We start from the raw sequence: 55,734 nt of genomic DNA, 5'->3' as shown, positions 1-55,734 counted from the left end.
GAGTCTAGCCCGTGCCTCATGACTTCATCACTCCTCCATGTAGAGCCCCACGTACAGGTGTCACTTCATTTCAGAGCTGATCCTGTCCCTCCTTCTCTCTTCATCAAGCCCATTTGGGCCTGATGTGATGCCAAGACCCAGATCTTAGCAGGTCAGTTTAGGGGGAGGGCGCAGCACAGGGTAGCAGTGGAAAGAGCCTTTGGACTGCAGTCAGAAAGAACTAGAAAGAGCGAGCCTGGCTCTGCCTTTTTCCAGCTGTGGGTTAGGCCTCATTTGTAGATGATTTTACTTCGTAGGGTCGTTATGAGACACGGAGACTCCGTAGACCCGCACAGCTACCCTGCGTTGAGCCCAGGACTGTGCTTCATTTGCACAAGGCAGACCCTGCTCTTTGGCCACCAGAAGCTATGTCTCCTTTGCTACCTCCCACCTCAGCTCTCTAGCCGTGAGGGGTGATTGTCTGGCCCCGTTCTGGTCGATGGAATTTAGGTGGAACTCTGCTGGGAGTTATTGGGAGAACTGTCGCTTTCCTGATGAAACAGGACGGCTAAGTCCAAACTGTCTTCCCACTCCCACCCCGTCCTGCCTTGAACTTGGCGGTGAAGGGTGGGCGTCACCGCCACCTTGTCATCAAGATGGCAAGGCCAAACGTGCACCTCTGGAATTCTTGTTATGTCAGAAAGTAACCACTATGTTTTGAAGTCACTGTTAGTCATTACTGGCAGCAAATAATATTCTAACGCACATGCGTAAAAAGTGTCCACACGTCATAGATGTTTCTATTTACAGTCATACTCACACATAATTGCTCTGCCCGGAGAACTAATGATATAAATGAGGATCATCTCATCATTTATGCAGAACTTGGCGATTGAAAGATTTTCATATTCATTTCGTCATTTGAGCCTCGCAACTCTGTAAGGAAGGTGACTTTTTATCCTAAAGATCATTTATTTTTTTTTTGGTCTTCTCTTTTTAGGGCCGTGCCTTTGGCATGTGGAGGTGCCCAGCCAGGGGTCAAATCAGAGCTGTAGCTGCTGGTCTACACCACAGCCACGGCAATGCCGGATCCTTAACCTGCTGATCGAGGCCAGGGATCGAACCTGCATCTTCAGGGATACTAGTCAAATTCATTTCTGCTGAGCCATGACAGGAACTCCTAAAGATCATTTTTACTTGCAAAAGGGTATTTAAGAAGTATTTTAGATTATGCTTATATGCTACACAGAGGCGTGGCTTCTTCCTTTTTTCCTTCATTCTTTCCTTCCATGCCAATCATGGGCTTTTTTTTTCAAAGACTCACCCTCCAGCCTTCTGCTCTTCTCTGTTATGTAACACGGGGAGGTTGATTCCTTCAGGCTGCAAATCCAGACCCCGGGACATCAGATTTTGACCCAGAGGGAGTCCTAGCAGGAGACTGGGGGTAAGTGGGTGGAGGAGAAAGAGGCAGGATGTTTCCTGTCCTCCCCTTCTGTCTTGGGTGGCATTTCTGGCTACACATTTTCTGTGGCTCCTGCTCACACGGATTGGCGTGCTAGGGTTCTAGCTTCTGGTCAACGGGCCCCTGGTTTCTGGCTTCGGGTGACACTGCCTCCCCCTTCTGCCCCTTTACCTTAGGGGTAGCCGTGGGTTCCTGCTCTTGCTAAATTCTGCGATGGCTCTCTGTCCCCTATCCTATCAGCTGTGTCACCAGGGCACCCCATCGAGGTCCCTCTCCTGTAAATACTTTACAGGTCTTCTTTTTCCGCAGTTAGGCTCATCCATCCACCACACCTCTGTGGGCACCGGCTCAGGGCCAGACGCTGCAGGAGGCACGGGGCAAGAAGTGATCTTGTCTAAGCAGCAGAGGGAAAAGCCTCGGGGTGTGCCTGTCTCTGCCGAGACGTCCCCAAACTCAGCCACACTTAGAGGCCAGTCCCGCCATCGCCTGGGCCTCCTTCGTCCTCCAGAGGCAACTAAAGGTGAGATGCAGGACGCCTGGAATGTCCCTTTCACTGTCCACTGCACGAGTGGGTTGGGGGTGCTTCTGGGTGGTGGCAGAAATGCCCGGTGGCTCTCGCCTCCTCCCAGCGTTGCTCAGGCTCAGGAGAGCCCAGCTTCCACCACCTGCGTTTTACTCTCTCCCCTTCTCTTCCCCCGAGCCTTTCCTTAGAAGCAGGGAGAATCTTTTCCAGCATATTTCCTTCAGCAAAATCCAGGGGTGGATTATCCATACAAGCTAATCACGGGAGTTCCCATCGTGGCTCAGAGGAAACGAATCTGACCAGTATCCATGAGGACGCAGGTTTGATCCCTGGCATTGCTCAGCAGGTTAAGGATCTGGCATTGCCATGAGCTGTGTTGTGGGTCACATTCGAAGCTTGGATCTGGCGTTGCTATGGCTGTGGTGTAGGCCAGCGGCTACAGCTCCGATTCGACCCCTAGCCTGGGAACCTTCCTATGCCGCAGGTGCAGCCCTAAAAAGACCAAAAAAAAAAAAAAAAAAAGCTAATCATGGAGAGAAGGTAGAGGTATCAAGGTAATTTTAAGATGCCTAGATATCTTGCATGGGATCTTGCAAACAGACTGAACACAAAACCCATTTCCCTATGTAAAGTTTTTTGCCTTTGGCAATGTAGACAGCCGTTCTGAGCTTCAGTTTTCTTATCTGTAAAATGCAGACAAGAAATGTTTTCCCCACAGAATGATCGCTCCTGATCTGGGAACTTCCAGAAACCTGACCAACTACCCTGATGTAGGTGGGTTTCCCATCCCACCCCCTGCTACAGACACGTAGAGATGCTAGATGAACTGTAACAGACATGTTATATTTTTATTGCTAAATCTGAAAAATATAAAGAGAAGTCCCCAGATATCAGAAATGAAAAAAAAAAAAAAAAAGAAAGAAAGAAAAACTCAGAGCCAGAAAAGGGTACAGGTGATGTAGCAGCCACAGGGATTTCACACTTAGCTACAGACCCTGAGAGCTGCAGGCCAGGTTCCACTGTACACTGAGGAGTAGGAGATGGGGCTTCAGTCCCAGGCAGGTGAGAAAGCTGGAACTGAGCCCCCTGCATGAAGCCCTGACATTGGAAGCTCTGCCCCCTTCTACGAAAAAGAGACTGAAAAACTGTACCCCAGGGGCAGAGAAGTTCAAGGAAGCCTGGTGTCTGAAGAGGCCTTGGATGGGGAAAAAAATGGTACTCATGAGAAACAGAAAAATCCCAGTCACTGCCAGATGCATGTGGGGGTTTAAATTTACTCTACCTGTATGTGTAGGCACCTACTGAGATAAATTACCATAAAAATTGGTCCAGGCCTTAAAATTCTTAGGTTAGAGCTAAAGTAAAACCTATTGAAATTCTTAGGTTTAGGCTGAAGCAAATTCAAAATAGCTCTGCAAGGATGCCTCACAATCCAGGGCTTGCAGAATCCACTAGGAAAAAAAAAAAAAAAATCCCTGATGAAAAAATGCTCACAAAAAGTATCAAACCACAGGAAAAAAGAAACGAGCAAAATGGAGAGTCAACCAACACAACACACCAGAGAGAAGAAGGGTAAAAATAGAACCATTTGAAAGAGACCATGAATTAGAATGATTAAGACAGATATAATAGAAGCAACAGAAGCCATAATTTAAAACAAAACAAAACAAAAACACAGAACAGTATGAGAGGAAGAGAGTCCGGCGATTTGAAAAAGAACCACCTAGAACTTCCTGGAATGAAAAACACTGCCGCTGAAATGAAAAACTCAGAGGATGCAAACCTACAAGGAGAAGAAACATTTGAGGAAAATGAACCAAAAGGGAGTTTCAAGAAAAAAAAGGGCGAGAAAACCTGAACAACAGTTTAAGAGCTACGAAGGATCAAAAGAGAAAGTCAGGTATATGTCTAATAGGAGTTCCAGAAAGATTTAATAGAGGGAATGGCGGAAAATCATTATTAAAAATATTATAGCTCCATATGTCAGGGCTCTCCAGAGAAACAGAACCAACAATTTAATAACTAGGCATACCCTGATGAAACTGCAAAACCACAAGGCCAAGCGAAAACTGTAAAAGGCCCCAGTGAAAAGGGCCAGATTACCAAAAGCGATGTTAACTATGACAGCAGCCTTCTCACCAGCAACAATGGAGACCAAAAGACAGGAGGATAATATTTTCAAAATGTGAAAAGCACATAAATCTCAAATGGCCAGTCTGTGCACCGGGCAATTCATAAGTGACAGCCACATTTTCAGACAAGAAAAGGCAGTGAGTGTACCTCACACAAACTGTGCTTAAAGAATGCTAGTGGATTCAATAAGAAGAAAATTTCCATCCAGAAAAATAAGTTAGGTGTAAGGGTGGAGGGAAGCAAGCGAGGTGCTAGAATCAGCTCACATCCTTCCAAAGAGCTGACTGCGAAAATGACAGGAATTTTGAGAACTGGTTGTTAAATATAGTCACTGCTATTAAATTATATAAACTTACAATGAAATGAATCACTTTTAAAATAGGGGTAAAAGGAGTTCTCATCATGGCACAGTGGTTAACGAATCCGACTAGGAACCATGAGGTTGCGGGTTCAATCCCTGGCCTTGCTTAATGGGTTAAGGATCCAGCGTTGCCGTGAGCTGTGGTGTAGGTTGCAGAGGTGGCTGGATCCCGTGTTGCTGTGGCTGGTGGTTACAGCTCCAATTAGACCCCTAGCCTGGGAACCTCCATATGCCGGGGGAGTAGCCCTAGAAAAGGCAAAAAGACAAAAAAAAAAAAATTAATTAATTAATTAAAAAAAATAAAATGGGGTAAAAAATATTCATGATGCATCACCTCTTCATTATTTTCCTACAATTTTGCTATTATCTATGCTCTTGAGGTTATCTCCCGCAGCTCTATGGGGGAATAGAATGGTGTGCTACCGGGCATCTTTCCCTTTCTCTAAGTTTCAGTGATATCACACTGGCTGCTTGAGTGTTTGCATCTCAGAGATCAACAAATGCTACAGGAGTTCCCATCGTGGCTCAGCAGTTAACAAACCTGACTAGCATCCATGAGGATGTGGATTCGATCCCTGGCCTCACTCAGTGGGTTAAGGATCTGGCATTGCCATGAGCTGTGGTGTAGGTTGCAGACGCGGCTGGGATCTAGCCTTGCTGTGGCTGTGGTGTAGGCCAGTGGCTACAGCTCTGATTGGACCCCTAGCCTGGGAACCTCCATATGCCGCAGATGCGTCCCTAAAAAGACAAAAGGACAAAAAAAAAAAAAAAAACCCTAAATGCTGCAAATTGGGGCTCCCTTGTGCCCTACTACATGAGCACTGGTTATTAAATATCTATAAGCATACCATGAAATACAAGAAATAATGGTTTCCACTGCTAAGTGTATGTCCCAGAGAACTGAAAACACATGTCCACAAAAATGCTTGTACATAAATGTTCATAGCAGCATTACGTATGACAGCCCAAAAGTGGAAATAATTCAAATGTCCACCAACTAATGAATAGATAAATAAAATGTGTTTTATCCATTGCAATGGAATATTATTCAGGCATAAGAAGGAATGAAGTGCTGATACATGTTCCAACACGAATGAAACTTGAAAACTCTCTGTCAGTGAAAGAAGCCAGACACAAAAGCCATATATTATATGATTCCATTTATATGAAATATCCATAATAGGCAAATCCATAGAGACAGAAAGTAGATTAGTGGTTGCCGGGGGCTAGGGATAGGAGGAATGGGGTGTGACTGGTTAAAGGGATGGGATTTGGGGGGGGATGATGAAAATACTCTAAAATTAGATAGTGGTGATGGTCGTGCAATTTTGTGAATATGCTGAAAACCACTGAAGTATAACTTTAGAAGAATGATCTTTATTGTACACAAATTACATTTCAATAAAAAGAAAGGACTATAGAAAGACAGGCAAAGAAATTGCTATGCATGTTTGTAAATTTATAACTACTGGCTGTTAAAAATCTAATGGAGACGGGGGAGTGAGTCGTTAAAGTAAGGGGGAGCTAAATTCTAAAAACCAAATTACTTGGAAGACAGAAGGGGGTAGAGATCTGAATTAAAGAATTCTAAAGCTCCTGAAGCCTTTATAAGGAGCTAGAGATAGTGATTAACTCAACAATGGTAGGTCAGGTATGCACATTGATAACCTAAGAACACGCACTGAAGGAATATGATTAGAATGTCTAACTTCCAACCACTAGTGGGAATAAAAAAAGGAGTCAAGAAAACAATCAAAGGAGTTCCCATGTGGCTCAGGGGAAACAGATCCGACTAGTATCCATGAGGGTGTGGGTTCAATCCCTGCCCTCGTTCAGTGGGTCAGGGATCCGGCATCGCCGTTGGCTGTGGTATAGGTCGCAGATGTGGCTTGGGATCCCGCGTAGGCCAGTAGTTGCAGCTCTGATTTGACCCCTAGCCTGGGGAACGTGCATATACTGCAGGTGTGGTCCTAAAAAACAAACAAAACAAAAAAACCAAGTAAAAGAAGGCAGGCTAAGAGAATAGATCAAATAAAACACGTGGCGAACAGACAAAGGGGGGGAATATCCTCAATATATCATAATAATAAAAAATATCAACATGCTTAGAAAAGTCAAAGGAGTTCCCACTGTGGCACAATGGGATCAGCAGGGTTACCGAAGCGCCAGGATGCAGGTTCCATCTCCCGCCCTGCACGGTGGGTTAAAGATCTGGTGTTGCTGCAGCTATGATGTAGGTCACAACTGTGGCTCATATCTGATCCCCTGGTCCTGGAGCTCCATATGCCACATGGTGCCCAAAAGAGAAGAAAAGGAAAAAAAGACAAAGATTCTCAGATTGGACTTTTAAAAAAATCTAGCTGTGTATTGGTTATAAGGATACATTCAAAAGATAATGACACGCTGTATAGCGCAAGGAACTATACTCAATATCTTATAATTATCTATAATAGAAAAGAATCTGAACAAAGAACATATATAGCTACATTCATATGTATGTGTAACTGCATCACTTTGCTGTACACCTGAGCCTAACACAACATTGTAAATCAACTACACTTCACTAAAATTAATTTTAAAAAGATAATGGCACAGACATGTTAAAAATTGGGAAATATACTAGGCAAATACCAAATGAAATAATGCAACAATAACAGATGTTAAGTCAAAAGGCATTGCTAGGGATAGAGGCATCTACTTTAATGATAAAAGGGACAGTTCATCAAGAAAATATAATAACTAGAGCATATTTGTACCAAATACATAAGACAGAATTACAAGGAGAAATGGACAAATCCACATAGTAGATTTTGACACATCCCCCTCAGTAGCTGATGAAGTAAGAAGACAAAATATTTCTAAGTCTACAGAAGATTTGGACAACACAAAGATGCTGTTCTCTTTCCATCTTTAAATCCTTCCATTCCTGGGCCTTGAAAGTTCCTCCTCCCTGTAGTTATTCAGGCAGCTGCCAAGCCTTGTGGATTCTCACTGTACAGTGGGCTGGTTCCCTGCCAAGGCCCTTTCACCCTGGAGCTAGTTCTTTGGCTCAGGCTTTAGTTGTGATGCCTGAACCTTGTAATTGGCTCCTAATTGACCCCCCTATATTTATGGGGTATTGCCCAAAGGACAAGTGGTTCAGTCGTTTCATGTTGACATTATAAATTTTATCTTTGGATTAAGCCAGACCAAAGGTACTACAATATTTCAGTCCCAGTGGAATCACTTTCACTGAACTGAGCTCTCGTGTGAAGCTATTGGCTATTTGGAGGGGGTGGTAAAGACAAAATCCTGAGAAACTCCCTCTGGCTGGTATAATATTCCAGGCACACACAGTATCCTCTTTATGAGGAATATTGGGAGGAAATATTCTGAAATCTGTACTTTTCTTGTACAAAAAGTTTGTATATATTTTATGGACACTAGATCATGTAACTGATATTTCCACTTAGCTGGGGTCACTAGGGAACTCACAGCCAAATTTGCTGGCTACTTTGAACAAGTACAGTAGTCGCCCCTGATCTGCTGTTTTACTTTCTGCAGGTTTAGTTTCTTGTGGTCAGCTATGGTCAGAAAATATTAACTGAAAAATTCTAGAAATAAAAAAATTCGTATTTTTAACTTGCATACTATTCTGAGCAGCTTGGTGAAATCTTGCATCATGTTTTGTTTTTGTTTGTTTTTGCTTTTTTAGGGCTGCACCCAAGGCATATGGAAGTTCCCAAGCTAGGGGTTGAACTGGAACTACAGCTGCTGGCCACAGCCACAGCCACAGCAACGCAGGATCTGAGCCACATCTGCAACATACACCCTGTGTATCCAGCTCGTGGCAACGCTGGATCCTTAACCCACTGAGTGAGGCCAGGGATTGAACCTGCATCCTCATGGATACTAGTCAGATTCATTTCCACTGCGCCACAATGGGGACTCCCTTGCATCATCTGTTCGATTCTACCTAGAATCTCCAACCATTACCTTCATCTGTTCCTGACATCCAACCATCATCATTGTCGTGGTTCCGGATAATCCAGTATCACCTGGAGCAGATGCTCTTCATCAAAACATCAGAAAGCCAATAGTAGCTTAACAATACACCAGGGTGTCTATGCCTTTCACCTCACTTCATCCCATCACATAGAAATTTTATCATCTCACATCATCACAAGAAGTAGGGTGAGTACAGCCCAAGAAGATGTTTTGAGGAGTTCCTGTCATGGCTCAGTGGAAATGAATCTGACTAGCACCCATGAGGATGCAGGTTCGATCCCTGGCCTTGCTCAATGGGTTAAGGATCTGGCGTTGCCGTGAGCTGTGGTGTAGGTGACAGATGTGGCTCGGATCTGGCATTGCTGTGGTATAGGCTGGCAGCTACAGCTCCAATGTGACCCCCTAGCCTGGGAGCCTCCATATGCCACGGATGTGGCCCTAAAGGAAAAAAAAGACAAAAAAAAAAAACCCCAGCTATTTTGAGAGAGACCGCTTTCCCATAATCTTTATTACAGTATATCATTAAAAATATTCTATTTTGTTATTAGTTACTGTTGTTAATCTCTTACTGTGCCAAATTTATTAATTAAACTTTATTATACATATGCCTTTATAGGAAAAAAACAGTGCATAGAAGATTCAGTAGCATCCGTGGCTTCAAGCATTCACTGGGGGTCTTGGAATGTATCCTCTGCAAATAAGGGGAGAGGGGGACTACTGTATTCAAAATTGTAATAGCTAATGTTTATTGAATGCTTTCTCTGAACCAAGCACTGGTCCAGGTGCTTAACATGTATTCATCTATTTCACCCTTAACTCATTCCAATGAGATAGGGCTATTATGATCCCCATTTAAAGATGAGGAAGTCAAGGCCCAGAAAGGTTATATAACTGGCTCAGGTTTCCAGCTCTTTAGATGGAAAGCCAGAATTGAATCTGAGCAGTCTTGTTCCAGAGTGCATACTCTTAACCACTATTAATATTGCCTTTATTAAGTCTTATGCATACCTCTGTGCTAATCATAACGCTGGCTCTACCATTTTCCTATGCTTATATGATTGATTCTGGCCAAGATGTAGTAATAGGGGCTGGACTTACCTTCTCACATGAAGCAGCTCCAAATCTGGATAAATAGAGGAAACAATGGTTTTTAAGACATTGGCTATCAGATGACTAAAGATAGTGATTCCTAAGAGACAGGAAATGAGGGAAGAAAAAGCCCGTCACTTGTCCCTGCTTACCTCTTGAGGGAATTTCCAGGCCTTGGTATAAAGAGAGTAAAGCCAGGCAGAGCCCAGTAGTCTCCCTGAGTTGATGAGATGGAGTGAAGACTCGGGGTAGCCAAGGTGGCAAGAGTTTACAGGGAAGAGTGCCAAAGAGAAGAGAGCTGCAGAAAAAGGAAGTTCTAGCTTTCTGCTGTGGGTCTCCCTCGAGTCTTCAAGCATGTATGTGAGGAACCTACCTGAAGCCAGAAAGAGAACCACCCAAAAAGAATTAGAAGGAACAATTCTTGGAGATCACACAGGTCTAGTTCCTATTCCCCACACTCAGAATAACAAGGCATATTTCACAAGGCAGAAGATGGACTTTGCCACAATAGTGAGGCAACATCAGCCCGAGGCTGATGTTCCAACTAATGAAGCTTCAAAGTAACACCCAAAAGCTCTTTGCATATAGAAGGAGCCATAACGAGGAAAAAAAATCAGTCAATTGAAACGGATCAAGATAGGTACAATGCATAGATGAGGACATTAAAATAGTTATAACTCTATTCCATGCCATCAAGTAGGTAGAGAAAAAAAATGGGCTTGTTAAATAGGGGCCAAATCCCAGTAGTAACAAACACACTCAGTGTCCATATCTTGGTTTCTAAATACCATTCTCCAATAAAAGGAACCAGAGTTATTTTGAGAAATGGTTGCTTGGGGCTGTGGAATGACAAAATGCAAGAATGACCCTGGAACATGATGTAAGAACAGAAAGCAAGGAAGTGCTCAGAAAACAAGAGGATGGAGCCCGTCAATGAGACACTGAAACTAACCTGAAAGAGCGTCTAATGGCCAAAGCTGGAGCAATTTGAACAATAAAATTAATAACATAGTAATGGATTATAATCCAAAATATTAAATACACATCTATGAGTCCAAACTGATATAAACGGATATAAATAAATCATTGAATAAACAAAGTGAGGTGAAAAGATAACTACTCCAGATAGAATCTGAATAACATACGCAGATATTTCCCTCTGTAGGAGTTGGAACTTAGCCACTCCTCTCTCCCTGAGTGTGTCCTGAACTTAGTGATTTGCTTCTAAAGAACAGAGGATGGGAAGGGAAAAATAGTAACGTTACAATAGGAAAACCTAGCAAAATTACCTTAACCAAGTGATTAAAGTTAGCATCAGCAGCGATGTCATGTGGATATCATGTGCCTTCTAATTTGATATAATAATAATAAGGACCCTTCACCTCTATGTTATTCTTTCCCAAAACCCATAACCCCAGTCTAATCATAAAGAAAACCTCAGACAAACATAAATTAAGGGATTTCTATGAAATACATGACCAGTACTCCTTTCAAGGTCATAAAAAACCAGAAAAGACTGAGAAACTGCCATGGGTCAAAAGAGAATAGCAGACATAACAACTAAATTAAATGTGGTATCTTTAACTGGTTCCTGGAACCAAAAAAAGGACCTTAATGGAGAAACTGTTGAGCTATGAATAAAACACGGAGTTTAGTTCTTATTAATGTACCAGTGTTGGTATCTTAGTTTTGATAAGTGAACCCCAAGCACAAGAAACATGAAGAGAGCTACTCCAGGGCATATCTTAATTAAATTGCTAACGTCAGTGATAAAAAAAGTCTTTTAAGTTCACCATAAAAGGAAACAGCACATACAGAGGAACAAAGAATTACAGCAGACTTTTCATCAGAAAAAATGCAAGCCAGAAGATAGTGAAGCAAAATCTTTACGATACAGACAGAAAGAAAAGAATTGTTAATTATACTGGAAAATATCTTTCAAAAATAAAGGAGAAAATGGGGGAAAGAAGAGTCTTTTCAACAAATGGTGCAAGACAACTGGATGTCCACAGGCAAAAGAGTGAAGGTGGGCACTCATTTCACACTATGTACAAAAACAAACTCAACACGGATCAGAGACCTAAATGGAAAAGCTAAAGCTACTGAACTCTTGGAAGAAAACACAGGGGTAAATCTACATGACGTTGGACTGGATAATGGTTTCTTAGCACAAACGACCAAAGGAAAAAAATAGATAAATTGGACTTCATCAAAATTAAAAACTTTTGCGCATCAAAGGACACTATCAAGAAAGGACAAAGATAATCTACCAAATGGCAGGAAGTATTTGCAAAGAATGTATCTGATCAGGGTTTAGTATCCAGCATGTATGAAGAACTCTTATCACTCAACAACAAAAAGGCACATGACCCAAAGAAAAGGGCAAAGGACTTGAACCAACATTTCTCCAAAGAAGATATACACAAGGACCAAAAAAGTACACGAAGCGATGATGCTCAGCATCATTAGTCATTAGGACATGCAAATCAACACCACAAGATACCACTTTGCACTCATTAGGATGGACAGAGTAAAAATAAATGAATAAAGTGTTGGAGAGAATGTGGAGAAATTGAAACTCTCCCCTTGCGCATTGTTGGTGGGAATGTAAAATGGTGCAATTGTTGTGGAAAATAGTCTGGAGATTCCTCCATAAGTTGAACATAGAATACCATATTACCCAGCAATTCCACTCCTGGGTGTATGCTCAGGAGAATTAAAAATAGGTGTTGCAACAAAAATTTGCACATACACGTTCAAAGCAACACCATTCATCTTAGCCAAAAGGGGGAAACAACCTACATGTCCGTGAGTGGATGAACAGAGAAACAAAATGTGGTAGATGAATAACATACACTGTTCCTCAGTTCTAAGAATAAAGAGGTTTGGAAGCATGCTGCAACATGGGTCAATCTTGAACACACTCTGCTAAATCAAAGAAGCCAGACGCAAAGGTCACATATGGCACGATTCCATTTATGTGAAATGTCCGGAACTGGCAAATTCACAGAGACAGAACATTGATTAGTGGTTGCCAGGAGCTGGAAGAAGAGAGTGAATGGGGAGTGACTGCTTGGTGGATACAAAGTTTTCCTTTTGGAGTGTTCTGGAACTAGATAGCGGCATGATTGCCCCACACTGTGAATGTGCTAAACCCCACCGAAAGGTACACTTTAAAATGGTTGAGATGGTGAATTGAATCACAAATCTAAAAAAGCGGTTTGCATAAAAGTCTAATCTTTCATCCATCTAGCAGACATTTAATGAACAGCTACAGGCAAGCTATGTTCCCCAGGCAGGGAATTGAGAGAGAAATCAGATGTGGTCTTGGCTTTTGAGTTCGGAGTTGGTAGGGGAGGAAAAAACGTCCTGCAAACAATTAAGTGTTACAGTTTCCTTGACATAAGAATGGGCTTTGGAAACTGGGGGCTGCTTTCCTGAGAAGTGGGGCTTGAGTGCTGAGTAGGCGTTTGCCAGGCTGATGGCAGCAGGCAGGGATTCCAGGCAGAGGCTGTGACTCATTCAAGCTCAAAAAGCTGGTGTCGAAAAGTGTCCTGGTTTCAGCAAACTCCAAACTAAGGAGCACGTGTGCAGCAGTGTAGAGGATGGACCTCAAGACAGTATGACGACAGGTGGCTGACACCCCTGTCTGGTTGCAGCCGAGGACACTAAGAAATGTTAGGGGAATGGTGTGGACCTGACAGGACGGGAGGCTCAAAGGAAGTGTGACTCCGAAATTGGACCACTTGGTTGGTGGTGGATATTGCAGGACATTCTGTTCTCAAGGGACCTCAAACTGGAACTTAACATTCCCCATTTCTGGAGTTCCCGTCGTGGCTTGGTGGTTAACGAATCCGACTAGGAACCATGAGGTTGCGGGTTCCATCCCTGACCTTGCTCAGTGGATTGAGGATCCGGCGTTGCTGGGAGCTGTTGCTGGGAGCTGTGGTGTAGGTTGCAGACGTGGCTCAGATCCCGAATTGCTGTGGCTCTGGCATAGGCTGGGGGCTACAGGTCCGATTAGACCCCTAGCCTGGGACTCTCCCTAGAAAAGGCAAAAAAAAAAAATTCCCTATTTGTAAAAATATATACTATTTTAAATGATTTTTTTTTTTTAATTTGAAGCTTACTTCCCATTTCCTTGGGCTTCCTCTGTTTTCCTTCTTGAAGTATATGTTACTATGGAAATATGGTGGCACAGTATAGTGGCATTTACAAGTGAAGTGCAGTGAATTTTCGGAACATCTAGCAACACAAGTCTAGGGTTGAGGAATACAAGCCCTAATGAAGTGACAGTGTTCATGCTTTAGACACTGTGTCATCAATATAAACACACCCAGAAATCTGAGACAGCACAGAGGAGATAGATGAGAACTTTATTAGCATTTATGTGCCCAGATTTTTTAAAATGTATAGAAGAAATATTAAAGACACAAAACATAGCACAGTACGGGGGAAGAACATCTGGAAAAAATGAAGGACAGAATGCTAACATTTACTTATGAATGCACACCTCTGGGAGAAGAACTAAGGGGACTAGACACCCCAGGGAAACTTGGGAAAACCTTTGCACCCCCTTCTATGCCCTAAATATGTTCTCCCCAAAGTGCATTAAAATCAACCTTTGGTAAATCATATTTATCAAACGCAAGGGTGACCATTATTTTAAAATTATCTTAAGAATGTACGCTTTAGTAAAGGGAATTATTACCAATGGAGTAATGGGAAAAAAACTCCCTGGACTGAGTGAAATTCAAGGTCCTTCATTATTATCCTGGCTCTGCCACCATCTAGACGTGTGATTCAAGAGAATTCACTCAGCCTCCCTGGGCCAATTTCCTCATCTAATCTGGGTTGTAATTTTGAATTTTCACTTATTAGGTTCTTAAAGCAAGGCTCCGGGGTACTGGCCCACAGCCTAAATGTCCAGTTTCTTCTGAGAAGTCATACTGCACACGGAGTCCCTGAGGACAGAACTCAGGACCCTTTGACACAGAGGAGCTGGGATGGCAAAGGGCAGCAGGCCAGTTCCCGCTGCTCTGTGTTTCATCTCCATACTCCATTTTCTCACAATCACCCTAAGTGTGATGAGTCCAACATTTTGTTCTAAATTCTTTTTTTAGTGTTTTTAATTTTTTTTCTCCTCCCTGCCCCAATTCTTTATAAAAGCTTGTTCCTTAGAGCTGTCCTTTGGGAAAGAGTGACAGTCTAAGGTAGGAGCCCATCCTCTGGGGTCCCCCACCTCTGGTCCTTTCCCTACCCAAGGCTGGGCACTGCCCAAGGGCAAGGGCTATACACTCTGTGCCTAGACAGGCCTTGGCCTGAAGGAATTCAGTAAATGATTATTCATTCATAAACATCCTGGATGGTTTTGAAGGAGGAAGTTGAGGCAGAGAGATGGGTCTGGTCAAATACCTGGTTGCTTCTTCTTTTTTTTTTTTTTTGCATTTTATGGCTGGGCTGCACCTGCAGCATATGGAAGTTCCTGGGGCTAAGGGTCAGACTGAGGCTGTATTTGTCACAGCCACAACCATGCCAGATCCAAGCTGCATCTGAGACCTATGCCACAGCTTGTGGCAATGCAGGATCTTTAATTCACTGAGTGATTCGAGGGATGGAACCCAAATCCTCATGGATCCTAACTGGGTTCTTAACCTGCTGAGTCACAGTGGGAACTCCTCTGGTTGAGTCTTTAAACATTTCTTTTTTTTTTTTTTGCATTTTAGGACAGCACCTGCGGCACATGGAGGTTCCCAGGTCAGGGGTCTAATCGGAGCTACAGCTGCCAGCTTGCACCACAGCCACAGCAACGGGGGATCCGAGCTGCGTCTGCGACCTCCACCAGAGCTCACGGCAACGCCAGATCCTTAACCCACTGAGCGAGGCCAGGGATCAAACCCACAACCTCATGGTTCCTAGTCGGATTCGTCCCTGCTGCGCCACAATGGGAACTCCCTTCTTTAAACATTTCTGAACATCCCCAATTTTCTACAATGGGCAAAAAATAACAAAACCACAAGCATTAAACCCTTTTTCCTGGCTTTTTGTCAATGCCCCGGTCTCCCATTAAATAAAGCAAACTTTGCCCAGTTCTCCAGCATTGGAACGGGACATAGGTCACACGTCTTTTCTTGAAGAGAAACAGCCAGTACAATTCCCTAGTCCATTTTGCTTCAGCAGCAAATATACAATGCCTTTGTCTTTGTGGACCAAGGCCACGAGCTCTAGGCAAGGACCCCTGCCAACTGGCTTCAGAAAAGAACATTTATCAACCGTGCTTCGGCACCACATGGCTTAACTTGCCATACAGGAAGTGCCAAACACACCTGTAAAGATTCCTTTGTCTTCTGAAGCAAAACAGGCTCAGGCCTTATACAACTGGCAAGAGGTAGAAGGTGCTGGATCAGGCCTTGTGCGGATGGCTACCATGCTGTAAAGTAATTCAGGAGCTGTTAGGAAGACTGAAGAGGCACAGAAAATTACTATCTGCGGAGTACTCGCTCCACACCAGATCCTGGGCCGGGCGCCTCATCTACAGTATTCACGTAGTAGCCTTGCATCTACACTCACTCTACGACACAGTATATTTTCACTCATTTATATTATTTCTTATCTGTCCCCCCCCCATCCCTTAAATGTGCACTCAAGAAGCAGAACATTTTTTTCTTTTTCTTCTTTTTCTTCCATAGGCACCCGAGGCATATGGAAATTCCTGGGCCAGGGATTGAATCCAAGCCCCATCTGCCACAAATGCTGCAGCTGAGGCAACACCAGATCCTTAACCCACTGCACGGGGCCAGGGATCAAACCAGCAATGCCACAGAGATGAGCTGGATCATTAATCCCCGGCACCACAGCAGGAACTCCCAGAAAAACATTTTTTTTTTTTTTAATTGTGTTTCCTGCAGGATCCTCAGTGTCTGGAACAGGGTCAGATGCACACAAGCAATCAACACATTTTGTTAAATGAACAAAATACACGACTCCATGAAACAGGTTTTATTTTTCTCCTTTGATAGATGAGGAGTAACCGGAAGTGCTCCAGGGAGACCAACGAACTGCCCAAGGTCACATGGTTTCTTTTTCTGTTGTCTTTTTAGGGCCACACCCGTGGCATATGGAGGCTCCCAGGCTAGGGGTCCAATTGGAGCTGTAGCTGCTGGTCTATACCACAGCCGCAGCAATGCCAAGATCCGAGCTGCATCTGCGACCTACACCACAGCTCATGGCAACACTGGGTCCTTAACACACTGGGTGAGGCCAGGGATCGAACCTACATCCTCATGGATCCTAGTTGGATTTGTTTCCGCTGAGCCAGGATGGGAACTCCCAGTCACGTGGTTTCTTAAAGGAGCAGGACTAAAACCCTCGCCTCACTGTTTTGTTCTTTCTATAGCCCGAGAGTTAGACTGAAACCTTCAAGAACGCTACACGGTCTAAGCCTCTAAACATGTATTTACCTTGCATACTCATTTGAAAATCCAAAATTTCACCAAGGGGGTACATTTGGCATTTTACTGATAAACATTTTGCTAAACGAACAATGAAAGATGCGTCTTCCCAACATAACAACAATTTCCTCTATGGATAGATGGGCATATCTACATGATTTCTCACTTTAAAATCTCGTGACATGAATACTCTTCAGATATAAATGAAAGCATAGTAATTCTGGACACCAAAAAAAAAAAAAAAAACAACGTGCAAACCTCAGAGTCTTGTAAGTTACAACATTAAGATGACGATCGATTTGCATGTGGAACATCGACTATTCCTGTGGACATTGTGCTGAGTATCCCAGTATGGGAGGAGCACTGAAAGCCATTCTTACCCTAAAGAAATTATATGGAAGCTCAAGGGGACTTCAGAGAGTCAGCTGTAATCAAATCCATCTCGCGAATATTCACCTTGGATGAGAGGACGCAAGAATGAGGTTCATTTTACCCAGGAGCGAACTTCAAATCCTTTCCCCCTTGTCAGAATATGCTCGATCCACCTGCGCTCCTTCACCTCCCCAGGACCATGTCACAGGAGCATGTCACTCGTGGGGGCTTCTCATTCCACTTGGGGTTCCTGGAGGGAGGGATTCTCCTTTGAGAAGGCCCTTCTCCCTTTTGGTCCCACTCCTGCTACCAACACAACAGTACGATGCAGTCTCCGTGTCAAGGCTGCCAGGTAACTGTTCCTGGAACAAACCAGTGGTTTGGCCCCACTCTTTCCATTGCCAACTTTTGGTGCTATTGTTTTATTCTGGCAATAAAATTCATAACGTTTTAGATATACTTTTTTATGGCCACACGCAAGCATATGGAAGTTCCTGGCTCGGGGATCAAACCCTCATATCCACAGCAACCCGAGCCACTGCAGTCGGATTTTTAACACCCTGTGCCACAGCGGGAAAAATGAGAGAGATATATGTATATTTTTTTACTTTTTAGGGCCGCACCCGGGCGGCATGTGGAGGTTCCCAGGCTAGGGATTAAATCAGAGCTACAGCTGCTGGCCGACACCACAGCCACAGCACCATCTGATCCAAGCCAAATCTGTGACCTACACCACAGCCCACGGCAACACCAGATCCTTAACCTACTGAGCAAGGCCAGGGATTGAACCCACAACCTCATGGTTCCCAGGAGGATTCGTTTCCACTGCGCCACGATGGGAACTCCTAGAGAAATATTTTTAGATTTATGGATATAATCTTGTATATCACTCTTTCACATAACGTGATAAGAGTTTGGCCATGCAGCTTCAACACTTCACAAACGTTAATCACAATGACAGCATGACAGTCTATGGTATGGTCACATCGTAAGTGACTTGACCAATTTTTTACGGTTGGACTTCTGGATTGTTAAGCATAAATTTTGCCCGCATTTTAGACTATTTCTTTAGGAGAGATTCCCAGAAGTGGAATTAGAGGATCAGAAGATATAAACATTTTTAAAGTTCCTGACAGATACTGCCAAACTGCTTTTCAGAAAGCTGTTGCCAATGGACACTTCCAAAATTGCCAGTGTGTTTTTCTACCAATATAGATTGGTCTGAGGGATAATAAAAATTAAGTGGAACATAGAGTCTTTAAATTATTAATGCAGCTGGAGAGGCATCATGAGCACAGTAGAGAGGCCTGCGGCAAAGGTTATACCTTTTTCCAGGTATGCAACTAATAACGAGTTAGTGTGAGCACACGGAACAGAAATTTTGCAAGCGTGAAGAGCAATGTAATTGGATTTCAGACTGTCAAATCTAAGGCCTGTGTCTGCTTTGTTCATTGCTGCACCCCAATACACAGGACGGTGCCTGGCACGTAGAGCCATGCAATAAAAAATTGCCGAATTAACACAGAATCTTCTTTCGGATGCAGTTTTTCAGCAGCTGGAGCATTTTCAGCCACTCCTGGATTCAAAGGAAACATGACTGGCTGGATTCAACACCCTTGCAAAGGTCTGTTCCATCCCAAGATTTGATTTCAACTTTGGAAAATCAGTTTAAATGAAGGGGACACAATACGGCTCTCTTTAGGAGAACAGCAAGGAAACACACTAAAAGGACATAGCTTGGCACCAATGGTGATGTGTTTACTTGCTTTTTTTTGCCTAAAGGGAGCCATATATATATGTGGCATATATAAATATTTACGTGAGTAATACATAGATACACACAATTATTTTTGCAAGCAGGCAAAAAATATAATTCAGTGAATGGTGTCACCTCCATAGTAGTCACTTTCATAGGCGATAAATTTATTCAAATGCTGCCCAGGGTCAAGGCCATTTCAGAAGTCATCTTTAGTTCATTCTGTTATCCCTGGTTGTTAAGTTGGCACCATTTTCAGCATGGCCAGGTTTTTTTGGAGATACTACAAGGGTGAAATATAGGTAGTAGTGTGGGTCTTATCATTTTTAGTCAAGAACAGCACAAAACGTATTTCGTGAGCCAGAGTACGATTAAGGTAAAAGAGTCAATCTTTCCACTCTAGTTCACTCTCCTGACACCGTAAGGATTCCCTTTGGTATTCCACAATTTCTATAGTAGTAAACTGCCATACATTGCCAGATCAATTTAGCATTAATGATGTTATCAACAGAAAAGGATCAATCATCTGTCATTTTTATAATCATACTTTATATACACTAGACAGATATCCGCAAACTATGGTCCGGGGACCAAATCTGGCTCACCATCTGTTTTTTTCTAGGACCTGCATCTACGAATGTTTTTATAATATTTTTAACAGTTGAAAAAATAATATTCTGTGACATGTGAAAACTTGGGAAATTTACATCCCAGGATCCATAAATAAATTGTATTAGGACACATCCGGGTTCCTCTGTTTCCACGTGAGCTACGACTGCTTTTGCATTAAAACGCTGGGATGTTAGAACAGACACCACACGGCCCACCCAAGCCTGAGACATTTTCTTTACTGAAGTTTGCTGACTTCTTTGCTACATTTAAGTGGGTCCTTGGAGGTATTGAAGTTTTCCACCCCAGATTTTTTTCCGGTTTTTTTTTTTTTTTTTTTTTCCGGTCTTTTTTGCCATTTCTTGGGCCGCTCTCGCGGCATGTAGAGGTTCCCAGGCTAGGGGTTGAATCGGAGCTACAGCTGCCGGCCTACACCAGAGCCACAGCAACGTGGGATCCGAGCCGCGTCTGCAACCTACACCACAGCTCACGGCAATGCCGGATCCTTAACCCACTGAGCAAGGCCAGGGATCAAACCCGAAACCTCATGGTTCCTAGTCGGATTCGTTAACCACAACGGGAACTCCTCCCCTGGATATTAATACTGGGAGAAGGGTGATGCAACTGGGACAGTGTGTGCAAGGATCTGATAAGGCAGAGACAAGAGAAGAGAAATACAAGGGTGTCGCCTCAAGTAGGATGTAAAAACCTGATCCAAGCTGATAGCTTGGATACATCGAAGCAGCAGCTGGAGAACGTGGGGTTGCATACACAGTCCCAGCAGCAAAGAAGAGTCTTACCAACTGAGCCACATGGGACCCTGGGGACCCATCCCAAGGAGCCTAGGGAGTCTGCTGGCAAGGCTATCTGCAAACAGCAGGCTGGTTGATCAGTGCATGTGACACAGTGACGGACAGTTCGCAATGGCACCCCATTCCTTTACTAGATGTTCTCAAGTCCTTTGGCATCCAGATTTATCTGGGCATCTCCAAAGTTAGGTCTGAACTCAAAGAAATGGACCTGAAAGGAAGCCTCTGGAAAGCAGGTGCCAGGTACCCGTTCTTCCTGAACAATAACCTCTCAATGAGAACTTGGAGCCAGGGGCAGCTTTCAGAAGACTGCACAACCATCCACATGTGTTTCAAAATCATACACCGGTGAACATTTTATTCTTGTTGTTTCTGGTCATGATTAGTGGCACAGGCAGAGGGTGGGGTGATGGGTGGAGAAAAGATTAGATAAACCCAATGACCCCAGGGAAGGTGCCTATTCCTCCCGGACTTCCACCTGTGGTAGAGAATATTCCATGTGCATTCTGAACCAGGATGGGGAAGATCAGCCTGAAAGCCAAAGAGACTACCTCGACTGTGGGTTCAGCTTGAAAATGATGGTCAAGGTTTGCGGATGGTCGGCTCTCTTTTTGAGGCCCCCGAGAGAGGGCCAGGCTTCACCTGCTGTGGTTAGATGGAGCCTCTCCTGCCAGGTAAAATACAGTTGCTGGGAGAATAGGATCTGGATATTATATCATGACTCCTGACTACCAGAGGTACCCAAACTGCCTCAAGAAACTGGTAATACTGGTTGCCTCCGGGGAGTGGAACCCCTGGTGCCTACGGGCGAGAGGAAGCTTTTTTGTGGCTTCCCAGTGTGCCCCTTATACATGCATTAATTAAAAAACAAACAAACAAACACATTCTCCTGTGTTGTCCTACCGTGCTTCTTGCAAAGAGGAGGACAATCTGGGGCCTGGGCTAGAACGGACAATCTCCTTATTCGAGACGTAGGGCAGAAGTGGAAAGCTAGACGAGGGATAACAAAAATTAGAAGAGAGAGGAGTTGCAGCCGAGTGGAAAACCATGCCCAAAAGGGCAATGCCAGCTCAGCACATCAAAGCTGACAAAAGCAGCTGTGGGAGCTTGGGGAAACGGAGGAGCAAGCACAGACTAATGGAGCAGTAACTGAGTTGGTACCTGAAAAAAGTCAAGGACAAGGGCCTGGGGCATAATGATGGGTGGATCCCTGAGATGATAAGAGCAGAAGCTCAGGAGTCCTAGGCAGCAAGGTGCAGGCTGGGCAGTAAGAAAAAGAAATAAAATGGATTTGGCAGGTGGACACCTAAAGGGTATGGGTTACATGAGAACTCTCTTGCCTGGGATGGATACTCCTTTTTTTTTTTTTTTCTTTTATTTATATTTTTGGGGGATACTCCTTGGAGATCATGCTCTAGCCTGGATTTTGAGCAGCCATGTATGAATGGCTTGCTCTGCAAGAGCATTTTTTATTTTTTATTTTTTTGGCTGCACCCACCACATCCAGAAATTCTGGGGTCAGGGATCAAAACCACATGACAGCGGTGACAATGCTGGATCCTTAACCTGCCACGCCACTAGGGGACGCCTCTGCAGGAGTATTTTCACTTCCCCCCAAACTTGAGGCTTCCTAGGGTTTATCATCATCTCACTGAACATTTTCTGGGAAGCCTTGCAAATGTGCAATGGGTTCAGGGAGTAGTTGGATCTGACTTCCAAACAGGGCATGGTCTAAAGTAATAAATTAGGGAGGAAGCGAATCTGACTAGCATCCATGAGGACGCATGTTTGATCCCTGGCCTTGCTCAGTGGGTTAAGGATCTGGCATGGCTGTGAGCTGTGGTACAGCTCTGATTTGACCCCTAGCCTGGGAACCTCCATATGCCACAGGAGTGGCCCTAAAAAAAAAAAAAAAAAAAAAGCTAAAGTAATAATAAATTAAGATCTTTTCATTAAGCTCCTTGGAACAATTTGAATTCAATCTCCCGATTACCTGCTTCCACTTGCCTTTTGTCCAAACCCTGTCTGGGCCAACCCTGCTTCTGGTCCCCTGCACTCCAGCATGGTCTTGCTCTAGCATCTTTGGCAGGGTCACTCCCAGCCTGTTCACAGGACAGGAATAAATCCAGAAATGAGTTCTCTCAGGACCTCTGTGTTATCACAGATTAGAGCTCATGCCTCCAGGTCCTGCTGTAGGAACCTGGCTTGGGCACAGAAGCATACAATTCTGCAGCCATCACCCCCAGGCCGAGCCAAGATTCACATTATATTCAGCCCAAAAGTTGCCCGCTTTGGGAGTTTCCTCCAGAAGTGCAGTATCCTTGTTGGCAAGGACTTACGGGGAGCCCGGGGCCTCATCTGTTGCAGGAAGAGGTAATGATCCTGAGATGAAAAGTCTAGAAAGTGCTAAGCAGGCAGAAGTCTGTGAGCCGTTGCTTAGCTTGAGAGTTTTCCTGCACAGTATCTTTTAGTTGTGCGATAAGCTCTAAATATCAGGGGGCCTCAAAGCTGACGCTATTTATTAGTGGGGAACTCAGGCAATAGAGAGGAGCTAGAAATAATTGGAATAAATGTTGGGCCTCTGCTATCAACCAATATTGTTTACTAACTTGGCAAGTAAATAACAGGAGCTGTTCTATGCAGAAATCCGTGGGTGAGGACAGAGACACTGGCTAATCCCTTGGAATGTGAGTACTAACCATCCCACCCCCACCCAACACACACATTCTTCCACCAGACCTTCTGGGATATTTCCAGTCTATGTGGTATGACTTGGAACCCACTTGGGGAAAAATTTCATTCCACAAATCCTGACAGAGAGCCAGTGAGCGATAAAGGAGGTTGAACTTGCAGAGCCTGTGCTTTTGGGAGGGTTTGATGAGAAAATTCAATCATCAAATACGTGGGTTATTACAAACCTATGCACAGACTCAGGGAGATGCAATGTATGAGACTAGATAAGAGTTGGGGGACGAGGAGAGGAAGCACATTACCCCAGACTATTTGTCTTCTGCATGACACCATTAGCTTCCTCTTGAGACTCTGCTGTTTCAGCCAAGAGTGCCATTATTTTCCCACTGAGGCAGGTCTGAAACCTCATGCTATTCCACCTGCCTGGGGAGCTTGCCCCAACTCCCTAGCCCCCTTGTCTCATCCTCCCTTTCAGATCCAGTTCAGAAGCCACCTCATCCAGCAGTCCGCCCAGCCCTTGGTCTTATTTCAAAACCTCACACCGTCCATAAGGAGCAGGGTTCTAAAAACTGCAGGTGCTCAAAACACACACACACCCAACACTGCTGGTATCGGTTACTAAAAACAGGCTGCCGTGTGGTCATCAGCACAAGGGCAGCCGACTGCCTTAATTCAAGCTCTAGAGTGTCACCTTGGCCTTCTCCTCACACATCACAGCCTGGACCTGAGTCCCCAGTTTATCAAAAGCAGATCCTCCTCCTCCAGCAGAGGGGAGACACCCAAATGAGTGTGTATCAGGGGGGATTCCACAGCACAAGACTAGAAAGAAGCAAACTCAGCTCTTCTGTAAGGGGTAGGTCTGTGAGAAGGTTACGGTGGCTGATCACTGAGTTCTGAGGGGCTCCCCCTGAGTCATTTGGGCTGGATCAGCCCTTAGCACTGCTCCCTATGTCAGCATGCTACTGCCTTCTGCACCATACCTCAGACCCTCCCTGTGAAGCAGGCTGGAACTGCAGGCCTTCTTTTGGGATCCTCTCAGAGGCGTATGCCTCCCTGGGAACAGAGAGGGAGATTCCAAGAGGTTCTGCTCCCACCTTTCATGGGAATAGGATCCCTTGAGGCAGGAAATTGAGCAAAAGGAAGACAGCCATAACAAGCTAAGGTCTGGGCAGTGAAAAGATCCAACCTCATTTAGAAAAAAAAAAATTCAGGCACTAGCCAGTACCAAAGTCAACAGCCAAAAGGTCTTCAAAGTTGTGGAGCACAGCAAGGAAGATGGCTCAAGAGTCGAGCAAAGAGTAAGGAACAGGGCCAGGACCAGTAGGGAGGAATGGGAAAGAAGCTGAAAATAGATGAGTAGCAAGTGAGGGTGCCTAAGCCAGAGGCAGCTTTCCAACTCGGGTTCAGCTACCCCACAGTCCTTTCACCACGGTGTGAACCAATCCTGAGCGGCCCTGGTGGGAAGGCTTGCTGAAGATGAAGGCTGCAGAAGCTGGCTGGCAGGGTAATGGATTTTGGGATGGGATAGCGGCAGAGGCATTTCCCCACCAGCTTTGCACTGAAGAGGACTCCATGTTTCAGCACCTGCTCCCTTTTTCCCCACACATGAGCTATTTTTCCTCGTTTCCTTGGAAAGATCAGACCGAAAGTCAAGTTTGCGAGGTTGAGGCTCACCCTTCAGAATACCTGATATAATTTTTGCAGAAACTTTTCTCATATTCAAGTTTTCTTTGAGAATGAGTCTAACGGTTTCTTTATCTAAATTTAACTCTTCAGCCATCATCCTCACGGTTAACTGCCTGTTGGAACAAACCAAGTCCTTGACCTTCCGGATATTTTCATCCGTCCGGTGAGTGACTGGACGACCACTTCGGGCATCATCTCGAATGTCTTCTCGCCCTTCTTTAAACCTTTTGTGCCAGTCAAAAACTCTGGCCCTTGACATGACTTCCTCCCCATAAGCTTCTTTTAAAAGATGGTGGGTCTCGCTTGCCGACTTGTTTAATTTCACGCAAAATTTGATACTAATCCTTTGTTCTAGATAGCGGTCACTCATTTTGGCACTTGAACACAAGAACGTTAAGAGGCCACGACTGTGAGGGGAAGACAGAGGGGCCAATCTTTATAGGGCTGCAGGTGGCATCACGTCGCTATTCTTGCTCCTCTGGAAGCCTCATCAGGGAAGTGTATTTGCTTTTCTGAGTTTTAGCCCCTTGGCTTCCAATCGAGAAGCTGATGAAGCCCAAGAGCAGCTGCAAAGTTGGGGAGAATGAGATCTCCTACAACCCACAACAGTGTCCAACTCGTGCCCGGAGATCTGCTGGGGTGGGCACATCAGTCACCAAGGTCGCCCCGCTCTGCAGCCCCTGAGCCTAGGCGATTTCTGCAATAGAAGCCCGTGTGGTGGCAAGTGAAGCCAGCAAGAAGCGATGCACCGGTGATGTAACGGGCAAGCTAGTCTCCGATCTGCAGAAAGCCGCGCACGCCAAACCTACCGGAGGTGCCTGGGGCTCGGTTGCTCCAGAGTCCCGGGAGACACGCCCGCATGCGCCAAACCCTCCCCTTGCGCGGTAGGCCGTGCGCGCAGGCGCACTGCGGCAGTCCGCGCCAGGCCCCGCCTCCGCCTTGCCACACCCGAGCGGGCGCGCTTCCTTGCGCGTGTCCGCCTGCGGAGAAGTCGGCGGAAAGGAGGGGGCGGGGGAGGAAGGCTGAGGGAAGAGAGGGCACCCCCGGGCGCCAGGGTGCATTGTGGGAAGGAGGCGGCAGCGTCCCGGGCGGGCGGGAGGTGCACCAGCGGCGGCGGCGGCGGTAAATCCTCCCGGCCGCTCACAGCACTGTGGAGCCGCGTCCCCAGCCCGGCCTCGGACCGCGGCGCCCCTCCTGCCCCTCGCGGCTTCTCGCCCGCCGGCCCCTCCCCTCGGCGCGCCGGCCCTGCCGAGCCGGCCGGCCGGCCTGGCTCCCCTCCCCGGCCCCGACGGGCGGGTGGGCTGCCCTGAGGAGGCGGGGAGGGGAGGGCTGGGCCGGCCGGCGGGCAAACGAAGATGCCGAACTTCTGCGCGGCCCCCAACTGCACGCGGAAGAGCACGCAGTCGGATCTGGCCTTCTTCAGATTCCCGCGGGATCCGGCCAGGTAAGCGGCGGGCGTGGAGCCGGCCCCTCCGGCCCTGCTCTGCGGTGCGCGCTGCCAGCCGCCGGCCGCGGGCAGGCTCCAGGGCTAGAGGGGGCGGTGGGAGGGGGCACAGCTGTCGACCCCAGCCCGCTCCGAGGTGAGGAGCGGGCCGCGAGCGGAGGACCGGCTGGCGCTCGAGGGCCTCGGAGCACGTGCGGCCGCGGGGGCTTGGCGCGTAGGCCACCATCCGAAGTAAGAGGCAGCTGAGGCGGCGCAGGCTGGGTAACGTGGGCTGTCGCCCTAGTTAGCTTGCTGTGTGACCTCAGGCAAGTCGCTTGCGTCTCTGGGCTTTAGTTTCCCCAGCTGTCAAAAAAGGCACTTGGATGCTACGGTTGTGGTCGCCGGGGTCCTTCTACTCCCGTCCCCCGCCCCGGCAGTGTTTCTTTTTGGAGTCTGGCCACATTTGAGCTCAAGTCAGGTCACAAGTGCACCTTCCTTCGGACTTGTTCACGGTTCAAGTTGTGGGTCAGACCGTTACTCATTATCTCACTTGCTTAAGGTGGGGAGATAACGGGGGCGGGGCGGGGTACGCGTGAGGGCAGGGGCATTGGTATTGAAACCTCTTCCTGGAGGTAACCCACGTGCTCTGGCTTGTTTTTAGAGAGCGCTAGCGTAGGGATGGCGTTTGAAGGATGAGGATTTTCCCCTTGGCCTCTCTTGTTGATTCACTCATTTCAAATCCATACCTACTGTGTGCAGAGCACTAACGTTAGGTGATGCAGCGTCAGAGGCGAATTGACAGTGTTGTTCTCTGCAGAAAGTTCGCAGTCCATTAAGGAAACAGATGAGTAGCCGGCGATTGTCATATAGCATACTAGTTATTCATTCCACAAATGTTTTCTGAAGCCCTACTCTGTACCAGACTTTGTTCTGAGCAGCGGGAGCGCTAAAATGGGGAAATTGAAGCCCCTGCTCTCATGGGAAAATGTACAGCGTGTCAGATGATGATAAATGCTGTGGAGAAAAAAGCACATGTTCCGGTCCTGCAGGTGAGGTAGGGGAATAGGATTAGCAGGGGAGGCACAACTGCTGTTTTAAATAGGATCCTCAGAGAAAGCCTCACTAAGAAGGTGAATTTGAGGAAAGAGCAGAAGTAGGTAAGGGGCCAGCCTTGGAGATATCTAGGGTAGAGCATTCCAGTCTGGAAACAGTAAATGCAAAGGCAGGGCATGCTTGTTAGAGGCACAGCCCAAGGCGGTGGACTGCTAGAATTGGTTTAAGGAGGAAGGGAGAGGGCAAAGATGAGCCCTCAAAGGGTGTGTGCCCGGTAGGGGCCAATAGTGTAGACCATGGGAAGCACTGTGACATTTATTCCGAGTGAAATAGGAAGTCCTGGAAAAGTTTAGAACAGAGGGACCTATCTGGCCCCTTGTTAAATAGATTGTAGGGAAGCAAAGGTGTGAGCAGGAAGACCAGTTAAAGGCAGTTGCAATAATCCAGGTTAATAGGAGAAAAGGTGGTAATTAGTTGCGTTTGAGACATGTTTTGAAGGCGAAGCCAACAGTATTTGTTAATGGTTTAGATGTAGCTTGCAAGAAAAAGAAGTCAAGAATGACTCTAGGATTTTTTTTTTTTTTCAGGGCTGCACCCGTGGCACATGGAAGTTACCGGGCCAGGGATTGAATCTGAGCTGCAGCCGTGGCAATCCCAACTCCTTTAACCCAGGGCTGGGGAACAGACCCACACCTCCGCAGCGACTGAGCCACTGCAGCTGGATTCGTTTCTTAACCCACTGCACCACAGTGGGAACTCCTGACTTAAGATTTTTAACCTGAGCCTTTACTGAGCTGTGGATGGAAGATGGGGAGGAGCAGATTTGGTGGAGGAATAGTAAAAGTTTGATTTAGGACGTGTGAAGTTGGAGAGGCAGTTTGAAGTTTGTTAGACATTCAAGAATAGGTGTCTTGGAGTTCCCTTTGTGGCGCAGAGGGAAGGATTCCGACTAGGAACCATGAGGTTGAGGGTTTGATCCCCGGCCTCTCTCAGTGGGTTAGGGATCCCGGCGTTGTCGTGAGCTGTGGTGTAGGTTGCAGCCATGGCTCGGATCCCGTGTTGCTGTGGCTGTGGTGCAGGCCAGCAGCTGCAGCTCCTATTCGACTCCTAGCCTGGGAACTTCCATGAGCTATGGGTGTGGCCCTAAAAAGTAAAAAAAAAAAAAAAAAAAAAAGGTTAGGTGTCTTTCTTCTTACCATATCCTGAAATGAACCCCAAATGACCCATATTTAGATCAAGGATCTAAGTATTTAAGAGCTAAAACCATGGAAAGATATACAAGTCTCAAATTTAGAGACTTCTAGACTGAAAATTGTAAATATGGGTGTTCTCAGTTTGTGGAGGGTATTTAAAACCATGGAACCAGGTAAATAAAAGGGAGTAGGTTTGAGGATTGAGCCCCGGGGCGTCCCTGGTGTTTCTGTTTAAAGTTGGGGGAGATGAGGAGGAACTAGCTCTGGAGAGGGAGGGATAGCTGTTGGGTTGTGTGGGAACAGAGAGGAAGAGTATCCTGATCTGATGGCCTCACCCCTTTACGCTTTATCTTCCTTTGACCCAAATTGTAGCCCAGGGGCAGTCTTGTGAGTATATTTCACTTGCATAATGAGGGCATCACTAGTCAGTTCTGGACCACAGGTCCTTTGTGTCTGTAGGTAGTGAGGACTCCTCATTATTCTCCTTGGTGGGTGAGTGTGGCCTGAAGGGGCTTGGTCTCAGATTTGGGAGGGGTTTTTCGGCTTAGTTCAGTATCCCTTGAAGTGCCGGAATACCCTCCATAGTAGTGGCTTTTAAACCTTTTTTGAGTCTCTGTCCCCTTTGAGAATCTAGCATTAGGACCCTTGAGAACAGACAGACCCAGTTTTGTATGAGGGTAGTAATGAACCTGTTAGGGGCCCCATGCGTTCCTGACGGGCAAGCCTTTGCTGAAACAACCCCAGTGCCAGTTCCTTCGCTTTGTGAGGGACACTTGAGGACACTGGACAAGTTGGGTTGTTGTTTCTTCCTTGCGTTGAGGGGAAATGTGTGTCCCTATAATTTATGCTTTGGAGGTTTTAGTTTTGTCCTCAAGGTCACAGTGAACAAACCTGGCGCCTTTTGGTGTAAGAGCCCTGTGAATATCTCGAGACCAACTTATGAACTCTTCTTAACTCTTAAAAAAAAAAAAATTGAGGTGCTCGCATACCATACAATTCACCCATCTAAAGTGTGCAGTTTAGGAGTTCCTGTCACGGGCGCAGTGGAAACGAATCCGACTCGGACTATGAGGTTGTGGGTTCGATCCGTGGCCTCACTCAGGTGGGTCGGGGGTCCGGTGTTCCCAGGAGCTGTGGTGTATGTAGGTCAAGACGCAGCTCAGATCTGGCGTTGCTGTGGTGTACGCCGGTAGCTGCATCTCTGATTCGACCCCTAGCTTGGGAACCTCCATGTGCCGCAGGTGTGGCCCTAAAAAGACAATAAATAAATAAAGTGTGCAGTTTAATTGTTCGTGGTATATTACATTATTTTTTAAAACTTTGGTAACAATGTATGGTTGTCCCTTGGTTTCTTCAGGGGACTGGTTCCAGGACTCCCTGCCAAAATCCATGGATGCTCATGTCCCTTATATAAAATGGCGGTAGTATAACATAAAGGTAGCAGTTTTAACCAATTTTTAAATTATTTTTGAGTGTATAATTCAGTGGCATTAGTTAAGTTCACAGTGTTGTACAGCCATCACCACGGTTTCCACGGCTTTTTCATGACCCCAAGCAAAACTCTGTTAAGTGATACCTCCTCTTCGCACAATCCACTTTCCCGTCTCCATGAATTTGTCTGTTCTAGGTACTCTGTGCTCATAGTCTCTGAGTAGAATCATACAATAATAGTCCTTTTCTGTCTGGCTTGCTTTACTTAACATAATGCCTCCAAAATCTTAGTTTTTTATCCAAACCAGATCTTTTACTATAGAATTTCAAGTTCTCCTGTGTTTGACAGTTTCTTTTTCACCATGCCCAGAGTTAATTATAGTAAAGTAGTTTCTGGAGTTGTTAATTGAATTAATAACAGTATTTTTATTGGTTATAACTAGGTTTTGTTTGTTTTGTTTTTTCCAGTAAACGGGTTGTAGGAAAGGTTGACAAAAGGTGACATTGCCAACCTATAGTCTTCCAAAGTTAACTCACATTGTTAACTAGCAATAAAGATAAATATATTTAATGCTTTTAAATAGTACATTTTCCATTTATCGTTTTTATAAATTCCATGCTTTTAGAAACAGCTATTTAGAGGTAACTTAAAATTCAAGAGGGCAGTTAATAAAGGACACGATGTGGAATTTCATGTACTAATACCTCATATCGGTTTAGAAAAAGTGGCACTAATGTACTTTTTCAAAAATATAAAATGTTAGAATCAAGTTACCTTAGGGCAATGCCAGAGAGAGAGATTGCCTAAAATTAAAGTTAAAAAGGAGTTCCTGCTGTGGCACAGTGGGTCAGTGATCCATCTTGTCTCTGCGGTGCCTGTTTGATACTCAGGTTCTATCGATAGCCCAGAAACTTCCATTAAGTCGCACCAAAAGAAAAAAAAAGTTTAAAAAATTGTCTGGTAGTTCCTGGTGGCGCAGCAGGTTAAGGATCTGGTGTTGTCACTGCTGTGGCTCAAGTTCGATCCCTGGGCTGGGAACTTGAGCATGCTGTGGGGTGGCCAAAAAAAATTGCCTAAATCATGATTGCTTCTAGGATGGTTTGACGAACTACCTGGGGGCAGTTCACTGTGCAGCTCATCCCCAGGCCAAGTGAAGGCGCAGGGAGAGCTAATGAATTGCTCCCCTTAGCACGGGTTGTGCAGCTCAAGTTCTCTTCTTCCACCTCAGACAGTGAGTGCTTCAGCACCAGCTCCTCCCCGAGGTGGCGAGGTCTTCCAGGGTTCTTTTGGCAATTTAATCAAAGTTAATTGAGAGTTGATGTACTCTACCTTGTAAAACGTAAAACAATGGTTTTCCAGGCACTCACGGGGATCCCCAAGATCCCTTAAAGGAATCCACAAGGTAAAAATTACTTCATAATAATGCTCTGACATTATTTGCCTTTTTCATGCTCATTCTCTCTCAGGAGTGCACAGTGGAGTTTTTCAGGAGCTGTATAGCATTATAAAATCATTGTTCAGATAAATTATATATTTTTCTAAAATATTCTAAGTATGATTATCCAGATGCAGGTGTTTGTTAAACATTTTCTTTTTTTTTTTTTTCTTCTTCTTCCTTTTTTTTTTTTTTTTTTTTTTGGTTTTTAGGGCTGCACCTGTGGCATATGGAGGTTCCCAGGTTAGGGGTTGAATCAGAGCTACCTATAGCTGCTGACCTATACCACAGCCACAGCAGCATCAGATCCGAGCCACATCTGCAACCTATACCACAGCTCACGGCAATGCTGGATCCTTCACCCACTGAGCAAGGCCAGGGATTGAACCTGCAACCTCATGGTTTCTAGTTGGATTCATTTCTGCTGTGCCACAGCAAGAACTCTGGTAGACATTTTCCTGGAAATGAACAAGATAAACCAACATTCAAACATTCAAGCAAAAATTAAAATTTTGGAAAATTTATATTCACTGCTTTGAGCTTGACAGCTTTCTAAGACTTAGACTTTTCTGATACATGTGACTTTTTTTAATTTTTAAAAAATTTTCTTTGTCTTTTTGCCATTTCTTGGGCCGCTCCCTTGGCATATGGAGGTTCCCAGGCTAGGGGTCCAATCGGAGCTATAGCCACCAGCCTACGCCAGAGCCACAGTAACACGGGATCCGAGCTGCATGTGCAGCCTACACTACAGCTCACGGCAACACCCGATCCTTAACCCACTGAGCAAGGCCAGGGATCGAACCCGCAACCTCATGGTTCCTAGTTGGATTCATTAACCACTGACCCATGACGGGAATGCCATGACTTTTTAAAATATATAATGAAATGTGTTAACCATTTAGATGGTCTGCATATCTCACTGAACTAATTTTTCCCAAACTGATCAATTCATGATTTTACAAAAACATACATGGGTAAAAGTTTATTCAGAGTGCAAGTTAGAGCACGGATTTTAACAGTGTGACAAAGCTCATTGGTCTGGTTTCAGATTCCACATTGCAACTAATTTTTAAGAAGTCACCACTTGTGGAGTTTTGGTGTGCTCTCAGAGACCATCCACAGTTATGTGGGAAACAGAGGAATATGGCAATAACCTTTTAAACTGTGTATCAGTGTGAGGTCATTTTCATATACTTCAGCCAAAATAAATATGGCAACTGATTAAATACAAAAGCAGATATGAGAACCTAGCTGTCTTCTATTCAGCTAGGCATTAAAGAGATTTCCAAAGATGGAGAACAGTGTCATTCTTTTTACTAAATGTTTTTTGTTTGTTTTGGAAAATACAGTTATTTTTCATTAAAATGTTATCTATGTTAACCTGTGTTGGGATTGCTTTTTTTTTTTTTTAGGGCCACACCCAAGGCATATGGAAGTTCCCAGGCTAGAGGCTGAATAGGAGCTGCAGCTGCTAGGCTATGCCACAACCATAGCAATGCCAGATCCCAGCCACATCTACGACCTACACCGCAGCTTATGGCAACGCCGGATGCTTAACCCACTGAGCGAGGCCATGGATTGAACCTACATCCTCATGGATACTAGTCAGGTTCTCAGCCCACTGAGCCACAACAGGAACCCCAGGGATTGCTATTTTTGATGAATGAATATTTTTAAAATTTCTGAATTTTAGTTTCTATAATGATAAATATTGATAGATAAAATGCACATAAACAGAAGTTCTTTAGATCCTCAATAATTTAAGAGGTAAAGGGTCCTGAGACTGAAGTTTGAGAATCACTTCTGTAAAATATAATCTTAAAGTACTTTTATATGATCTCATTTAATCCTCCAAACAATGCTATGAATTATAATAAAAATAATACTTAAAGAACACTTCATATTCTGTGTGCCAAGCACTATTCTATGTGTTTTACTTGCAGTTTTTCGCTTAACTCTTGCTGTAAATTTTGAGGTAGTCTGTGCTTTCTGATGGTCAAAGCAGCCGTAGAGATTAGCCAACTCGTTCAAGGTCCTACAGGAATATCTGAAACCCCAAATGAATGTGGAATAAAATATGTACTATTACCCAAACCTATTTGACCATGGAACAGTTTTTTGAGCTTGTTTTTGTTTTTTGTTTTTTTGGTTTTTTTTGTCTTTATGCCTTTTCTAGGGCCACTCCTGCAGCATATGGAGGTTCCCAGGCTAAGGGTCGAATCAGGGCTATAGCCGCCGGCCTACGTCAGAGCCACAGCAACGCGGGGATCCGAGCCGTGTCTGCAACCCACACCACAGCTCACGGCAATGCCGGATCCCCAACCCACTGAGCAAGGCCAGGGATCGAACCCGCAACCTCATGGTTCCTAGTTGGATTTGTTAACCACTGAGCCACGACGGGAACTCCTTGGGCGTTTTTTAGTGGAACAGTTCTTTGACTGGTGTTCCTTGGAGTATGTTTTAGAAACGCTGCATTAGTAGGAGATGACTGAAGGAAAAAATACAAACAAAATTTAAAAGGGAATGGCGGTGATGGTTGAATAGTACTGAAAAGGGGTGTAAGATGAGGATGGAAAGTGACCATTGGATTTGGCAGGATGGAATTAATCGTGAGGAAATCTTGCGCCGTCTCATTTGTCCTGCCCGGCTTATACATCATCCCTTTGTGCAGTGTATCCACACTGTGTACACTACCCACTCACTAGTATCGGAAGAAACAGTGTGTGTGTAGGATTCAGTGCTATAACGACACGTGACTTCAGGCACCCACAGAGGGTCTTGGAATGTGTCACTGGCCAGGAAATGGGGACTTCTGTACAGAGAAGTAGAGGAGCCTGGGGGGGGGGGTGCGCGTGTGTGTGCGCGTGCATACTCATGCCCGTACACATACACATATACAGATCTCATCTTTTGAAATCTGAAAAGTTTCCCGTCAGATCTGAAGGCTGATCTTTGCATAAGCTTTCCTGTACAAAGGAAGTGAAAAAAAAAAAGATAGAAAATTGAATAAATAGCCTGGGGAACAGCCCTAGGATAGACGTGATCACTGTGCATCCATGAAACGGAAGCAAGGCCTGTGAGGGGCCGGAGAGCCGGAGGGGTGTGTGTGTGAAGATGGAAGGGTGGACCAGGTCAGATTGTACGGTTTGTAAGACGGGAGGAGTTGGGTTTTGGCTCTTTATCCTAAGAGTAATGAGAAGTCACGAGAGGATCTTAAGCAGGGAAGGAAAGTTCTCAAATAGGCTTTTTAAAGCATTTGCCACATGGAGAAGGGATTAGAGAAAGTCAGAAGACCAGTTTGGAAGTGGATGAACTAGGAGAGTCATTCCACTCTGCCAAGGGGGAAAAAAACGCTACAGAACTAGACTCTAGAGTGTGGGCATGCCAAGACAGGCAGGACATGGTTTAAAAAAAAATTGGGGGATAACTGTGTAAATATGTATATACTTACACATGTACACAGATACAGGTATATACGTAAAAGACATAATATGTAATTTTTATAACATTGGTGTAAAATGTATATACACAGAAGATCACAAATCATGAGTGTATGGCTTGTTGGATTTGCCCAGATTAAAAAAAAAATAGAATATTACAAGTTCCCATTGCAGCTCAGCAGTAACGAATCCGACTAATATCCATGAGGACTTGGGCTTGATCCCTGGCCTCACTTAGTGGGTTAGGGATCCGATGTTGCCATGAGCTGCGGTGTAGGTCGCAGATGTGGCTCGGATCTGGCATTGCTGTGGCCGTGGCATAGGCCAGCAGCTACGATTCGACCCCTAGCCTGGAGACTTCCATATGCAACACGTGCGGCATTAAAAAGCACCCCCTCCCAAAAAAAAAGTGTGTGTGTGTGTGTGTGTGTGTGTGTGTGTGTATCACTAACATGCCAGACTTACTCTCCTCTGTGGCCCTTTCGGTCATTATTTCACCCTCCCCAGTGGTAGCCCCAGTTTGACTTCACATGCATTAGATTATTTGGTTATTGAGGAGAAGGGAAGCGGGAGAAGGAGCTTCCCTTCTCAAAAAGTACAAGACCGGTGTCTAGAACCTGATGAACTTTTGCAAAGTGAACACACTGAGGTAACGTTGAGAAGCTCAGAAGCCTCCTTTGTGTGCACTCCTAGTTGTACCTCTCCCCATATGTTTCCACCTTTCAGTCGTTACTGTGTTGGGGGGGTCTCCAAAGCCACCCCCATATTCAGAGATCCACTAGGACTCGTGGAACTCAGTGTGTAGTTGTACTCACAGCTAAGACGTATTACAGCAGTGTGGTAAGGACACAGGTAGAGTATGAGTACAGAAGCATCTGTGTCTACACAGCCTACCTTCTTTATACTCTTCCCCCCCCTCATGAGGGGTCACGCAGAGCCCACTTTTCCCCAGGCAGTGAGAATGCAACATACACATGTTGTGCCATGTTTCTGCCCAGAGACGCTCATGGGGGACCCAGTGCCCAAAGTTTTTATTGGGATCTGGTCCCATAGACACTCTGCTTAGCATATGCTAAAATTCCAGACTCCCGGAAAGAAGACAGGTGTTCATTTTAAGTCATACTGTTTGCATAAAGTCTGGGTCCTGCGAGGCCCCTTATCAGTTAGAGAACATTTTATATCTGCATAGGGAACTATTTACCAGCCAAGCTCCCAGACACCAGCCAAAAGACCAACCTTATAAAACAAGCCTTTCTGTGGATAGCAATCTCAGGTCTGCTATGTTAACTTTTTTTTTTTTTTTTTCCTGCACAGTCACCAGAGATGTGTTTTGCCTACTTTAGAACTTGGTATGAAAAAGAATCACAGAGTATGTACTCTTGGCTAATTTTGCTCAACATTGTATTCGTGGAACCTAGCTCTTTTATTCATTCTCATTGCCAAATAGTGTTCTGTATGTGGTAGAATACCAGTTTATTCTTTCTACCTTTCTCATGAACATTTGATACTCCTATATTGTGGTCAGCTTACGGGTATGTGGTAATATGAAGTTGTAATTTTAATTAGTATTTCCCTAATGACTAATGAGGTTGAGCTTTTTTTGTTTTAACTGAGTGAGCATTATTTTCATTAACCTGCTGAGCCACCAGCAAATTCCAAATTTGGCCTACTTCTTTTTCTGTCTTTCCGCAGCATATTGAGTTCCCAGGCAGGCCAGGGGTCAGATCCAAACTATACTTGTGACCCAAGCCACAGCTTTAGTAATGCTGGATCCTTAACGCACTGCCTGGCTGGAGATTGAACCTGTGTCCCAGTGCTCCCAAGATGCCACCAATCCCCTTGTGCCACAGTGGGAACTCCTCTTTTTTTTTTTTTTTGGCCATGTGCACGGCATGCAGAAGTTCCCCAGGGATGGAACCAACCTAATCCAACCTATTCTTGATTGAATCTGAGTGTACCTTTTTTTTTTCTTTTTTTTTTTAGGGCCACATCTGCAGCATATGGAGGTTCCCAGGCCAGGGGTCCAATCAGAGCTGCAGCTGCCAGCCTACAGCACAGCCACAGCAACGCCAGATCCTTAACTCACGGAGAGAAGCCAGGGATCGAACCTGCGTCCTCATGGTTACCAGTCAGATTCGTTTCCACTGAGCCTCGACAGGAACTCCGAAGCTGAGTGTACTTTTTATCAAAAAACTGTTTCGGAGTTCCTGTCGTGGCACAGTGGTTAACGAATCCGACTAGGAACCATGAGGTTGCGGGTTCGGTCGCTGCCCTTGCTCAGTGGGTTAACGATCCGGCGTTGCCGTGAGCTGTGGTGTAGGTTGCAGACGCGGCTCGGATCCCTCGTTGCTGTGGCTCTGGCGTAGGCCGGTGGCTACAGCTCCGATTCAACCCCTAGCCTGGGAACCTCCATATGCCGCGGGAGCGGCCCAAGAGATAGCAACAACAACAAAAGACCAAAAAAAAAAAAAACTGTTTCACCTTAGTTCAGCAATAATACAGTAGTGGTCTTTGTGGAAGGTCTCCAGATGCTGAAGAATTAAAAAACAAACTTGAAGGTCTCTTGTGATATAATGGGTTAAGGATTTGGTGGTATTACTGCAGCGGCTCAGGTTGCTTCTGTGGCACAGGTTCAGTCCCTGTCCCGAGAACTTCCATGTGCTGTGGGCGCAGCCAACAACAGCAAATAGTATTCCCTTTGTTTTCTTTCTTTTTTTTTTTTCATTTAACTTATATTAAGTCAAATTTGGTTTTCCTGAACTTTCTACTGGTAGAGCATATTCTCACATGTGTGGGTACATAGAGCATTTCTCGCTCCTTTGGAACAATTTAGATGAGTGTCTGACTCAGAATTAGTGCTTAATAAGCATTATGATGATGGCGAGGATTTTGATGTTCTTCTGTAGACACTTAAGCCCCAGAAGAGCGTGGACTTTGCCTTGTTCACTGTCTTTAACACCTTTGTGTACTAGATGGCACAACCCCGGCATTTGCAGAATTTGCAATCTAGTCTGGACATGTTGTCTATTATGAATCATGTTTATAATAAGGTAAGTGGATCTAGCCCCCATGCTTCCATCAGAACTCCAGTTATTTATAGAACATCTACTTACTGATTTTCTACAATGACTGTGTTTTCCTGTGCTTATTTAAGTTGAAATCCTGGGAGGAATGTTAAGCCATTGCCTCATGGTTGTGCAGCTTTTTGCTTGTACTGCTGATAATTGAGTGTTCTCTGCTGGTCGGATGTCCTGGGAATTCAAAGACTTAGGTTTAAGTTATAGTTGTGTTGCTGATTTTGTACATGATTGTGAGAGAGTTACTTCTTTTTTTTTTAATTGTCTTTTTAGGGCTGCACCCACAGCATATGCAGGTTCCCAGGCTAGGGGTCTAATCAGAGCTGTAGCCGCTGGTCTAGGCCAGAGCCACAGCACCGAGGGATCCAAGCCGTGTCTCCATCTACACCACAGCTCACAGCAGTGCTGGATCCTTAACCCACTGAGCGAGGCCAGAGATCAAACCCACAACCTCATGGTTCCTAGTCGGATTCATTAACCACTGAGCCACGATGGGAACTCCTGAGAAAGAGTTACTTCTTAACCTTATCTGTAATTGAATGTACTAAATGATTTCTAAATTTCTTCCAGCTCTCGTTTTGTTATTAATCATTTTGTTATCTCATTTTGCTATTAGTCAACCTCTTCAAATTATGTAATTATGTTCTTCGAGTATAGGGGAGCAGGAATTCCTGGTCCGTATTATATATTTGCCTTAACATTGAATGTTGAAATTTAAATGGTGAGATCATATTCCATAATTGTATTTTGGTTTTATTTTTTATAGGTGCCAGAAGTGGGTAGAAAACTGTAGGAGAGCAGACTTAGAAGATAAAACACCTGATCAACTAAATAAACATTATCGATTATGTGCCAAACACTTTGAGACGTCTATGATCTGTAGGACTGTAAGTAACTCCAGGGCTCGGGCTGCTCTTTTGTTCTCTCTCACTCACTCACTCACTCACTCACTCGTTATCTGGTTGAAATGTCAATCTTATATTGCTCTTGGAGAGTAGCATTACACTCTGCCACTTCTTTTTTAAAGATGAGATAAACTTGGAGCTTAGTATCTATTTTGTTTTTAAAAACTTGTCAGTATTTTGGTTTTTGTTTTGTTTTTTAATACCATCCTGTTTCTGATGCCCCATTCCTACTCATCAGAGGTAGGAGCCACTTTTAAACTTCTTGTGTAGAAAATTTTAGATGATTAGAGAAGTGTGTATTTCAGGTGAAGTTGTCATTTTTGTTTGGAGCAGTTTCTTTAGAGCTTTTTTGTGAGTGGACTCTTCATCAAGGAATAGAGCTCTTTGCCTTCAGTTTTTCGTGTGCACTGTTAGAACCACCCCGTAGTTTTTATGTGCCAGATATAACAGGAGGCCTATCAGGCAATTCATGTGAAAAAACATCTCCATCACTAAGTTGCAATTTCATATCAAGACCTGGGTCTCTCTGCCTTACTCCTCCTGTTAACTGAATTTGGCCAAGTCATTGTCCTTCTCAAGCCCCAATTTCTAATAGGAAATTAAATCAGATAATTCCCAAGGGCTAAGATTTTTAGCCCTCTGTGACTCTGTTATTGCTATGATTCATAAAAGGCAAAAATAGGACATAGTTGACTGAAATGAAGCAACTTAAAACACTAAAAACTAGTTAGGAAGACAGTTTTGTTAAACAAATAATATATTCTGGTTTAGATGTTAGAAAAAATGTATCATCTCAGATTTTGGGATAGCTATAAACTTGATTTGAAGGTACACTATATATTGTTATGCAGCAATTTATTTTGATATTTTTTTCAGATACATTTTGCAGAGGCATCAGAAAACTAAAGAATGATTGGGTTATTTTATTTCTCAAAATTAATTGAAGCAGATACTTGTGAAGTCATTGGGAGGTGAGCCAATTCCGGTTCAACAGTTTAATCACAAATATTTGAGGGATATTTTTGCCTTGCTTTGTAAAATAGTAGTGATCAAAATAAGAGATTTCATATGTTTAAAAGGCAAATTTGATGTTCTTAACATTAAGTAAAAATATCCCAAATTACTATTTTAAATACATAAACCATATGTACTTTTATATTTTTATTTTAGTAATAAATATGGTCTCTTAATAATTCCACCAAGAGGAGTTCCTGTCGTGGCACAGTGGTTAACGAATCCGACTAGGAACCATGAAGTTGCGGGTTCGATCCCTGGCCCTGCTCAGTGGGTTAAAGATCCGGCATTGCCGTGAGCTGTGGTGTAGGTTGCAGACGCGGCTTGGATCCCAAGTTGCTGTGGCTCTGTTGCAGGCCGGTGGCTACAGCTCCGATTAGACCCCTAGCCTGGGAACTCCATATGCCGCAAGAGCGGCCCAATAAATGGCAAAAAGACAAAAAGAAAAATAAAAAAATAATTCCAACAAGAGTAATCTGAGAAATATATGGTTCACTTTCATATTCTTGATTAGTCAGAGCATAGAACAGAACTCTTCACTTTTTAAATTTCCACATAATTCTTTAATCTTGATTAAATTAATGAAAATATGAGAAATTTTCTTTCCACGCATGTAGAAGATATTGCTGTTAAAAGTTGGGTTATCTAATATTTTATACCCAAATGTTTTAGGAGTTTTGACTTCGTTAGTTTCACATTTAAGATCTCATCAGTAAACGTTTGTCTAGTTCAACCAAAGCCAGATATTATCTTTGATGCTAGAGTAAGATCATTGCTTTATGCTCAAACCTTAATTCAGTTAAATATTAAATCTTGATCCTGAATTAAAATTACCATGCACATGAATTGAATATAGCCCTTTTTGGCATGTTTTTACTTATAAACAGATGTTAAAAGTTGCATGTTTTTCATTCATATATTGTTTTCTGGTCTAAAATGTCTTTGCTTTATAGCAAATTAATTTTATTTGAATTTAGAAAATTTTGAAGAACGTTTTATGCCTCTTCTCTATTTAACTGGTAAGATATCAAGAGTTGACTGGGATGTGGGTATGCTTGCTTTTTGAGATGTTTGCCAAGTAGGAAAAATGAGACACTTGGGGTATAGTTTAGTCTTGTTCCCTTCATTGCTGATGTTATAATCCCTGATTCAAACTCCCTAGTAGACTCAAGATAATTGGCCCAACACTAGAAGCTGAGTGTCATTATGATACATATTTTCTTCTTTGTGTCTTCTATGAGGCATGGGCTTAAACTAGAAAATATTGAGTCTAAATAGAAATTCTTCCCAAATGTGTTTTATAGCTCTTTAGATAAAACGTAAGACAGTATGTTCTCTTTAGTTATATATTTTTCCTTCGTATTTCCTAACCTTTCCTTGGGAACATAGGAATTGTTGTTTTTGTTTGGCATATACTTTGAATATGCTTTAATAGTCAGCTTTGAAACAATCACTGGTCCCAAGAAAGCTTCTTAAAATGAAGTGTGTTTTGTCTTTATCAGTGCAAATTCAGAAAGAAGTCAAAGGCACTGTTTCTTTGGACTAGCTCGGGGAGTATTCTAGCAGTTACTCAATTTTTTATTCTACCAACTTCTTTTCCCCACTTTATCTCCTTTGACTTGGCTGTGGAAGACTTTGGTTTGGCTGCCTCTAGCTTCTAGCCAGATTGGATTAGGTTAACAGGAATTAGGATAGAGAAGGTCATCCTTAAAGGAAGAGAACATTAGAATTAGAAGGGAATTTAGAAATACCTAGTTCAGTGCAAAAGTGTGATTATGTTTATTACTTGTGTTATGAGTGATTTCAGGTGGCACATGAATCAGTTTTTATAAGTCTTTTAATATGTGTTAAAATATAATTAGCTCATCAAATCATTTTACAGTTCTTACTGCTTAAGACAATGTTAACTTAAAAAGTGAGCAGGTCGTGTAAATGTGCAGATGGTTGTGTAACTGAAATGGCAAACATTATGATCATAAGTATATGAATAGCTTCATTTTAGGAAGTGTTGATCTAATTGAATAACTCAATTTTATTCAGAAGAGGAAACTGAGTCCAAAAAGGGAAAGTCTTTGGCCAGGGTCTCAGAATGAGTCACTGGTAGAGTTGGGACTAGCTCCTAGTTCTCCTAGGTTCAATATTATTTCACAACACCTGATGTTTGTCAGTAATACTAGCAAAAGTGGAGTGCACGGCAGTAAAGGAGGGAAGAATTATGATAGAACATGCAACAGGATAGATTATTTGAGAAACTTTATGCCTGTTCTGGTTTTGGTGGGCTTATGGAAGGGCAAAACAGATAAAGTAGTCAGGAAATCATATTAGAAAAATATATGCAAAATGCAAATATGTTTTATTTTTTTATGCCTAGCATCAATTCAGTTCCTTTATTTGTAAAAGTAAGATAACCAGAAGGGCAAATGCAAAAAGAATTAGAAGTCATAAGCTGATCTGGACTGTCAGCATCAATTCTGCGAGTCTCTACACTGTAGAGTTGGAGTTGAAGAAGCACTGGGGAAATCATTAACACAGAAGTTTATTTACGTGTGATGCATTCTAAAGGACCGTCTTTGAGTTAACCTACTTTTCTTTTTCAGAGTCCTTATAGGACAGTTCTTCGAGATAATGCAATACCAACAATATTTGATCTTACCAGCCATTTGAATAATCCACATAGTAGACACAGAAAACGAATAAAAGAATTGGTATGTCAGTGTGTTTCCAGCTTTCCCATTCCCCATAATATGAAATCAAGTATAAATGCATTCCTGTTAACATTGAACCAAGTTACCCTCTACTTCAGAGGGAGTGTTATGGGAATGAATGCTGTGGTTATTATTGAAGTAGCCTGGCTATAAGATGTTTGGTTTGTTTTAGTATTTAAGTTGGAAAATCTCCCTCAAGTTTAGCCATGTGATACTCATTGACCTGAGCCAAAGTGTGCTGTTAATGACAGGCCCCTTGCTCATTCTCTTCTAGAGAAGAAGGAAAAACAAAAACAACCCACCTTTTCTTTTGTAGTAAGGAAAGTGGAGCTGAGGTATATTTCCAGAATTCAGCACCAGAGGAATAAAGGGCAAGTATAGAAGTTAAGACATGGGTAGTTTTACTAGAGATAAGAATTCTGTCAGTATTAAGTACTGTTAGGGTTTATAGAAAGTAAGATTTTAAGTCTATGTGGCATCTTTGTACATGTTTTTATATTCCTTTGATATCCCTTTTAAAAATTTTATTAAGGAAGGTATCGTTGATATACAGAGTTGTATTAGTTTCTGCTGTACAGCAAAATGATTCAGTTACGCATTATGCTTTATCACAGGATATTAAATATAGTTCCCTGTGCTATATATAATGTATATTCTATATGTAATAGTTAGCATCTGCTAACTCAGTATCCTTTAGTTCTTAGGATTGAAACCTATGTGGCTTTCATTGACCTCAAATGAACAAAGTTAAATTACTCAGACTCCCCAGACCATGGCTTTCTCTCATCATTGCCACTAGGAAAGCCCTTATTTGGTTTATTTTATTTTTTTTTTCCTTCTTGCATTATTACCATTCCCGTTCCTCCCCTCCCTTTTGGTATCCCTGCTGGTGTACTTAATAAAGTAATTTCAGCTCACCCACTGTATGCTTTTAAAATATGACACTTAGCCAATTTTCCTCATTTTCTATATTTCCTTTCCATCTTTAGGTCTTTGAACCATTCGAATTTGTGTTTTATGGTGCCCAGGGGAGATCTAATTTTATTTTTCTCTTTATAGAGAACAGATTTGCCCAACATAGTCTGTTAATCTGTCCGGTATAAGATGCCACCTCTGTCATAGACCAAGTTTATGTATATGCAAGGCTCTTTCTGGGAGCTCTGTTTTGTTCCATTGGAAGATTTGTCTGTTTTCAGCTATACGATACTGTTTTTATTACCATCACTTTATAGTATCTTTTATTCAAATAGGGCGATTTCTTAATTCTTCTTTTTCAAAATTATCTTAAGCTATTTGTAGACCTTTTTCCTCCATGGGAGTTTGAGAATCCTTTTGTCATGATCTAGGAATTCTTTTCAGATTTTCATTATAAATGCTTTTTTTCATTATAAATTTTTTGAATTAATATCTTCACAATATTAATTAGTCCCATCCATATATAGAAAAAAAAACTGAATAAAATAGGTATCAAGTCACAACAATTATTGACAGAACTAAATACTGATGCTTTGAAAAGACTCTTAAAATACTTGGAGTGCAAGAAGTTAAAAATTCGAAAAAAATTTCAGGGTTTTTCTTGCTCTTCTTTAGAAGAGAGTTTGTACATTCCTTCTTAACTTAATTACTTTGTAAATACATTGTATTTCTGGTTGAGATTGTTTCCAATTTTGAAGACCTTTTTTTAAAAAATTAATTCTAATAGTCTACTGAGCTTTCTGCATAGTCTGTTGTATCACCTACAGATAAAGGCAGATTTGCCTCTTCTGTCATTTCTTCCAATTTTTTTCCCTGTTGCCTGTCGTATTGTTCAGTCAGGCTCATCTGTACTGTACTGAATAGACCTAGTGATGTTTCAGTCAGTGCACTTTGCCTTATTATTGGTGTTATGGTTATTGTTATTATTAGGTATGATGCTTTTATTGGTATTGTTAGATAATTTTTATCGAGTTAAAGAAATTACCTTCATTTTCTTCTAGTCCTTATATTTGAGAGTTTTGGTCATATTTGTTGAACTTACCATATATTTTCATTGCATCTCTTGAATACTCATTTTTTTTCCATTGTTTAATTCTGTGGATAAGGTTGTTGGATTTTCTGACGTTGAAACATCTTTGTATTCCTGTAATGAACCCTAATTGATTGCAACGTAGCTCTCTTCATTTTTATACACTATTAGATTCAATTGGTCAATATTTTTTTATTTTAGTTTACTCTTTCAGTTGGTCAATATTTTATCATGGGTTTTGTGGTTACAGTTATAAGTGTCGTCCTGTAATTTTCTTCTTATGTATACCTCTTACCTAGTTGTGATATCAAAGTTCTGTAAGCCTCATAAAATGAGTTGGATAGCTTTTCTTTTTTTCTTAATTTTTTTCTAGTAAAACTATGCATAAGGTAAATACTATCTGCTCTTGAATGTTGGCTTGAACTTGGTAAAACCATCATCTTGGGATAGGAGAGGGAGTATTTTCATTACCATTTCTATTTATTTATTGGTTTCTCTTTCTTCTTGTGTGCTGTGTGTTTCCAAAAGTTTATGAACTTCATTTAGAATTTTGGGATGCTTGTCTTTCTCTGCTCCTAAAATTATTTTAATTAGTCTTTTCAAAGAAACAGTAGTTTTATCACTGATTGTTGCACTTGTGAACTGTTTTATTGGTTTCTTCTTGATTTGAAGGGTTTGTATTGTGGTTCTTTTTAAGTTTCTTGAATGTTTAACTCATTTATGTGTATTCAGAGCTATAAATGTCTATGTTTTAGCTGTACCCTACAATTTTAGACATATAGTGCTTTCATTGTTCAGCTCTGAGTGTTTTGTAATTTTTTTCTGTTTCTTTACCATAATTTTTGTTTTTAGTTTCCAGACTTGGGTTTATTTTTTAACCCCCCCCCCCGTGTTATTAAGTGATTCATAGTGGGTGCATATAGTTTATGTCATATTCTTTCCAGTTTTTTTGCATCCATTATTGCTGTTGAAGTCTGATGCTAGCCTGATTCTTGTTCCTTTTTAGGTAACTGCTTTTTTCTCCCTCAAAGCCTTCAGTGCTTTTTCTTTATATTTGACATTTTAAATTTCACTAAACTATATTTAGAGGTTTTTCCTTATCCAGACTTACATCTTTAAGTTCTGAGAGATCTTCAATTTTTCATTTTCTTGTACATTTCTTCCCCTCCATGTGTTTGTTTTTCTGGAACTTCTCATAGATGAATGCTGACATGAATACGCAGCAGTCTCCCACATCAGCTTTCTTAGTAATACCCACCAGGGTGGGGAGGTCAACCACTTCCCATCCTGTAGCTGTCATTTCTCTCTTCTCTGCCCTTGGGGAACTTCACATACTTTACAGCAGGCACACGTTTCCAGATTTTCTGTCCTTGTAACTCTGCCGCCCATAGGATAAGGAGGGAAGGTTCCAGATTGGCTAGCCTGCCGATGTTTCTTGCTTGTTACCAGTATCATGTTCCATACTTCCCCGCAGGTACCCTGCTGCCTCCACTTGTCACTGGTACTCCTGCTTTCATGCCCCAGAGTAGTAATGGGATGGGTTGTGATCTGAGAATTGTGGTGGATTAGAGAGAGAGAGAGAGAGAACAGGACACAACCGAAAAGCTCTTACTTAGCCTCACCCTTGCAGGCCCCTTGGCTCTCCAGGCTGTGTTGTGCATGTATCCATTTCCCTTCTGTATTGGCACTCTCACTTCCCACTTCCCAGAGATTTCTCATTGCTTTTGTGTGAGGGTCTGGGATCCAGCAGCTCTGTTTTACATGGCGTCCCCTGGGGTTACATTAGGCAGGGGCACGGATTTGACCCCAAGTGCTATCGTATACTTTCATGCCTTGTATTAGCCGGTAAACACTTGTAACCCCAAATGATGATGATTTAGCTGTAAAGTAAGTTAATGGATAGATTCTTTACCCTCTGGTGTTTTATTATAAGCTTGATGTCATTAGCAAATGATTGTCTGGCTTTCCTGTCACCTGTCTGCTTAAAGAATTATTCCTTATGAAGAATTTATGCTTCTGAAAGAATTAAATTTGAATCATAATTATGCTTTTGACTTCTGAGTCTGTGATGACACACTAGATGGAGTTCAGTTTTCTCAAAGATTTTTCTTTTTTTCTTGTCCTTTAGAGTGAAGATGAAATCAGGACACTGAAACAGAAAAAAAGTAAGTGATAGTGTTAATGACTCAACTTCTGAAGGCCTTTTAAAAAGGCCGTGACCCGGTAAGGACAAATGAACATGCTGTATGTCCAAAGCCCTGCATGAGAGTGATGTGGAAGGGTGGTAGGCCTCGTCCTGTGGTCTGGGCTTGTCTTCCTGGTGCCACTGTGCTGTATCCTTGGCCTTCTCTCCGCTGGGAGCTCCCAGTGTGGTAGGGTGGCAGGCGCATGGGCAGAGGGTCCCAGTGTAGGGAGGAGAGGAGCAGAATCTGCCCGTCCAGTATGTGGTGCGCACTGAGTGCTTGGTAAACATTGGAGGGATAGATGCCGTTGAGACACTTGGCCTTACAGAGAGGAGGAGCCCCAGGGGCCCTTCTCCAGGGACTCGGGCCTGGCCGTGTGGTGTCCCCGAGAGTGAGGACTGGCCGTTGCTTTTGTTCCTGTCAGTTGTTACTGTTACTCCTCCTTCCCTGTTTCCTCCTCCCCCGCCTCCTCCTATTTACTAGAATTATTAATACAACTTTTTGGTGAGTGTTTACTCTGTGCCAAGTCATTATTCTAAGTATTTTACTTATATTCATGTCATTCTCACGATAGCCTGAAGTAAGCACTGTTACTGTCCCTGTTTAGAGATGAGGAGACGTGGATTCAGTCAAAGGAGGGAGTGCAGTGCCCTGAAACAGGGTGGCCAGGTTTGGGCAACCACACACTCATTTTGTGGCGCTTCTATCATAATCCATGATGATTGAAAAATGAACCTAGAGGGACCCCAGGGGCCGGGACTGGCAGGGTTTTGTATATGACCGTGGTCAGGACGCTTCACCTCAGGGCCTCGGTTTTCCCATCCAGATGTGAAGAGATTAGGCCAAGATTTCTGATATCGTAATACTATCCCTAAAAATTGCATGAATATATTTTGTACTGTATTGATTTCTGTACCTGTCTCATCTCCCATGGAAAACTGTAGCTTCATGGTTTGATAGAAACTGTTAGCGTGGGCCTTGGAGCCAGACAAGCTTAGATTTCAGTTTTACCTCAATCTGTGACGCTGGGCAACTCTTTTGTGCCCTCAGGCGTCACAGGGGGTTGAAGACACCTCCTCGTAGAGAGCCCAGTGTGCTGTAGAGGAAATGCCAACACGGGGCCTCGACAAGTGTTAGTTCTCTTCCCCGTCCTTTCTCTGAGGGCGTCGACTGTCTGTTGTTACTCTGTGTATGTGACACGCCTTCTTAGGTGTTTATAAGAAATCCTTCATCTCCTAATGGCGTTTACATGCGGGATTAAACTGTCCGTTCTGTGTCCTAGCCTCTGGTCTGATAGGTGCCCCCTGAGTGCTGCTGCATGAATGAGTCTGTGGATTTTAAATATTTAGTCAAAAATTAGCTCTTTTTGTTTGTGTGATTCCTTATGAGCCTGTTTATAAAATTAATGAATTGTTTTCCAGTTGATGAAACTTCTGAACAGGAGCAAAAACATAAAGAAATAAACAACAGCAATGCTCAGAACCCGGGTGCAGAAGAAGGGGGTGAGGAACAGGATGAAGATGTTTTGCCTTTAACCCTCGAGGAGAAGGAAAACAAAGAATACTTAAAATCTCTATTTGAAATTTTGATTCTTATGGGAAAACAAAACATCCCTCTGGATGGACATGAAGCCGATGACATCCCAGAAGGTCTCTTTACTCCTGACAACTTTCAGGCGCTGCTGGAGTGCCGGATAAATGCTGGCGAAGAGGTTCTGAGGAAGCGCTTTGAGACAACAGCCGTCAACACGCTGTTCTGCTCGAAAACACAGCAGAAGCAGATGCTGGAGATCTGTGAGAGCTGCGTCCGGGAAGAAACGCTCCGGGAGGTGAGAGACTCTCACTTCTTCTCCATCATCACGGACGACGTGGTGGACATAGCCGGGGAGGAGCACCTGCCCGTGCTGGTGAGGTTTGTCGATGAGGCCCACAACCTGAGAGAGGAGTTTGTGGGCTTCCTGCCTTACGAAGCGGATGCAGAGATTCTGGCCGTGAAGTTTCACACTACGATCACCGAGAAGTGGGGCTTAAACATGGAGTACTGCCGCGGCCAGGCTTACATTGTGTCCAGCGGGTTTTCTTCCAAGATGAAGGTTGTCGCTTCTAGACTTTTAGAGAAATATCCCCAAGCCATCTACACTCTCTGCTCTTCCTGTGCCTTAAACATGTGGTTGGCGAAATCAGTGCCTGTCATGGGAGTGTCGGTCGCATTGGGAACAATTGAGGAAGTTTGTTCTTTTTTCCATCGGTCACCACAACTGCTTTTAGAGCTTGACAGTGTAATTTCTGTCCTCTTTCAGAACAATGAAGAAAGGGGCAAAGAGCTGAAGGAAATTTGCCACTCTCAGTGGACAGGCAGGCATGATGCTTTCGAAATCTTGGTGGACCTCCTGCAAGCACTTGTTTTATGTTTAGATGGGATAAACAGTGACACAAATATCCGATGGAATAACTGTATAGCTGGCCGAGCATTTGTACTCTGCAGCGCAGTAACAGATTTTGATTTCATTGTTACCATTGTTGTTCTTAAAAATGTTCTCTCTTTTACAAGGGCCTTTGGGAAAAATCTTCAGGGGCAAACCTCTGACGTCTTCTTTGCAGCCAGTAGCTTGACTGCAGTGCTACATTCACTAAATGAAGTGATGGAAAATATTGAAGTGTATCATGAATTTTGGTTTGAGGAAGCCACCAATTTGGCAACCAAACTTGATATTCAGATGAAACTCCCAGGGAAATTTCGCAGAGCTCAGCACAGTAACCTGGACTCTCAGCTAACCTCTGAGAGTTACTATAAAGAAACTCTAAGTGTTCCAACGGTGGAACACATTATTCAGGAACTGAAGGATATATTTTCAGAACAGCACCTCAAAGCTCTTAAATGCTTATCTCTGGTACCCTCTGTCATGGGACAGCTCAAATTCAATACCTCGGAGGAGCACCACGCCGACATGTACCGGAGTGACTTACCTAATCCTGACACGCTCTCTGCTGAGCTGCATTGTTGGAGGATCAAGTGGAAACACCGAGGGAAAGACATAGAACTTCCTTCCACTATTTATGAAGCCCTCCATCTGCCGGACATCAAGTTTTTTCCTAATGTTTATGCATTGCTGAAGGTCCTGTGTATTCTTCCTGTGATGAAGGTTGAGAATGAACGCTATGAGAACGGGCGGAAGCGTCTCAAAGCATACCTGAGGAACACTTTGACAGACCAAAGGTCAAGCAACCTGGCTTTGCTTAACATAAATTTTGATATAAAGCATGATTTGGATTTAATGGTAGATACATATATCAAACTCTATACAAGTAAGTCAGAGCTGCCTACAGATAATGCAGAACCCATTGAAAATACCTAAGAGACTTTTAAAATAGGCCTTCTCTTATACTTGATATTTGAAAAAAAATCTGTTAAGAAATTCAAAAATGTCTTTCAGGAGATCTGTAAGGGGTACGTAGGCCACTTAATCACTGAATAGCTTGGCCTATAGGGCTCTCCTTGAGTACGCGCGAGTCATTGATAATCCGCCTGGTTCAGTGGCCCCTCTTTGAACTCTCACGCTTCGGAGACCTACCTGTTCTTCCAGACGAGAGCACGGAAGGGTGAGCACGGAAGGGTACCGTGGTACCCTTCCGTGCAATCTCTGCTCACGGCACTTTGGAATTATTTCGGTGAAGTCCTAACATTTATCACTGTGGATCCAACTATCGGGTATTGAGTTACCAGTCCTTTGAAGAAATAAATTGTGAGGAGGTGTGAGAGGAAAGAATACACTTTATAAAATGTGGCAGTGAAGCTCATGACTGACCTTTGAAAAGGGGGTGTTGTAAGTTCACTGTTAAAAATCTGGAGGGGACAGTTAAGGGGATTGCCAAACAGTAGGAGAAGCAGGCACGCGCTCACCAAACAGGGATTTCACTGTAGCTTTTTATCTTTATCAAATGAACTGAAAGGAACACTTGTTATCATTAAAGTTGAGTGGAAGGCGTTGCCCTTGGTCCTCCTCTGGTTGTTGCTGTTTACATTCCTTTGTTGAGCCGACGACCCGTCTCGATAAGCTTTCTGGCAGATACAAGTTGAACACTTTGGTTTCATGGTCGAGACAGGATCAGAGACCACAGATACTCACAGCCCATCTGTCTGTTTTCTTCTGTCTTTGCCCATGACTGTATCTACTGCCTCATTTGATTTACAAGCAAACCCTAGAAAACCTACAAAAATAAGTGTTTTGTAGCTTATCTAGGAATAATACAGAAAATATTGCTGTTATTTTTGGTGAAGAAAATCAATTTTGTATAGTTTATTTCAACCTAAATAAAATGTGAATTTTGTTTAAAGTTTAGGTACATTATTTTTGGTGGGGACAAAACAGGTTCTTGTGGTACATTTCTCTTTTCAGAACTATCACCTTCACAATTGAAGATGAGTCCCTTTTTATTTTATTTGGGTTTTTTGGGTATATGGTTTGCTACTTGGGAGAACTAAAAAAAAAAAAAAAAGCCATTTTAATTGTGAGATCATTAAATGTAAGACTTATCTAACTTTTAAAATATTATCCTATATGGCCCCTGATAAAATTGTTAGGGTTTGCATAACTGTTGCTGGCTGAGATGTAAATGAATGCATATTGCGTAGATGTCGTTAAATTATTTTATGTTGGGATAAGTTACTGTTACTTGAGTTTCCGGAAACGGGGTGGGGGTGGGTTTGCGGAGTGCCGGGGCTTGATGATCACCAGCAGTGTGTTTCCCCGTTGTGGGCAGGCCTGGCAGATGTGTCAAACGAGGACACTTGTTACCTCTGCAGGCTGTGAAAGAGATCACAAGGTTTGTTTTGTATCCAGAGCTCTAAAGATGCTCTGTCCTTGACCGGAAGAACTGATCAAGTTCACAAAGGCAGGATGACAAAGGAGACAATCGCTGCGTCCAGCCCTTAGAACACTTAATAGTGACGTGACCTTGGCAGATTACATGTCTGGATGTATTTCCTCAACTGTAAAACTGCACTTAAGGTTGTGCTATGAGGGTTAGATAATTTATCGTCAGTTATCTCTTACTGCTTTTAACAGTATCCTAAAACTTAGTGGCTTAAAAAAAGTTTATAGTTTTGTGGCTTAGTCGAGTGGTTCTTTTGCTGATCTCATCTGGACTCTGCGTTCAGGGGGCAGATGGGTTGGGGGCCTGGATGGGACAGCTGGGCCTCGTCGTGTGGTCTTTTATCTTGGGCTCATGGCATTGTCGTCTGAGAGTCCCAAGAAGGCAGAGGGCACAGCCTGGGCTCAAGAAGTCACAGAACATCCCTTTGACCACATCTTTTGGTCAGAGCAGGTCTCCGAGCTGGCCTGGAATGGATGAGGGTGACACACGCCTCATCTCGATGGCGGAGCTGTAAGATGGGGCCCCGTTTCCAGTCTGCCACGATAATTTATGCCCAACATGCTTGCAGCAAGCATTGGCTTAGCTTTTAAGACACCTACCACTTGTTTTTATCATCTCTGTATGTTCTCTGAGTTAATTTGTGAATTTAATGAAAGCTTAATGACTAATTTGTTAAGAGGCATCTTTGCAAACCGATCTTTGAAGGCAGATTGAGTCAATGGTAGTCTTCCCATAGATGAAGCAGAGGTTTTCGTTTTTGCGAGATTAGACAGAAGTTGGTTTAGTGACTCTTTGTTCCACAAATATTTGTTGAATGCTTATTTTAAATAGTGCCAAGCCTCTTGGTTAAATGCTGGTAGTAACAGATACACTTTCTTATAGGGCTTACGGCCTGGAGTTGACCCACAGAGCTACAATTGTACTTCTTTATAACTTCACACACACACACACACACGCACATGTACTTTACAGAGTTGAATGAGATTATTGAAATTAAAATGACATGGGGTATCCATAAAAGCCTTTTTTTAAGAAAAAATTCTGTATCATATTAAAACAGTTTTCAAAATATACTAGGCTATGTATTCAAGATTTAGCATATATAGTTGGAGGAATTTTTGTTTTTGGCATACCCACTGTCATTTTGGGGGAGAAAAGTTACACAGTTGAAGCCTAACATAGGATTCATTACCTGTAAATGAATGAGAACAAGTGCTTGATTGAGAGTTTTATGTACCTTTTGCTTTATTATTAACAATAACCCTGTGAAGTCACTACTAGTTGATTGAGTTGAAAGAGACCCCCCCCTTTTTGGGGGGGGAGTGTCACACCCCTAGCATGTGAAGGTTCCCGGGCCAGGGATTGAACTCACACCGTAGCAGCCACCCAAGCCGTTGCAGTGATGCTGGATCCTTAACCTGCTGTGCCACAGGGGAACTCCAAGAGACCCCTTCCTTTTGAGGTTAGTTCCTCTGTAGTAACTTAGTTGGATCTGGTTTTTGTTTCATATTAGGGACAGTGCTTAAGTGCTATTTAAAGTGAGTAATTTATAAAACATAAGACAGTTGTACTTGCAGTGTTTATTAATACTTACATGATATGTTAGAGCTTATAAAGCACCGTAAGTCATTCAAGTTCTAAGAAAAATTCAGGCGAGTATTATTCCCATATTTCAGTTGAGAAATCAAACTCGCAGAGGTAAATGAATTGGCCCAAATTACATGGCTAATAAGTGCCCAAGTGCCAGAGCCAGATGCTTCAGTCTAGTCCTGCAGTCTTAAACTGATTGTGAAAACCGCTTCACTCTTAAGGCTGATAAAGAAATATTTGCTTTAGGAATAGTCTCCTTTTATGTCCTTGCTTTATCCATTGCCAGCTTTCAGTACAACATCTCTAAAATGCGCTCATTATAGTCAACATGGGCTCCTTGCAAAAAAAAAACCAAAAAACCCAAAACCCGAAGCCTGAGACTTCTGAGACTTTATGGCCTAGGTGTAGAAATGCTGCCTCCTTTGCTTGGCTGCCAAGACACCACCACAAAGGACTGTAGATCCAGGTCCATTTATTTCCTGAGAGTGGGTGCAGCTGTCTTCTTGCTGTAATCAAATGCTCCTCTGTAGCCAGCTTTTTGTGGCCAGAAAAAGCAAAGTAATTTTTAGGACAGATTAGCATAAAAACCTCTACTAGATCAGTTTCAGGAAACAATTACTAGCTTAGAAACAACAAGTGTGATCTAATAGGTTGACTAAAGTGGCAGTTAATTTCCAGAACTTTTAAAATGCCCCTTATTTCTCACCATGAGTACTATATAAATAGAATACACTACCTGCCACTGTATTTAGTTTCATAAATTTTTTGGACAGGGTGAACAACAGACTTCAAAACGAAGCAGAGGTAGTAAATCTGCCCTTTTTAATGAGTTTGAATTTACAGTAGTAGTTTAAACATCTGGAAGTTTAAAAGTCTTAATTCATTCCAAATGTTCAGCAAGGATATACTGCAAAGAGGATATTGTAATTGAGGGATCAAGAAAACTACTGTTGACTCGGTCTGAAGCCTTTCTAATTTTCTCTCTCTATATTAATCACATAAAACTTCAGAGGCTGACAGTTCAAAAAGAGAAGAGATGGACCCAAATATTCAGGTTGGCATGGTTCTATAGAGAAATAACTGAGGGCATAGTTACAACGAGAATGAGGCTTAAATGCTGTTCATTAGCATGTCTGGTTGTGGCCAGGTTGTGCCACTGCACTCTGTATTCTGTGCTGCTTATGGATGTGAGGTGGGTTGTTTTGAGGGTTTTTTTTGGGGGGGGTATTGTTAAAACTGGACTTACAGGAGTCAAACCTTTTGACTTCTAAGTTGTGGTTTTGATTAGCGCATTTTGTAATCCAAGAATCTGGTCATCTGCCAGCATCTAACTCATGACCGCAGTGGTTTAGGGCACAAGTGTCTACTGGGTGCTTGGGTGTTGGTTTCACTGTCTTGGTGCAGGGTTGCAGCAGCAGGAGGAGTGCTCATCCTTGTCTCTGGCAGCAGCTGCTCCTAACAGAGTGCCTGCTCTATGCCAGTTCTGTGCTCAAGCACTGCACCTGAGTTATCTCATTTAAACTCTTCCACCCTATGAAAAAGGTAATATTATCCCTAATTTTTTTTTAGGTGAAAACCTAGGGATTAGAAGGCCACACAGCTAGGGAAATGCGGAACCATAATGCTAACATGATGTAAAGATCCGCAAATCTAATTTTTTGCTTCATATTTGCTTTTCATGCATGTTTCAAATGTTGTATTGAATGTCTGTGGTGCTCAGTCTAAATAGCCTCCGGCATGAGGCTGGGGTCATGGACACAAAGATGAATAAGACGGCTGGAGCTCATGGCCCGGATGCAGAGGTCAGATGGCGCCCATACCCTCAGCGAACTCAGTCACGTGGGGGAGCCAGACGTGCAAGTGAGGATCTGCCAGGAGCAGGGCCAAAGGTAGGGAGATGCTATCATTTATCGTCCCAACCAGGGCTTTTTCGAGGGTGCAATGGGGCACTATTAGTTACGCCAGAACAACAGATAAAACAGGACTCTGTGGAGCAAACTAGGACGTGGGGTCAGTCACCCTGGCTGGAGGAAGACCCACGGTGTGAAGCAAACCTAGAGAGGAGGGCCCTGACTCCCTGGCTGGACCTAGAAAGTGTGAGACATGCTCGTCCTCAGTCATCACCCTTAAACCCTGGCTGGTCAGACTTCAGCTGAAATAGCACTTTCCTCTAGAGGCTTCCTCGTCCCCGAAGTCTGAGTCAGGTGGCCCTTAAATGTACTCCCAGGCCTGCCTGGCTCTGCTGCCAGATGTCAGCCCAACGTGTCTCCCGGCCCACGTTGAGGATAGGAGGTCAAAGTGCAGGCAAGAGCCTTTACAGAAACCTAAAAAGGCGGCGCGGTTTGCTTCCCCATCTATCACCTCGTCTAAGTAATGAGTGATAATGGTGTATAAAACTCAGCCACATTTACCACCCACATTGCCAATAAGAACCTGTGTGGAAGAGTTTTGAAGCCACAGAAAGTGAAAACGGCGTGTGCTGTTTTGTGACCCCCAA

At 43.4% G+C, this 55,734-nt stretch overlaps 2 protein-coding genes across 4 annotated transcripts; one reads left to right on the top strand and one right to left on the bottom strand.

Annotated features, from left to right (window-relative positions):
* Positions 1–24,505: 24,505 nt before the first annotated feature.
* GVQW3 (GVQW motif containing 3) lies at positions 24,506–25,432 on the bottom strand. The gene has a single exon (XM_021062534.2). The coding sequence runs from the start codon at positions 25,276–25,278 to the stop codon at positions 24,646–24,648; it is 633 nt and encodes a 210-aa protein (XP_020918193.2). The 5' UTR covers positions 25,279–25,432; the 3' UTR covers positions 24,506–24,645.
* A 542-nt stretch (positions 25,433–25,974) lies between these two features.
* THAP12 (THAP domain containing 12) lies at positions 25,975–51,107 on the top strand. Of its 3 annotated transcripts, XM_084975309.1 has the most exons (6): positions 26,142–26,352; positions 38,728–38,848; positions 39,743–39,837; positions 42,478–42,585; positions 46,719–46,755; positions 48,195–51,107. In XM_084975309.1, exon 6 carries the CDS (start codon positions 48,368–48,370, stop codon positions 50,126–50,128), a length of 1,761 nt encoding a protein of 586 aa, XP_084831435.1. In that variant the 5' UTR covers positions 26,142–26,352; positions 38,728–38,848; positions 39,743–39,837; positions 42,478–42,585; positions 46,719–46,755; positions 48,195–48,367; the 3' UTR covers positions 50,129–51,107. The 3 variants fall into 3 exon arrangements, with proteins under 3 accessions (XP_020918192.2, XP_084831434.1, XP_084831435.1); XM_021062533.2 differs by lacking the exon at positions 39,743–39,837 and having other exon boundaries at positions 25,975–26,352; XM_084975308.1 differs by lacking the exons at positions 39,743–39,837; positions 42,478–42,585 and having other exon boundaries at positions 25,975–26,352.
* Positions 51,108–55,734: the final 4,627 nt, after the last annotated feature.

Source organism: Sus scrofa, chromosome 9, assembly GCF_054392235.1.
Source record: "Sus scrofa isolate SSC_HxYL_T2T_F1_AM1 chromosome 9, Sscrofa_HxYL_maternal_Yorkshire_Landrace_v2.0, whole genome shotgun sequence".
Classification (NCBI taxonomy): domain Eukaryota; kingdom Metazoa; phylum Chordata; class Mammalia; order Artiodactyla; family Suidae; genus Sus; species Sus scrofa.
The sequence above is the reverse complement of the archived record's forward strand: the minus strand, read 5'-3'. Positions and strand labels throughout refer to the sequence as shown.

What these genes read in the sequence shown, in the direction of transcription:
- GVQW3 (XM_021062534.2), bottom strand. Translation starts at nt 25,278, where the DNA reads ATGAGTGACCGCTATCTAGAACAAAGGATTAGTATCAAATTTTGCGTG.
- THAP12 (XM_021062533.2), top strand. Translation starts at nt 26,264, where the DNA reads ATGCCGAACTTCTGCGCGGCCCCCAACTGCACGCGGAAGAGCACGCAG. An exon ending in GAAAACGAATAAAAGAATTG is followed by an intron (nt 42,586 to 46,718) that starts GTATGTCAGTGT and finishes CTTGTCCTTTAG; the next exon opens with AGTGAAGATGAAATCAGGAC. An exon ending in GACACTGAAACAGAAAAAAA is followed by an intron (nt 46,756 to 48,194) that starts GTAAGTGATAGT and finishes ATTGTTTTCCAG; the next exon opens with TTGATGAAACTTCTGAACAG.